Raw genomic sequence first — 56792 nt, 5'->3', positions numbered from 1 at the left:
TTTTTGTTGATGTACAGCAGAAACCAATACAATACTGTAAAGCAATTATCCTTCAGTTAAAAATAAATTTAAATAAATAAACTTTACACAGAAATGTTTACAAAGACATTATCCTAGATTCCATATATATGTGTTAATATACTATATTTGTTTTCCTCTTTCTGATATACTTCAGTCTATATAACAGACTCTAGATTCATCCACCTCACTAGAACTGTCTCAAATTCATTCTTTTTTATGGCTGAGTAATACTCCATTGTATACATGTACCACTTCTGCTTGATCCATTCATCTGTCAATGGAAATCACTGTATTGAGCTCTCCTGTCAAGGAGTCCCAGAAACGTCTCCCCGAGACACCCCAGCTGTCTATCCACTCATATGCATATGGCCTTGAGTCCCCAGGTGTGAAGTGGGACCAAGAAGATGCTGGCCTATCCATCAGTCTTTACCTGGATTAAGCTAAATACTGCCCTGCACATCATAATTTTTGCCTTCCGCTTTGCAAAACCCCTACAAAATGGAGTAAATGGAATAAATTAATTTGGGACCTTTTAATGTTGATGGACCAGCAGAGGATCCAATTGGTCCATCGGATAAACTTCAGTAGAGTTTACCAACAGCTATGTTTCAACACCATCAAAAGTCCACCATCATTCCCCTCATTTCTCATAGCCATCTAAAGACTTCTACTCTGCTGGCACAGCTCAGGGTGCTCCCCTCCGTCTCACCCCTTTTTCTTGTTAATTACTTTAATGTTCTCAGTATCAGTAAGAATCACACAAGGGGACTTCCCTGGTGGTCCAGTGGTTGGGAATCCCCCTGCCAATGCAGGGAACACGAGTTTTATCCCTGGTTTAGGAGGATCCCACATGCCGCGCGGCAAGTAAGCCCGTGTACCGCAACTACTGGGCCCATGCACCTAGGGCCCATGCTCTGCAACATGAGAAGCCAGCGCAATGACAAGCCAACACACCACACACCACTAGAGAGTAGCCTCGGCTCACTACAATTAGAGAAAGCCCTGGCTTAGCAAGGAAGACCCGGTGCAGCCAAAAATAAGTAAATAAATAAATTTAATTTTTTTCAAAGGATCACAAGGAAGCTGAAAGAGCAAGTTTGATAGGGCTTCTGCTATTGTTGTCCAGTTTTGCAGCAGGAAAATTATATGAGGCATGCATACTAAAGTGAAATGTGAAAGTGCTAACGCTCAGTCGTGTCCAGTTCTTTGCAACACTATGGACTGTAGCCCACCAGGCTCCTCCATCCATGGGATTCTCCAGGCAAGCGTACTGGAGTGGGTAGTTATTTCCTTCTCCAGGGGAACTTCCCAACCCGGGAATCAAACACTGGTCTCCTACACTGCAGGTGGATTCTTCACTAGCTGAGGCACCAGGGTGTGTCCTAAAGACACCCTCTAATCATAGCATTTCCTACGACCGGATAATGAGCATGTTCATCAGGTCAGTATCTGGGTCATCCTAAAGCCAGTCCTTGGGGCTTGTACATGAAGCATATAAGCCACTTTATCTGGAACGTTCCACTTGGCTTTGATAGGGGGAGTGGAGTACTGCCTCCTCTGAGGATAAATACACTTTACAGCGGCTTTCACCCAGCCATGTGTGATTGTTCAACAGTGGCCTGGCATCAACACAAACATGCTCTTCCGCCTCTGCAATATCAAAACCAAAGACACAGCCCCCAAATTAAACATTCTCACAGTCCATCTCCCTAAACGTTCTTCAGGAAGCCGACGTTCCAGTCTACAAAGTGAGGCAATTCTTCTCCCTGTACTCCCTGGCTTCTGTCGCTTCCTGATTTTGTCCTCCCTCCATGTTGACCAATTTAGAGATAAGTAGAGGCCTTGTTGTGCTTTCTGTTTTCCTGGCACAACTTTTCCCTTTGAGAGCGGCTTTGAAGCTGGTGGCCAACGCTCAGACTGACCTCAGTGTGAGCTTGGTCCAGTATTAAGTCCGTATCACTCTCTCTTATTTTCACTTTCGCTATGTCAGCTAACAGTAACTGTGGGACTGTGTACTTAGCATGCTTCTGATTATTTTGCATTTCCTTATGTACTCAATAAGCCGACTCCTCAGAAATCCAGTCCACCACCGTTTCTAAATCCCTCTGGTAACCATCACCGCAGAGCTGCAGTTTCAGACTACGCGTGACTAGATAGCCATCAGGGATCAGAGGTTCCTCATCTCTCATACTTTCTCTTTCCCAAACCACAAGTTTCCAGGAACCAGGGCTGTTTTAGCAAATCCCACTGCTCTGACAGCAATTAATGGGATCTGTTTCTATTCACGACACTTCTGACACCAAATGTGTGGGTTTTCCACAGCAAGATACCCTCCAGTTCTCTGCAGACACCTACTGGGTGTGTTATTAATACAACTTAGTTCAGTTTTAACACTAAATACTCAAGAGTTAGCAGGTTACCCACACTTCTGTTCAAGGGGCTCAGATCAGGGGTTCCCAAGATCCCTCTCCTCAGGTTCGATAATTCACTATAGCAGCTTACAGAGCTCAGGGAAAGCATTTAGTTTACTATTATAGGTTTGTTACAAAGGAGAAAAATGATCAGCCAGATAAAGAGGTACACAGAACAAGGTCTGGAAGTGTCCAGAATACAGGAGCTACTGCTCCCGTGGAGGCTGGGGAGCACCACCCTCCCAGCTCATGATGTGTTCACCGTCCCAGAACTCTCTGAACCCCGTGGCTTAGGAATTTTTATGGAGTTCTCATCATGTTGTTGCTGTTATTCAGCCACTCAGTTGTGCCCCACTCTTTGCGACCCTATGGACGAAAGCACTCGAGGCTTCCTTGTCCTTCACTATCTCCTGAAACTTGCTCAAATTAGTCTCCACTGAGTCGGTGATGCCATCCAACCAGTTCATCCTCTGTCGCCCCCTTCTCCTCTTGCCCTCACTCTTCCCCAGAAGCAGGGTCTTTTCAAATGAGTCAGCACTTCGCATCAGGTGGCCAATGTATTGGAGTTTCAGCTTCAACGTCAGTCCCTCCAATGGACACCCAGGACTGATTTCCTTTAGGATGGACTGGTTGGATCTCCTTGCAGTCCAAGGGACTCTCAAGAGTCTTCTCCAGGACCACAGTTCCTAGTTGTTCCTCTAGCGAGACCCTTGTTTGCATCTCCCCACTTGGCTTTGCCCCCTTCTTTTGTGCTGCTCCCCAGAGAGAGTCTGTCTCTTGCCAGCTCTCCCAGGTGAGTCTCTGCTGTCTTGGCTGGAGCCTGTTTAACGTTGTGACGGGATGTGGAGGAGGACTTGTGCTGCCTCATGTTATCGCTGAGCTGTGATCTTAGGCTGGCACTGCGAACCTGAGCCTTGGGGCCGGTGTTCCCCCTCTTCTGCAGATGCGCCGCTGGGCCCAGCATGTGTTCCTGCCCTCCCTCAAGGGAAGAGTTTCTTTCCCTGCTCTCCCACCTCTCCCCCGCCCCCATTTCAATGGCTTCCATCAGTGCCTTCAGCCTATGGGTTTTGACAACCTTTCTCTAGCAGATCAAGTCTAGTTTAAGAGGAGCAGAGCTTCACCAGTGACAGCGCCAGAGAGGGCGGGTGGGGGGACTCGCTCAGAACCCTTCCCCACTCCCACTGTCTTCTTTTGGGTGACTGGTGGGGCTCCTGAAGGAAAAGTCTGAAAGAGAATACAAGCCCTTCTGTGTCTCAGCTCCCAGAGGCTCCATGCTTCCTCAATAGCCAATACTAGGCTTTTATTTGTCAAAAAATTCTCATCTAATCCTCTTTCTCAAGCAAGCACATCACAAGTATTATTTCTCCGTGTCAGTGTCTGTCACCTTCTAAATTCCAGGTTAATGGTTGTTCTATGATCTCAATTCTCTGATGAGATCAAAAAGAGTCACATTTTCTCTTTTTTACAAAAATTAATTTATTTATTTCAGTTGGAGGCTAATTACTTTACCACTTGGCGGTGGTTTCTGCCATACATTGACGTGAACCCGTCACGGGTGTTCGTGTGTCCCCGGCCCGAACCCCCACCCACCTCCCTCCCCATCCCCTCCCTCTGGGCTGTCCCAGTACATTGGCTCTGAGCGCCCTGCTTCACGCATTGGACTGGTCATCTAGGCATTTTCTCCTGCAGATGGGAGCAATAATCTTGCCAGACTTTCAGTGCAGATCAGAAGTCCACTAAAGCAGGGGTCCTCAACCTCTGGGATCTAATGTCTGATGATCTGAGGTGGAGCTGATGTAATAATAATAGAAATTAAATGCACAGTAAATGTAATTCGCTTGAATCATTCCAAAAACATCTCCCCTGCATCCATGGAAAAATTGTCCTCCATGAAATTGGTCCCTAGTGCCAAAAAGGACCACAACACTAGAGTGTTAAGCAGAAGAATGAAATGATCACAGGTGTAACTTTATTTCTTCCTTGTTTTATTGAGATATAATTGACATGCAGTGCTGTATACATTTAAGGTGCACAACATAGTGAAGTGACCTACATGCATCATGAAATGATCACCCCAATAATTTTAATGAGTAGCTGTCATCTCAGATACAAAATAAGAGATGTAGAAAAAAAATGTTTTCCTTGTGATGAGAACTTTGAGGATTTGCTTTCTTAATGATTTTCATATATAACTTAGGCACTGTTAATTATGTATATCACATTGTACACTACATCTTTGTGTGCTAAGTCACATCAGTCATGCCTGACTCTGTGTGACCCCATGGACTATAGCCCACCAGGCTCCTCTGTCCATGGGATTCTCCAGGCAAGAATACTGGGGTGGGTTGCCATGCCCCCCTCCAGGAGATCTTCCTGACCCAGGGATCAAACCTGCATCACTCCTGCATTGGCAGGTGGGTTCTTTACCACTAGCACCACCTGGGAAGACCCACACTATGTCCTTAGTACTTATTTATCTTCTAACTGGAAGTTCGAACCTTTTGGTTACTTTTGTCCAATTGCCCCATCTTCTGATAATCACAAATCTGATCTCTTTCTTTCTGTGAGTTTGTCTGTTTCTCAAGCGCAGTTGACCTGCAACACGGTGTCAGTTCCTGGTGCACACCATAGTGATTCGATATTTCTATACATTTCCAAATGATCACCACCAGAAATGTAACCTTAAGTGCTTCTGACTGCAGTGGGGAGAATGGGGTTAGTGGTGGCAAGGGAGGAAGGGTTAGGAGGAGCCCACAGCTGTCATACCTGAAGGAGGGGATGCGCACCTGGGCAAGGCTCATGGCAGTGGGAATGAAAAGAAGACGGATTCCGAGGCTTCTCCAGTGGTCCGGAGGTTAAGACTCTGTGCTTCCGCTGCAGGGGGCACAGGTTTGGTCACTGGTCTGGGAACTAAGATACCACGTGCTGTGTGATGCAGCCAAAAAATACTTTTTTTTTAAATTTTAAATTAAAAAAAGATAGATTCTAGAGATACTTGGGAAGTAGAGTAAATAGAACTGGCTAACAGGTTGGATGTGGGAAGTAAGGGGGAATTGAGCAGACAGGATGCCTCCCATAATTGTGGCCTGAACACTGAATGAGTAATGATGTCATTTACTGAGCTAGAACATTGTGAAGGGTTAGTACACTTGATTATATTAAGACGTAAAGCTTGGACTTCCCTGGTGATACAGTGGATAAGAATCTACCTGCCCATGCAGGGGTCACAGGTTCAGGAAGATTCGACAGGCTTCGGAGCAACTCAGCCCATGCGCCCCAACAACTGAAGCCTTAGAGCCACGACTACAGGCCCACATGCTGCAACCACTGAAACCGCGTGCCCAGAGCCTGTGCTCCGCTCCAAGAGAAGCCACCAAAATGAGGAACCCTAGCACTGACACTACGGAAAGCCCACACAGCAGTGAAGACCCTGCTGCTGCTGCTGCTGCTAAGTCGCTTCAGTTGTATCCGACTCTGTGCGACTCCATAGATGGCAGCCCACCAGGCTCCGCCGTCCCTGGGATTCTCCAGGCAGAAGACCCAGGGCAACAACAACAACAAAAGTAAACCTCCGTGCTTTAAAAGACACTATAAACAAAGGACAGACTAGTAGAAGATATTAACAACTCATATGACTGACAAAGAATTACTCTCCGGCATGTTAAAAAAAAAAATCAGTGAGAACCAGACCATCAGACAGAAAAGAGGACAAAGTGTAAACCAGCAAATCACTCATAAAGAATGCCAAAAAAAATTTCGAAAAAACATTCAGCTTCATCAGTAGTCATGAACATCCACATTAAAATGACAAATACTATTTCACACATCAGAACTAGCAAAAATTAAGAAATCTTATGAGACCAAGAACTGGTAAGGATTTGGTTCCCTGGTGGCTCAGACGATAAGGAATCTGCCTGCAATGTGGGAGACCCAGGTTCAATCCCTGAGTCGAAGATCCCCTGGAGAAAGGAATGGCAACCCACTCCAATATTCTTACCTAGAGAATCCCATGGACAGAGGAGCCTGGGAGGCTACAGTCCATTGGGTCGTAAAGAGTCAAACACGACTAAGTGACTAACACTTTCATTTTGGAGCATATAGAGCTCTCAGGCATTGTTAATGGGACTTTAAATGAATAAGATCATTTTGGAGAGCAAACTGGCTGTAGTTTGCAAAACAGAAGACACATTTTCTTACATGTGATGCACATTTTAGTTCTAGGCGAAGAGAAATTCTTATTCACAGGCATAAAGAGACATTCAGGAGGATGTTGATATGGGCATTGTTTTCTAGTAGTTGAAAAGGTGAAAGCCATATAAACAGAATATTTATACAACTGGAGCATATTTATACAATTTAATATAAAATACAATACTAAAATGTAGTAATACAGTAAATAGTAAAAAATGTTGATACATGTAGCTTTAGCATCAGTTCTGTGACTTTGTTCTTCTATGAAATAAGTTGGCTATTCCGAGTCTTTTTGCCTCTCATAGAAATTTTTTAAAAGCATGTATTTATTTTATTTACTCATTTATTTGGCTGTGTATGGTCTTAGTCGCATCATGCAGGACATTTCATTGTAGTGGTAGGGCGTAGTAGTTGGGACACATGGGCTTAGTTGCCCTGAAGCATGTGGCATTTTAGTTCTCCGACCTGGGATCAAACCCTCATCTTCTGCATTGCAAGGTGGATTCTTAACCACTGGACCACCGGGGAAGTCCCTCACATAAGTTTTTAAATCAGTTCGTCAATATACACCAAATTGTGATTGCAATTGTGTTGATTCTACAGATCAGGTTGGGAAGAACTGACATCTTAACAACATTGACTGGAAGATTTTTTTTTTTTTAAGATGAAGAGAAACTTGAGTATATAGTATATTTTAAAGTTCTGGGAAAGGAGCCAGTAGAGAAGAAATGATTGAAGCCTCAGAATGGAAGGAATAATCAAAAGCAGGAGGCTCCTAAGCAAGCTGAAAGAAATGGGGTTCAGAATGCATGTGCAGGAACTGGCCTTAGACTGGAGGAGGGACTTTGGTCTGTTGTAAAGCGAGGAAGAGGGCGAGGATGGGGGCAAATGCAAGTGTATCTGTCAATTTGGGAGTGTTCGGATTTGGGGCAAAGAGGGAAGCCAAGTTATCTGTTAAGTGAATGAAAGAGCGCTTGGAAGTCTGACTAGAGGAAGCATGAATTGCAGGGAGGGAAAGAGCAGGTTGACCAGAAGGACGTACCAGGCTCATCAGGCAGAGCTGGGGGCTCAGTTGGTCATACATTGAGTTCCTGGTCTATGCTGATATGTGGGTGCTACTGCCTGAGGGTGCTCAGAGATCTAACTGCACACGTGGAGGAGGAAATACTTCTGTTCATCCAGGATTAGGGTGTTCCTACGAAGGTGTGATTAAAAGTCAGAGAGGCAAGGGTGGAACTTCCCTGGTGGTCCAGTGGCTAAAACGTCACAATTCCACGGAAGAGAGCTTGAGTTCTATGCCTCTTCAGGGAACTAAGATCTCGTAGCCTGTGCAACCCAGCCAAAAAAAGAGAGAGAGAGGGCAAAGGATTTTATAATATATTGACAAGAGAGACAGAAATAGGGTAGGATCTAAAGAGTACAGAAAGGGAAGTGAGAATGGAGGGAGGGAGCTGATGGCTGGAAACCAAGCAGAGGAGGCCTTGGCCCGGCAGCCCCGGGTGAAGAGCAGACACAGAGGGAGCAGATGGGCAAGAGCTGGGGGCTGTGCCCACAGAGCTCCCGCATCTCTAAAGTGGGGAAACAGCAGCGTGGAATGAAAAGTCAACGTGACAAAGCACGTGCTTCGTAAACCGCTAGACACCGTACAGTGTTGGTTTGCTAGCTGGTTTTTCACTAGACTGCAAGTTTTCTCTCTTTTTTTTTTTTTTCCCGGCTTGTGGCAAGGCCTTGGGCAAGCCACTTCTGAGTGCTGATTTTGCTTTGCTACCTCTATTTGCCATACCACATTTTACTGTTTGTCCACTGGTCTCGTGCTTTTCCCTGATCGTAAACCCGAGGGCAAGGCCTTGTACGTATTCCGCACAGTGTCCTTGCTGGCCACCGGCACAGAGCTCAGCATCCAATTAGAGGCAGTTCATTTGGTGTTGCAGGAAGATTAATGGTCTGGTAGGAAAACACCCAGGTTCCACTCCCAACATCACCATTACTATCCTCGTGACCTTGGAGAAAGCTTTTCATGACCTGGCTTCACTCACCTGATCAGACTCATCACTTTGTCCTCTGCTTTTACACTAGCCCTTCTGAGATAATGGTTCTCGGAACTAACAGTTCTCAGAACATCGCTTGCTTTTGTATGTTTCTCTACCTATGCCCAATCTCAGGACTGGTAGTTCATACTACCAGTGAAGTATTTCACAAGTATTCTTGCCTTTGTGAAAACTAGGGAAAAGTACCTCCTCATGGCGTGTACTCCTCATGGAGTGCAGGCTGGATTTCAGGCCCCGCTCAGCCCTTGGCCTGGCCCCCTGCTGCATGGATCAGCCTGCACACCATTCCCGAAGCCTGGAGCAAACACAGCTAGCCTGCCCAGCAACCCCCTACTCCTCCACCAAGTATCAGCTCAACCACTGCCTCCCCTGTGACATCATCTTCCTCTAGCAGATGTTGTTGGGTATGGGGTTTAAGCTTCCTCTTTTTTTGAAGTAGCCTCCATTAGAGCAATTGTCTTCACTGAATTACGGTTGCTTGTCTACACACCTCTCTACCCCTTTGGATTATTCTCAATGTTTGTTCCTCTTTTATTCTTCACACAAAGGCCAGTTCCTAACGCATAGGAAGTGACCCCTAAAGTGGAATGAATGAATGAGTGACTTTTTAATTCTCTGGTGCTCATGATGCTTGTCTGAGAATAAAGGAATCAGAATAAGGGACAGCTGGACTTCCCTTGTGGTCCAGTGGTTAAGATGCTGTGCTTTCAATGCAGGGGGCATGGGTCTGATTCCTGGTTGGGGAACTAAGATTCCACATGCCATGGGACATGGTCAAAAAAAAAAAGAGAGAGAGAGAGATGCCTGAATTTCTTACCAACTCTAGAATTCCCTTTTCAACATGCATTATATAAATGGCTGGTGAGCAAATGAATAGAATCCAACCAAAATAAAATCCCTTTGAAGGTGCAGCTCTAAGGGACGTGGGTCAGTTTGTTTAAGCTCTATTCTAGAAGCAGTGAGTTTTGCCCAAGTTCTATTCTAGAAGCAAGTTATTGTGCTTTTTTAAATCTCCTACATATTTTGTCTTGCTGCTGAGACCTTTCAGAGACATTTCAGACTATCTGAAATAGAGTTTAAGAGGAACTGCTTTATGAAGCCCTTCCAGAGAGTAGATTGCCTTTCATCTCATTATGCCTCATTGACTATTTCTATTATTGATCTTTCTCAGACACTGTCCCAAAAGGAACAATCATTTCTCTACACAGGGCAGCTCTTTAGCCTCTTTGAAGCAAATGTTCCTTCTCTCACGAGGGAACATTTTACCCTGAATCCTTCCTCCCTCATCAAAGATATTGTCCTTAAGTAGACTTTGTCAGTCTCCCCCAAAAAGGCAGTAAGTCATTCAAGGGCATCAAGCCTCTGGGAAGCTAACAGAAGCAGAAGGTCTAGAGTAGGGGCTTTTACAGACTATTCCCTGGTTCCCCAAAGAGTCCAGTAACTCGCTGAGTCTAGTCACAATATTGTGTGCATTTTCCAAAGAGAGATAAGGGTCCTTTTCAGATTCTCAAAGGAGCCCCTTGACCCAGAACAGCTGAGTAAGAACCATTGGTCTAAAGTCTGGCTAAAATAGACTGGGAAATACGGGGGCTTTTAAGTTCAGATAAGAGGCTCTTCCCTGGTGGCTCAGATAGTAAAGAATCTGCCTGCCGTGCAGAAGACCCAGGTTTGATTCCTGGGTTGGGAAGATCCCCTGGAGAAGGGCAAGGCAACTCACTCCAGTACTTTTGCCTGGAGAATCCTATGGACAGAGGAGCCTGGTGGGCTACAGTCCACAGGGTCACAAAGAGTCCAACATGACTTAGTGACTGAACAACCATAACAATGCTCAACAGTACTCTCTGGGGTCATACCAAAGACGAATGCCTCAATAGCCCCAGACTGGAGTCCTTGGAACGGAGTCCTTGGAACCGAGTCCATCCACCCATCAGCAGCCCTCCCTGAGGGGCTCCTCCAAATCCCTGGGTCTTGCTGAAACCCAACCTGCTCTGCAGACAGGGCGAAGCTTTGGGGAGGGCGGGGGCGGGATGGCCTTGGAGCCAGATGATTGGGGTATTGGGTTTCTAAGTAGCGCCCTCACCCAAGACAGAAACATTATTCTGCCACAAGGGGGTACCCAACACTCAGACATGAACCTCTTGCCTCTTGCTCAGAGAAGCTTCTCAAGCTCTGAGCCAAAGCTCCTGGTTATCCAATCCGCCCACAAAGCCCTTCTACCCACGCCCAGTGTCCCGGGGGAGGCTTAGTCACTCCTTTCTGTACAAAGTTTGTGTATGTTCCTGCTGGCTTCAGTCCTTTCCCTAGAGGTGACCTTGGACCCCACGTTCCTCCTCAGAGTCTCCCTGGATCACATAACTTGAATTGTGAAGACCCTGATCAGAGGCGAAGGCAGCACACACTTGTCTCTCCACTCCCCGGGTTACTCCTGGGCCTGCAGGGCCGTCATTCAGAGCTCTGTCTTTAGGGTGTGTTCACAGCTGTGCACAGAGGTCTGCAGATGCTGGTGGGATGTTATGAAATCATCTCTAGAGAGCTGTGACCTACTCAGACAGAATTTTAAAAAGGCTGATGCTTTCAAACTATGGTGCTGGAGAAGACTCTGAGAGTTCCTTGGACAGCAAGATCAAACCAGTCAGTCCTATAGGAAACCAACCCTGAATATTCATTGGAAGGACTGATGCTGAAGCTGAAGTTCCAATACTTTGGCCACCTGATGTGAAGAACAGACTCATTGGAAAAGACCCTGACGCTGGGAAAGTTTGAAGGCAGGGGGTGAAGGAAATGACAGAGGGTGAGATGGTTGAATGGCATCACCAGCTCAATAGACATGAGTTTGAGCAAACTCCGGTGATGGACAGGGAAGCCTGGCCTGATGCAGTCCATGGGGTTGCAAAGAGTCAGACACAACTGAGCGGCTGAACAACAACAGCAGCAGACAGGATAAGGAAAACATCCAATACTTATTGAGGCTGAAGGAAAGAGTTATCAAGAATTAGCTGAGGCTTGGGTGGGGTCCTGGGCCGCCATGTACTGTAGCGAGGGTGCGATTTGGACCCAGAAGGCAAGGTACAAATCTAAACCCATCGGAAGGTTATGGACTTAGACAAAATCAAAAATATTAAATTTATAAATGGAGGTTAAAATATTTCAGGGAACTTATTGTATCCAATCGAGAAGACTCGCCTAGTTGTACGTTGGCCCCAGGTCTGGCATCCTAGCTTCAAATCTCTGGCAAATAGATAACTTAAGTCTTCTTGAGACAGTCATCACAGATCCTGTTCATACATTGTCCACTTGAGATGGTAACTCTGTTCCCTTGGTGGATAGGTGTCCTTTTAACTCCAGGAAGGTTTGGGATCGACACAGTGGCATTGCCAGCATAGCTAAGATGAAGCCGCGTTTCTTGAAATTCCCTCTCTGTGTGGTTCCAGATTAGGACTGGCTATGAGAGAAGTGTGAGTGGGGTCTGAAAGGTGGAAAGGCAGAAGTGAAGCAGCAACCACTGCCCTGAGGGTCAGCATGGGTGCCAGGGTGCGGCAGCCCCCACCCAGCGCAGCTGCTCTGACAGTTCACTTTTTCAGCCCAGGAAGCAACAACCAGTCCCGCACAGCCTCCTGCTCCTGTCAGACCTCCCCCTTCAGCTACACCAGCTCCTGGGCCAGGAGCGTGTGCCTCTCTACGGCAGAGGGTGTCAAGCGCTTCTGCAAACAACCCACATCGTCCAGGCTGGAGCTGTGAGGGACAGATGCAGGTTCCACGTGGTCCTTCCAAGCCCTCCCCCACTTCACAGCCGGCATTTCTTCCGGGCTGATCTATGGTGATCACAGACCCTTCATCAGTCCCTAATTCCATGTTACTCCCAGTGGTTTTGCTTCTCCGGTCAAACCTTAACTGATCCCAACAAGAAGTGATGAAGGAAATCAGACTCATGCTAAGCTTCACATACATTTGAGTTCTTTTTGGTTTCTTTTCTTTTCTTTGGTAGCATCACATGGCAATGCAGAATTTTAGTTTCCTGACCAGGGATCAAACCCACGCTCCTTGCAGTGGAAGCTCAGAGTCTTAACGGCCGGACCACCATGGAAGTCCCTCAGTAGATTTTAAAAGATAGATATCTTGGACGGCAAGGAGATCCACCCAGTCCATCCTGAAGGAGATCAGCCCTGGGTGTTTTTTGGAAGGAATGATGCTAGAGGTGAAACTCCAGTACTTTGGCCACCTCATGCGAAGTGGAAAAGGCTTCCACTCATTGGAAAAGGCTCTGATGCTGGGAGGGATTGGGGGCAGGAGGAGAAGGGGACGACAGAGGATGAGATGGCTGGATGGCATCACCAACTCGATGGACGTGAGTTTGGGTGGACTCTGGGAGTTGGTGATGGACAGGGAGGCCTGGTGTGCTTCAATTCATGGGATTGCAAAGAGTCGGACACAACTGAGCGACTGAACTGAACTGAACTGATCATAAAAAGCATCTTCTCTGATCAATAGAATGAAGTTAGAAATTAATAACAAAATGAAGACTGTAAAATTCACACTATTGTGGAAATTAAACAACATATTTTTACTACACTTTTACATTTTAAACAACTAATGGATCAAAGAAGAAACCACACAGGAAATTATAAAATACTTAGAGGCAAGTGAAAACACAACATACTAAAACTCTGGGGATGTAGTGATTGTGGTACTAAGTGGAAATTTTATAGCACATTTTCCTACATTAAAAAAAGCAAGATTTCAAATCAACAGCCTAACTTTACAACTTAAGGGACTAGAAAAAGAAGAACAAGCTAAACCCAAAGCTAGCAGAAGGAAGTAAATAACACAGATTAGGGCAAAGATAAACAAAAGAGAGAACAGGAAAACTACAGAGAAAATCACTGAAACCAAAAGTTTATTCCTTGAAAAGATCAACAAAATCAGTAAACTTTTAGTTAGACAAACTAAGAGAAAAAGAGAGAAGACAAATTTCTAAAATCAGAAATGAGGGAATTTCCTGGGGGTCCAGCGGTTAGCATTCTGCATTTCCCCTACAACCGGGCACGAGTTCAATCCCTGCCTGGGGAACTAAGATCCTGCAAGCTGTGAGGAGCGGCCAAAAATAATAAAATCAAATTAAATACACATTACTACTCATTCTACAGAAATGAAAAGGATTATAAGAGAGTACTGCGAACTGTACACCAAAAAACTGGATAACCTAGATGAAATGAATGAATGCTTAAAGACACAAAACCTGCAAAGACTACCTCACAAGCAGAAAGTTTGAATAGACCTGTAACTAGCTAGCAAATTAAATCAGTAATCAAAAATCTCTCAGCAGGCTTCTCTCATGGCTCAGTGATAAAGAATCCGCCTGCCAATGCAAGAGACACCAGCTAATCCCTGCTCCAGGAAGATTCCGCATGCCATGTGCCAACTAAGCCCGTGGGCCACAACTGCTGAAGCCCCGTGCCCTAGAGCCTGTGTTCTGAAACAAGAGGAGTCACCGCAATGAGAAGCCCGTGCACCGGCAGACTAGCCCCTGCCGGCCACAGCTGGAGAGCCCACGCGGCAACGAAACCCGGCACAGCCACAAATTACATTAATTAATTTAAAAAAAATCTCTCAGCAAGCAGCACTGTTTACAACAGCCAAGACGTGAAAACAAACTAAGTGCCCGTCAACAGACAATTGACATAAGACAACGTGGTATATATATAAAAAATAGAATATTAATCCACCACATAAAGAATGAAATATTGCCATTTGCAGCAACATGGCTGGACCTAGACCATATTATACTTAGTGAAGTAAGTCAGACAAAGACAAATATTATATACTACTTACATGCAGAAATCTAAAAAATAATATAAAAAAAATCTATATTTAAAACAGAAACAGACTCACAGACATAGAAAACTTATGTTACCAAAGGAGAAAGGGTGGGGAGGGGTATGTTGGGAGGGTGGATTAACATCAGCTCAGTTCAGTTCATTTCATTTCAGTCGCTCAGTCGTGTCCGACTCTTTGCGATCCCATGAATCGCAGCACGCCAGGCCTCCCTGTCCATCACCAACTCCCGGAGTTCACTCAGACTCACGTCCATCGAGTCAGTGATGCCATCCAGCCATCTCATCCTGGGTCGTCCCCTTCTCCTCCTGCCCCCAATCCCTCCCAGCATCAGAGTCTTTTCCAATGAGTCAACTCTTCACATGAGGTGGCCAAAGTACTGGAGTTTCAGCTTTAGCATCATTCCCTCCAAAGAAATCCCAGGGCTGATCTCCTTCAGAAAGGACTGATTGGATCTCCTTGCAGTCCAAGGGACTCTCAAGAGTCTTCTCCAACATCACAGTTCAAAAGCATCAATTCTTCAGCACTCAGCCTTCTTCACAGTCCAACTCTCACATCCATACATGACCACAGGAAAAACCATAGCCTTGACTAGATGGACCTTAGTCGGCAAAGTAATGTCTCTGCTTTTGAATATGCTATCTAGGTTGGTCATAACTTTTCTTCCAAGGAGTAAGCATCTTTTAATTTCATGGCTGCAGTCACCATCTGCAGTGATTTTGGAGCCCAAAAAAATAAAGTCTGACACTGTTTCCACTGTTTCCCCATCTATTTCCCATGAAGTGATGGGACCGGATGCCATTATCTTCGTTTTCTGAATGTTGAGCTTTAAGCCAACTTTTTCACTCTCCTCTTTCACTTTCATCAAGAGGCTTTTTAGTTCCTCTTCACTTTCTGCCATAAGGGTGGTGTCATCTGCATATCTGAGGTTATTGATATTTCTCCCGGCAATCTTGAGTCCAGCTTGTGTTTCTTCCAGTCCAGCGTTTCTCATAATGTACTCTGCATAGAAGTTAAATAAGGAGGGTGACAGTATACAGCCTTGACGCACTCCTTTTCCTATTTGAACCAGTCTGTTGTTCCATGTTCAGTTCTAACTGTTGCTTCCTGACCTGCATACAGATTTCTCAAGAGGCAGGTCAGGTGGTCTGGTATTCCCATCTCTTTCAGAATTTTCCACAGTTTCTTGTGATCCACACAGTCAAAGGCTTTGGCATAGTCAATAAAGCAGAAATAGATGTTTTTCTGGAACTCTCTTGCTTTTTCCATGCCCCAGCGGATGTTGGCAATTTGATCTCTGGTTCCTCTGCCTTTTCTAAAACCAGCTTGAACATCAGGAAGTTCACAGTTCACATATTGGTGAAGCCTGGCTTGGAGAATTTTGAGCATTGCTTTACTAGCATGTGAGATGAGGGCAATTGTGCGGTAGTTTGAGTATTCTTTGGCATTGCCTTTCTTAGAGATTGGAATGAAAACTGACCTTTTCCAGTCCTGTGGCCACTGCTGAGTTTTCCAAATTTGCTGGCATATTGAGTGCAGCACTTTCACAGCATCATCTTTCAGGATTTGAAATAGCTCAACTGGAATTCCATCACCTCCGCTAGCTTTGTTCGTACTGATGCTTTCTAAGGCCCACCTGACTTCACATTCCAGGATGTCTGGCTCTAGATTAGTGATCACACCATCATGATTATCTGGGTCGTGAAGATCTTTTTTGTACAGTTCTTCTGTGCATTCTTGCCACCTCTTAATATCTTCTGCTTCTGTTAGGTCCATGCCATTTCTGTCCTTTATCGAGCCCGTCTTTGCATGAAATGTTCCCTTGGTAGCTCTGATTTTCTTGAAGAGATCTCTAGTCTTTCCCATTCTGTTGTTTTCCTCTATTTCTTTGCATTGATCGCTGAGGAAGGCTTTCTTATCTCTCCTTGCTATTCTTTGGAACTCTGAATTCAGATGCTTTTATCTTTCCTTTTCTCCTTTGCTTTTCGCTTCTCTTCTTTTCACAGCTATTTGTAAGGCCTCCCCAGACAGCCATTTTGCTTTTTTGCATTTCTTTTCCATGGGGATGGTCTTGATCCCTGTCTCCTGTACAATGTCACGAACCTCATTCCATAGTTCATCAGGCACTCTATCAGATCTAGGCCCTTAAATCTATTTCTCACTTCCACTGTATAATCATAAGGGATTTGATTTAGGTCATACCTGAATGGTCTAGCGGTTTTCCCTACTTTCTTCAATTTGAGTCTGAATTTGGTAATAAGGAGTTCATGATCTGAGCCACAGTCAGCTCCTGGTCTTGTTTTTGTTGACTGTATAGAGCTTCTCCATCTTGGGCTGCAAAGAATATAATCAATCTGATTTCAGGGTTGACCATCTGGTGATGTCCATGTGTAGAGTCTTCTCTTGTGTTGTTGGAAGAGGGTGTTTGCTATGACCAGTGCATTTTCTTGGTAAAACTCTATTAGTCTTTGCCCTGCTTCATTCCTCATTCCAAGGCCAAATTTGGCTGTTACTCCAGGTGTCTCTTGACTTCCTACTTTTGCATTCCAGTCCCCTATAATGAAAAGGGCATCTTTTTCGTGTGTTAGTTCTAAAAGGTCTTGTAGGTCTTCATAGAACCATTCAACTTCAGCTTCTTCAGCGTTACTGGTTGGGGCATAGACTTGGATAACCATGATATTGAATGGTTTTCCTTGGAAACAAACAGAGATCATTCTGTCGTTTTTGAGATTGCATCCAAGTACTGCATTTTGGACTCTTTTGTTGACCATGATGGCTACTCCATTTCTTCTGAGGGATTCTTGCCTGCAGTAGTAGATATAATGGTCATCTGAGTTAAATTCACCCATTCCAGTCCATTTTAGTTTGCTGATTCCTCGAATGTGGACGTTTACTCTTGCCATCTCTTGTTTGACCACTTCCAATTTGCCTTGATTCATGGACCTGACATTCCAGGTTCCTATGCAATATTGCTGTTTACAGCATCGGACCTTGCTTCTATCACCAGTCACATCCATAGCTGGGTATTGTTTTTGCTTTGGCTCCATCCCTTCATTCTTTCTAGAGTTATTTCTCCACTGATCTCCAGTAGCATATTGGGCACCTACTGACCTGGAGAGTTCCCCTTTCAGTATCCTATCATTTTGCCTTTTCATACTATCCATGGGGGTCTCAAGGCAAGAACACTGAAGTGGTTTGCCATTCCCTTCTCCAGTGGACCACATTCTGTCAGACCTCTCCGCCATGACTGGCCCGTCTTGGGTTACTCTGCGGGCATGGCTTAGTTTCATTGAGTTAGACAAGGCTGTGGTCCTAGTGTGATTAGATTGACTAGTTTTCTGTGAGTATGGTTTCCGTGTGTCTGCCCTCTGATGCCCTCTCGCAACACCTACCATCTTACTTGGGTTTCTCTTACCTTGGGCGTGGGATATCTCTTCACGGCTGCTCCAGCAAAGCGCAGCCGCTGCTCCTTACCTTGGATGAGGGGTATCTCCTCACCACCGCCCTTCCTGACCTTCAGCATGGGATGGCTCCTCTAGGCCCTCCTGCGCCCAGGCAGCCGCCTTGCACATGGGGTTGCTCCTCCCGGCCGCCACCCCTGGCCTCGTACGTAGGGTAGCTCCTCCCGGCCACTGTCCCAAGGACCTATAGTATAGAGCAGGAAACTATACTCAATATTTTATAATAACCTATAATGGAAAATAATCTGACTATATATACATAAAACACATTGAACTTCATGACATTTTCAGAATTTGTGTACCAAAAGATGCTATCAACATAGTAAAAGAGCAACCCAGAGAATGGGAGAAAATATTTGCAAATCTTATATCTGATAAGGGATTAATATCCAGATTATAGAGAGAACTCTAATAACCCAATAGCAAAATAAAAAAATAACAGCAACAACAAAACCCTCAAAAATGTGCAAAGAGGGAATTCCCTGGCAGTCCAGTGGTTAAGTTTCTGAGCTTCTATGGCCAGGGGCATGGGTTCAATTCCCGGTGAGGGAACTAAGATCCCACACGCCTGTGGCATGGCCAAAAGAAAAAAAGTGCTAAGAAGTTGAATAGATCTTTCTCCAAAGAAGACAGATAAATTGTCCATAAGCACAATGGAACAATGGAAAGATTGTTCACCATTACTAATCATTAGAGAAGTGTGAAACAAACTACAGTGAGATAGCACCTCATACACATTAGCAGGGGCGCTATAAAAAAAAAATAATAAGTGTTGGCGAAAATGTGGAGCAATTGGAACTCTCGCGCACTGTTGATGGGAATGTAAAAATGGCAGCTACTGGAAAAGAGTGGTGCCTGAAAGATTAAAAATGGAATTATCACATGATCCAGCAATTGCATTTCTGGCTATATGCAGAAAAGAATTGAAAGCAGGGTGTAGAAGAGATTGGTTTACTGCGTTTGCAGCAGCATTATTCTCAGTAGCTAAAATGTGGAAGCAACTCATCCGTCCATTGACAGATGAGTGAATAAGCATAATGTGGTATATGCATAAAATGGAATATTGTTCAGCCTTAAAAAAGAAGAAGATTCTACACAATACGCTACAACATGGATGGGCCTTGAGGGCATCGTGAGAAAACTATTCATTTCATTTATCTGAGGTACTTAGAATAGTCAAGACCATAATGTCAGGAAGTAAGATGGAGGTGACGAGGGGCTAGGAGGAGGGGAAAATGGAGTTTTTGTTTAATAGGTGTAGAATTTCAGTTTTACGAATCAAGAAGACTTTGTGGAGGGTGGGGGTGGATGATGGCCATGGCTTCACAACAAGGTGAATGTATTTAATATCACTGGCTTGTATGTTAATTAGTCACTCAGTCATGTCCGACTCTTTGCAACCCCATGGACTTGCCCCACCAGGCTCCACTGTCCATGGAATTCTCCAGGCAAGAATACTTGAGTAGGTAGCCATTCCCTTCTCCAGGAATAAAACCCGGGTCTCTATCATTGCAGGCGGATTCTTTACCATCTGAGCCACCAGGGAAGCCCTGCACTTATAGCTATATTGGGCTGTATACTTAATTGTTGAGATGGTAATTTTTATGTGTACTTTACCACCATAAAAAAATGCTCAATAAAAGTGAAGATCACTGTCTTTGTTTAACTCTATTATAAAGAGTCAAGCGAAAAAAAAAAAAGTCAAGCGAAACCTATAGGTTGAAATTAAAGAAAAATAATAAGTAAGATTTTACATTTTTATTGTATTTTTAACAGAATAACAAAACTTATTTGAACCTAAAGAGCCTAAGGAAAATAAGGTTTGAAACTGATTACTTTAACACATAAAATTACTGGATCTTCAAAATTCCAGTAACTATGCATAAACTTTTTTTTTCCTGTGCCCTTGAATATCAAAACACACAAACTTGAAAATATCCTGCTTCCTACAGCTGTACCTAGCCAGCCTATCCCATTATTTTAGCATGAACATATGATGGGGTCTCCTTGGCCACAGAACCCCTCTCCACCCCATTGCCCATCCTAAAGCTCTCATTGCTGTCTCTGAGCTCTAGTACAGGTGAAATGTGTCATCCCATTTCCAGATTTTCACCCTCCCCAGACTGCTCTGATCCCACCCACCTCCAGGACCCTTCCTGGAGGGACTCACACCAAAATTGAAAGACTCACACTTCCCAATTTCAATACTTACTGCAAAGCTTTGGTAATCAAAACAGTGCGGCACTGGCATAAAGACATACAGATCCATGGAATAAACTCAAGAGTCCAGAAATCAATTCATACATCTATGGCCAGTTGATTTTGACATGGGCACCACGACCACTCAACGTGGAATGAGTAGTCTTTTTAACAACTGGTGCTGGCACGATGCATATTCACAGGCAAAAGAATGATGTTGAACTCTTACCTCAAATCATATACAAAAATTAAGTCGAAATAGATCAAAGAAATAAGACTTTTAGAACCAGGTGTAAATCTGTGTGACCTTGGGTTAGGCAACCTCTCTGTTCCTCTGTGGGCAAGACGCTCATCAAAGAAGGGAGGATTCTGGTCCAACTCACACATAATAGGGATGGCTGCCACAGCCCTCGATCTTGAGAAATGAGTCAGAGGTGCCCCAAGCTCAGGGAAAGCAACCGTGAGAGATGGGGAAGCTCCCGTCACCAAACCACCCTCTTCCTCTCCCCGTAGAGGGAGACGAAAGAACAGCAAGCGTGGGGAAGATGAGTCAGATAGGTTTCCCTTTACGTCACAGAATCAAATGCTCCATCAGTGACTCCAGATAAGTCACAGGTAACCCAAGCCACGGCCCATCGGCTGTAATCATAACACATCTGTCCCCAAGACACAAAATTCTAACCTTGTGGAGAAAACAATGGCCTCCTCGGAAAGTCAAAGTGTTACACGAACAATGAACAATTCAAAAATGAAACTAAGAAAAGTTACATGCACAGTAGCATCAAACAGAATAAAGTACTTAGGAATACATTTAATGAAGACAGTGCAAGACTTGTACAATGAAAACTATAAAGCAATGTTGAAAGACATCAAGGAAAATAGCTTATCTTCTCATAGATTGGAGGGCTCTGATTTTCTGATTTTTTTTTTCCAGCCATAAGGTGTGCGGAATCCTGACCAGGGATTGAACCTGTGTCCCCTGCAGTGGAAGCGTAAAATCTTAACCAGTGGATTGTCAGGGAAGTCTCAGGACTTCACGTGTTTTAAGATGACAATACTCCCCAAATTCATCTGCAGATCCAGTGCAATCCTTATTAAAATTCTAACTGCCTTGTTTTGCAAAAATAGACAAGCTAATCCTAAAATTCAATACAGAAATACAAGAGATATAGAATAACCAAAATTATTTTGAAAAAGAAGAACAAAATTGGAGGACTCACGCTTCCCAATTTCAGTACTTATTACAAAGTTTTGGTAATCAAAACAGTGTGGTACTGGCATAAAGACAGACGTACAGATCCATGGAATAAACTCAAGAGCCCAGGAGTCAATCCATGTATCTATGGCCAATTGATTTTGACAAGAGCATTATGATCACTCAAAGTGAAATGAATTGTCTTTTTTTAACGACTGGTTCTGGGACGATGCGTATTCACAGGCAAAAGAATGATGTTGAACCCTTACCTCAAATCATATACAAAAATTAAGTTGAAATATATCAAAGAAATAAAACTGTTAGAAACAGGTGTAAATCCATGTGACATTGGGTTATGCAAGGATGTCTTAAATATGACACCAAGATCACAAGCAATGAAAGAAAAAAATTAACTTTATCAAAATTAAACGTTAGTGTATCAAAAGACACTACCAAGAAAGTGAAGAAAGCATTCATAGAATGGAAAAAATATTTGCAAGTCACATATTTGATGAGTCTAATATCCAGGATATAGAAATAATTCTTCTAACCAAACAAAAAGGGCGACTAATACAATTTAAACATGGGCAATGGATTTGAACAGACATTTCTTTTTTTGTTTGTTTTAATTTTTTTTTTAATTTTAAAATCTTTAATTCTTACATGCGTTCCCAAACATGAACCCCCCTCCCACCTCCCTCCCCATAACATCTTTGTGGGTCATCCCCATGCACCAGCCCTAAGCATGCTATATCCTGTGTCAGACACAAACAGACATTTCTTAAAGAAGATATATAAATGTCCAAAAAGGACATGAAAAGAATATATAACTAGGGTGGCTATAATTTTTTAATGGAAATTGACAGATGATGGTAAGCTTGTACAGTAACTACATGTACCACTAGGGGGAATGCGAAATGGTTCAGTTACTGTGGAAGATGGTTTGGCAGTTCCTGAAGAAGCTAAACATAGAATTAACATATGACCCAGGCATTTCAATTGTAGGTATATACTCAAGAGAATTCAAAACATATGTTCAATTAAAACCTATAGTGAATGTTGACAGAAGCTTCTTTCATAACAGACAAAAACTGGAGACAACCCAAATGTTCATCAACTGATAAATGGATAGGCAAAATGTGAGACACCCATACAATAGAATATTCAGTTCAGTTCAGTCGCTCAGTCGTGTCCGACTCTTTGCGACCCCATGAATCCCAGCACGCCAGGCCTCCCTGTGCATCACCAACTCCGGGAGTTCACCCAAACTCATGTCCATCAAGTCAGTGATTCCATCCAGCCATCTCACCCTCTGTCGTCCCCTTCTCCTGCCCCCAATCCCTCCCAACATCAGAATCTTTTCCAATGAGTCAACTCTTCTCATGAGGTGGCCAAAGTATTGGAGTTTCAGCTTTAGCATCAGTCTTTCCAATGAACACTCAGGACTGATCTCCTTTAGAATGGACTGGTTGGATCTCCTTTCAGTCCAAGGGACTCTCAGGAGTCTTCTCCAACACCACAGTTCAAAAGCATCAATTCTTCAGCGGTCAGCTTTCTTCACAGTCCAACTCTCACATCCATACATGACCACTGGAAAAACCATAGCCTTAACTAGACGGATCTTTGTTGGCAAAGTAATGTCTCTGCTTTTGAATATGCTATCTAGGTTGGTCATAACTTTCATTCCAAAGGGGTAAGCGTCTTTTAATTTCATGGCTGCAATCACCATCTGCAGTGATTTTGGAGCATTATTCAGGCATAAAAAAGAATTATGAACTGAAGTCATGCTGCAACGTGGGTAAACTTTGAAGATACTTTGCTGAAGTGAAAGAAGCCAGACACAAATGACCATGATTATATGACTCCATATGTATGAAATGTTAAGAACAGGAAAATCCATACTGACCAAAAATAGATTAGTCATTGCCAGGAGATGGGGGAGGGGGGAAGTGAGACTGACTGCTAGTGGGCATGAGGTTTCTTTTAGGGGAGATGTGAATGTTCTGGAATCAGAGAGTGGTGTTATCTGCACCACATTAGTAAAAATCCTAAAATCCACTGAATTGTACATTATAAAATGCTTAAAATATTGAACTTTATCTCAGTTTTTTAAAAGGCCACATGCACCAAGTTGCTCTTCAGTCTGGACTAGAAGATGGTGCAGTCTTAGGGAGCGTTTAGTGCTGAGGCAGAGCAGTCTGGGGTTCCTCCAAGTCCTACTGGAGTTTTGCAAATGAGGAAAGGCACACCACCTCCACGCAGGTCTGAAGTTTCTGGAGGTTTGTAGGGGAGACAGGAGTGACCTCCACTGCCACAGGGACATTGAGCACCTAGGATGAGGGCAAACATCTGAAGGGGGACTTCCCCAGTGGTCCTGTAGTTTCCGTGCTTCCAGTGCAGGAAGCCTGGGTTTGACCCCTGGTCAGGGAACCAGATCCCACATGCCACAATAAAGGGTTCGCCAGGACTTAAAAAAAACGACAATCTGAAAGGATCACGGGCCTGGTGGAGGCCCTGCAATTTGAGTCTGAAAACAGGATTTTCACAGGGAAGAACCAAGACTGGTCTTGAAGACACCTGTGATGATCCAAGGATAAAAAGATGTCAAAAACAAAGAGAAAATACAACGAGCAACGATCACGGAAGGATGCTGGACCTCACTGGTAGTCAGGGGGTGGACACTGAGGCAGCATGAACAGCATTTCCCCCATTCGATGGTCCGCAGTGGTGTGCTAATATGACAAGTGAGCAGGGTGTGAAGAGGCGGGCTCTCATCCCACAGCTAGTGGGCGTGTGAACTGTAGAGCCTCTTTGCAGAGCGATTTGCCAGTATCTATTAAAGTGAAAAGTGTGCACACCCCATGACTCCGCGATTCCAGTGCCCAGAATCTATTCTAAAGGAACACTCCCACAGGCATACACTTCAGATGTTTATGCGACACCATTTGTAACAATGAGATGTTGGGGGGAAAACTAAATATTCTAAACTAAATATTTCCTCTATCCAAACTAGTAGTTCTGCATGTATAACATGAAATGATCTCTAAGACATATTATTGGATTAAAAGAGCAAATTTTAGAAGGATGTGTACTGTGTATCATGTATAAGAAAACAAAAGAAAAGTGAAGCCGCTCAGTTGTGTCCAACTCTTTGTGACCCCATGGACTGTAGCCCACCAGGCTCCTCCATCCATGGAATTTTCCAGGCAAGAGTACTGGAGTGGGTTGCCATTGCCTTCTCCAGGGGATCTTCCCAACCCAGGGATCAAACCCAGGTCCCCCACACTGCAGGCAGATGCTTTACCATTTGAGCCACCAGGCAACCCCCATAAGAAAACAAAGCAAAACCCAAAACCCAAGTGTGTTAGGCCCTTGGAGAATTCTGCCCAGCAGGCTGGGGTGCGAGGCCAATTAACAGTCCTTTCTTTATCTGGAAAAAGATGGTATGTGCATGCTAAGTCGCTTCGGTCATGTCCAACTGTTTGCGACCTCATGGACTGTAGCCCTCCAAGCTCCTCTGTCCATAGGATTCTCCAAGCAAGAACATTGGAGGGGGTTGTCATGCCCTCCTCCAGGGGATCTTCCCAATCCCGGGATAGAACCCGCATCTCCTGAGGCTCCTGCATTGCCGATGGATTTTTTACCACTAAGCCACCAGGGAAGCTGAAAAACATGGACCTTTATTTACTTTTAAAATTTTTATTGGAGTTTAATTGCTTTACAATGTTGTTAGTTTCTGCTGTACAGCAAAGCAAATCAGTCTATATATACCCACTCTTTGTCACCACAAAGCTCTGAGTACAGACAGTTCCCTGAGCTATACAGCAGGTTCTCATTAGTGATCTATTGCATACATAGTATAAAGTAAGCATAAAGTATAACTGTATATATGTCAATCCCAATCTCCCAATTCATCCCACTCCCCATTCCTGCCCCCGCCCCATCCCCCGCCCACACTGGGGTCCGTGTGTTGGTTCTCTACCTCTGTGTCTCTATTTCTGCCTTGCAAGTAGGTTCAGCTGTACCATTTTTCTAGATTCCACGTATATGCGGTAATAGAAGATATTTGCTTTTCTCTTTCTCACTCACTTCCCTCTGTATGACAGTCTCTAGGTCCAAAAGATGGACTTTTAAAAATCAACCCAAGAGGAACATGGACCTCCCAGTCTTGAGCTGTTTCGTTTCCAAAAGGTCATTTTTAATGAGCACAGAGACTCAATGCATAATGGGTTCCATAGGCTGTCTTTCTGGCTCTGAGCCAGGAGAATTACTGCAGGCTTGCGTGGTATTTCCTTTTGAGAACAGAGGTGACCTATCTTTTCCAAATCAGAAAGGGAAGGTGCATTCAACTATCTCGGTATAAAGGCAGGAGGGGTAAGCTCCTTGCCGGGGAGAAGTAGTGACCACAGGCTGTGCAAGCGGCTTTTTGCTCACCTCCCTGGAGACAAAGGGACTCCCTTTGTCACCTCCCAACTCCCGCAAAGAATGGCACACGACTGAGCAACTGAACTGAACTGAACTGGAGGCAGGGGGCTTCCCCCAGTGGTTCAGTGATAAAGAATCCACCTGCGCTGTGGAAGATGCAGGTTCAGTCCCTGGATTGGGATGACCCCCTGGAGGAGGGCATAGCATCCCACCACCTGTACTCTTGTAGGGAAAATTCCATGCAGAGAGGAGCCTGGCGGGCTACAGTCCACAGGCTTGCAAAGGGTCAGACTGAGCAACTGAGCATGAACTGGAGATAGGACATCTTCCCTCCACTGGGAAATTCTAGCAGAAGGTCCTCAGTAGGAGAGGGGCTAAGATCAGAATGAGGAATATTTGAGTTTTGCTTAATAATATTTTAAGTAGGAAATAAAATGCACTTTATTGGAAAAATTCGTCTGGTTTTCTGCTGGTAGACATTTGTCTCCGGCAGTTTTGGACTTTCATTCCCTACTGTATAAAAATAACCTGTTTACCAACCACAGCCTGACAAGGGAAAGGGAAAGGCACCTTCCCTCATTTGGGGCCATGAACATTCCTAAGTCAAAAACACACACATAGAATTTGTTTGTTTAGAGAAAGTTCTGCAAGAATCCTCACTAATCTTAATGATTACTCCTGAGGGGCAGGGAGAGGACGACAGAGACTGAGGTCAATCAAAGTGAATTTGAGTCTTATCTATAATTGTTCAATATTTTTTTCCATCTTCACTTCTAATTTTTTAAATAAAAAAGGATGACAGAAAGTTGAGGAAAACAAGCTCCCTGGTGGCCTAGTGGTTAGGATGCTGGGTTTTTCACTGCCATGGCCCAGTTTTAATTCCTGATCAGGAAACTGAGATCCCAAAATCCATGTGGCACCACCAAACAAAAAAAAAAAAATTTTTTTTAATTGGCAAATTTTGAGGGACTTCCCTGGTGGCCCAGTGAGCCGGGGTTCGATCTCTGGCTGGGAACTAAGATCTCACAAGCTGTGTGGCCAAAATAAAAATTAAGTTGGGGGAAACAACATTTAGAAATAATATTATTTTTACTTATTTACAACACGGAAGATCTCTCTTACTCTCACTAAAACATTAATATATAATGAAATCTTATACAATTTAACAATATTTAGCAATAATATATTTAGTAAGAGCAATGGGATTTAAAGTGTTTCATTATTTTTTTAAATCCTGCTACAATATTTTATATAGAGTGACTAGGAACTCTAGATCTAAGTTCAAATATTTGGTTTTAATGCCTGACCCAGATGGAAACAGGTGCCCTAAGTCAAACTGTTTCAGGTACATTTTCTGATTTTGAATCTCAAGTTCAGATGCCATGCCCGGGTGCCAAGGGCACTTCCCTTCAAAGTGGTTTCGAAGTTGATTTTATCAGGTGTCTTATTTACATATGTATATGAATATATAAATGTATTTTTATTTTTAAGATTTATATTGTGAGCTGTACCAAATATACAAAATAATGTACAGAAATCACAACATGAAAACCCATGCTGAGACCAGGACTTCCCCAAGAAATGCAGATGTTTCCTGATCATACCCTTTTCCCCCGGCAAGGGGCGCAGTGTCTCGCACTCCCTTACTTTTCTTTCTGGCTCTACCTCCCATGTGTGTATGTATCCTAACAACAAAACTGTTTAGTCTTGCCTGGTTTTATACCTCATATATATGGAGTCTTATCATGTTCTTTTCTGTGTCTTGGTTCTCTCACTCAATATCGCTCAATATTACAGTTTTGCTTATTTGTTTGCTTGTTTTTTTGCAGTAAAATATACAAACATAAAATTAACTTTATTTCTTGGCGGCACAGCTTATGGGATCTCAGTTCCCCGACCAGGGATCCAGCCCACTGCAATATACATACGGATTCCTAACCACTAGACCGTCAGGGAGTTCCCTAAAATTGACCATTAGAAGCATTTTTAAGCATATGATACACTGGCATTAAGGAATGCATTCACATTGTCATTCAATATTATATTTTTAAGACTCATCCATATTATTGATGTGACTTCATGCAGGTCACTCATTTCCATTCCTTGAAAGTATTCCCTTAGGTGAATATTCTGTTAGGGGAATCTATCATTTATTAATCATCTATTATTCAAGTAAAACTCATTTATTATTCAATCACTTATAGACTGATGGGTTCTTTTCTTTTTCTTTTGCTATTACCCATAGTAGTGCTTGAAAATTCTGGCATGTATCTCCTGGAGCATATGTACAAGAATCTTTAGTGCATTTAATTTCTGGTGGAATTGACAGATTTCACTGGTTTAATTTTCTATAAAGAGATACTATGAATATATTCATATATGAATGCATATGAATATGAATACCTATGAATTTTCTATAAAGAGATGCTATGAATATATTCACATGGCAGGCTACAATCCACAGGGTCACAAAGAGTCGGACACAACTGAAGTGACTTAGCACACAGCACACATAAATATATTACTCTTGTAATTAAATTTCAATTTAGAGAAAGAAAAGTAAAGAAACTGAGGTGCTTTCAAAGAGCGAAAAGGCAGAGAACAGTGTCTGTGAAAGGGCCAGCAGAAAGGTTCAGGGAAAGTAGCTGGGCAGGTCTGCAGGCTGAGAGTATCTGCCTACAAGAATTCAGCCCAGCACGTGCGCAGAACAGTACATGCTGGCTCTGTAAATGCTACTGTCAGCAGTAGGCAGGGGTTCAGGGCACCTGTATGACCGCCTGACTCTGCCACAAAGAACTAGTCATCCTGCCTCTTGGGCCCATGGTTCTGATGTCTGTAACATAAGGGGATGGACACACAGGATCAGAAACCTCTTTCAACTTCCCTGGTGATCCAGCAATTGAGAGTCCGAACTTCCTTCCACTGCAGGGGGTGTGGGTTGGATCCTTGGTGGGGGAATTAAGATCCCACATCCCATGCAGCCAAAAAAGGAAAAGAAAAAGAAACCTCCCTTCCAGCTCTGCTAGTCTGGGAGCCTAAGCAGGTTGGAACATTAAGGTAGCTCTCTTTGCTCACGCTTAATCATGTCCAAATCTTTGCGACCCCATGGACTGTGGCCCTCCGTGCTCTGTCCATAGGATTTCCCAGGCAAGAATACTGGAGTGGGTTGCCATTTCCTACCCCAAGGGATCGAACCCACGTCTCCTGTGTCTCCTGTGTCTCCTGCATTGGCAGGCAGAATTTTTACCACTGAGCCATCGGAGAAGGTTGGAGTAGTAAGACAGGGGCTCATCTCTAGCGGTTCTAAGCAGAAGTTAGAAGGAATGGGCCTGGGGCCCTGATGAAAGAACTCTGCCTTCCCAGGATCTAAAACAAGATAAAGACAAGGATTGAGCCCAGCCTTAGCGAGGTTAGGAATATCCCCGGGAGAAGGGAACGGTACCCACTCCAGTATCCTGGCCCAGAGAATTCCATAGACTGTATAGTCCATGGGGGTGGCAAAGAGGTGGACATGACTGAGCCAGTTTCACTTTTAGGAGCCATGTGGTGGTAACCGTTTAACAGCAGCTCTCTCAGTTTGTAGCATTTTCTGGCTTATGTGGTTGTGAGTACTCCCACGGCGGCCAATTTCAAGCTACTAACGCGTAGCGAGCTCACAAGATTCTTGACAATTTAACAGTCGGGCTCTGACTGGACAGTGCTGGCTGGCTGCAGCACATAACTGGGAGGTGAACTGGCCGTGAGAGGTAAAGGCTCAGCTGACACACCACAGGCCAGGAGTGGGGAATGAAGGCAAGCTACTGACAGGCTCACCGTGCTGCTAGACTCAGTGACAGCTTGGGGAAATCACAGAGCTGCCGAGACTGGTGTGTGTACAGTCGTCACTCATTCGGGTGGGCAAGAGAAACCAGGAAATGCCAGGGTGCCGGAGCCCACAGGGAGGGGAAGTGGCCGCTACCTCCTTGTAGCATCACTTTTTTGCATAACAAGAGCCATCTGAGTGTACCACGTGGAGCACATATACCACTCCGAACAGCTGGCTCATCCACTGAGTCTTCGTCTCTTTCACGCTCCTTCAGTTCATTCCCAGCTTAAAGGGCTGTTCTCTCAATCCTGTGTCTTGGGACTCACAGCCTCAAACTCTAAGAAAGGAAGGGAAGGAATGAACACTTCTTGAGTGCACAAAGTGGGCAAGGCATTTCTTTCATATGCTTCTGTGCTCAGTCACTCAGTTGTGTCCAGCTCTTTGGGACCCCCTGGACTATAGTCCGCCAGGCTCTGTCATGTAATTTTCCTGGCAAGAATACTGGAGCAGGTTGCCATTTCCTACTCCAGGAGATCTTCCCAACCCAGGGATTGAACCCACATCTCCTGCACCTCCTGCATTGCAGGTGGATTCCTTATCACTGTGCCGCCTGGGAAGCCCCTTTCATTCATGTTGTTAAGATTAATTCTCCCAACATGACATTATCACCCAGCAGATGCAGACTCAGTTCAGAGAGGCTCTGGGACTCGCCTGAGATGATCCAGGTAGTAACTGACAGAGATGCTCTTAGACCACCAGTCTGAGATTCTGAGACATACTCACTCCACTTATCCTGGGATCCTCCTGTCAAGGTGAGTCTGGAGGATCCCAGACAGTGACAGATTTTCCTTTCTTGGGCTCCAGAATCACTGCAGATGTTGACTGTAGCCAAGAAATTAAAAGACACTTGCTCCTTGGAAGGAAATTTATGACAAGCCTAGACACTGTGTTAAATAGCGGAGACATCATCTTGTCAACAAAGGTTTGTATAGTCAAAGCTATGGTTTTTCCAGTAGCCATGTATGACTTTGAGAGTTGGACTGTAAAGAAAGCTGAGCACCGAAGAATTGAAGCTTTTGAACTGTGGTGTTGGAGAAGACTCTTGAGAGTCCCTTGGATTGAAAGGAGATCAAACCAGTCAATCCTAAAGGAAACCAGCCCTGAATATTCATCGGAATGACTGATGCTAAAGCTGAACCTCCAATACTTTGGCCACCTGATGGGAAGAGCCGACTCATTGGAAAAGATCCTGATGCTGGGAAAGATTGAAGGCACAAGGAGAAGCGGGTGGCAGAGGATGAGATGGTTAGATAGCATCACCGACTCAATGGACCTGAATCTGACCAAACTCTCTGGAGATGGTAGAGGACAGAGGAACCTAGCATGCTACAGTCCATTGGGTCGAAAAGAGTCAGACATGACTTAGCAACTGAACAACAACAACTAGGCCACCTAGTAAATCTCAAACAAATGCCAGAGGATCTATATGCTGTCGTTTTCTGTGGCTGCTGTAACATATTACCACAAACTCAGTAGCTGAAAAGAATGCAAGTTTTACTATCGGAGTTCTGAAGATTAAAAGCCAGAAATGGATATCACTTGGCTAAAATCGAAGTGTCACAGGCTATTTCTTTCTGGACGCTCCGGGGGAGACTCTGTTCCCTTGATTTTTTGTCTTGTTTTTCCTTTCCTTTTTTATTATTTATTTATTTGGCTGAGTCAGGTCTTCGCTGTGGCACTTGGGCTCAGTATGCAGTCTTAGTTGTCCCGAGGCATGTGGGATATGGGGTCTTAGTTCCCAGACCGGGGATCGAACCCGCATCCCCTGAATTATAAGGCAGAGTTTTAACCACTGGGCCACCAGGGAAGTCCCGTCTTGCTCTTTCTAGTTTCTAGAGGCTTCTCACATTCAAAAGCCAGAATATCCAAATGCAATTTTACCTTGTACCCTCACGAGATCTAAAGATTCAGAAAAGCTTTAGACCTAACAGCCTTCTGCTTTTAGGTGGTTTGGGGGAAAATCCAAGATGGGCCTGTGTCCCCCATCCGGGGCCTGTGGCAGGGCAGAGGTACGGGAACACCCAGGAGCAGAGAGACAGGAACAAGGCTTCCGTTGAAAGAGGAAGCAGAAGCAGAGGTGACCTTCACATCCAACCCACAGAAATCCTTGCAAGTCCAGGGCACTGTTCTTCCCTCTCTAAGCGGGACCTGTCCTCACCAGAAGACACCAGAAGACACGGGGTGTCCTGTCTAGGGATATGGAGCAAGGGGAACCTCAGTTGATGGCCAAGCCTCCGCCCCTGCTCCAGATTACCTTCCCCAGAGTGATGAGAGTCATCAGAGGTGAAGGACTTCTGTCTCCAGAGATCCAAGAACGGGAGGGACCTTTCTGGGAAAAGATCATGCATCTCAGCGCCAGCCGAGGGGTGGGGAGAAGCTGAATCCCCAAAGAGAAAGTGGTGGTGGAGGACTCAAGGGGGAGACGTCAGCAGGCTGCAGCCACAGTTGAGTGGAAAACAGGAAAGACTGTCCGGTCCAGAGCAAGATCCAGGACAGGCAAGGCCCACTGGAAGTTGGTGCAAATAGCGCAAAAGGCAGACGAAGTCACTCCATTCGTCCAGAGGAGCTGGGGCCAGAAGTCTGACTCCTGGCCAGGGGTTCTCCAGCAGAGCCGGCAGACTCTGCTCCTGCCTCCCCGCCCCTCCCTACCGCCCCCAGAGAGTGAAGAGTAGAGGAAGAGACCGGCCTTGGCCCAGAGGAAAGAGGCCTCCTGTGTGGGAGCCCAGGGTCCAGTGGAGGCGGTTAGTTCTCAGCGTCCTCAATTCCCTCTTTGGCAAGTTTCTCCCTAAAGGTCCCCAACTCCTCCTCGTTCTTCTCATTCTCCATCCCTACATCTCTCTCTGAGGCTGCCTTAAAGTTTAAGACCAACAGGGAAGGGAATTCCCTAGTGGTCCAGTAGTTAGGGGGCTTCCCAGGTGGCACTAGTGGTAAAGAACAGTAAGATATGCAGGTTCAACCCCTGGGTCAGGAGGCTCCCCTGGAGGAGAGCATGGCAACCCACTCCAGTATTCTTGCCTGGAGAATCCCCGTGGATAGAGGAGCCTGGCCAGCTACAGTCCACTTGACATGACTGAAGAGTTGGGTGTGACTGAAGCAATTAGCAGGCACGCCAGTTGTTAAGACTCCTTGTTTTCAGTGCTGAGGCCCCTAGTTTCAATTCCTTATCTCAGAACTAAGATCTGGCAAGCCATGCAGGGAAAAAAAAAGACCAACAGTGAAGATACAGACCATAATCTGGGAATGCAGGTACTGGTGGCAGCAGAATCCTCAGATCCCCAGGACTCTCTCGGGGGGGAATTCAGGCACTTGGTTGGATATAGCCAATGGGATGGTTTTGCACAAGCACCTCTTCAGATCACACCCCTGTGTGGCTTCCCACTCGAGAGGACCCTCCTGAAGAGTAGAGGAGGCTGGGGAAAGGCAGGAGGATGGAAAAAATGAAGAGAAAGGAAACCAAAGAGTGAGACAGAGAACAGATCTGACAGAGGAGCCCACAGGGGTGTGAGGTTTCATGAGCAGAATGGAAAATGCAAAGACCCTGAGTGAAAAAAATAGCCTGGAGAAACCAGGCTGTTCCACTGTTCTAACATCCCCAAATCAGTCTTCCCAGGGGAGCCACAGATAACAGGGATCAGCCTTTAATCCCAAGTGCCCTAAACTGGGCGAGCAGACACTCTGGTGCTCCAGGACTAGCACAGTGGGCAGACACAGCGGGTGGTGGGAGGGGAGGATGCAGATGGTAGAAGGGGTGGGAGGCCTGGCAGGAAGGTTAAGTGACCGTGCATGAGCTCCTGGCACACAACCCAACAGAGCCCAGACACAGGTTCAAGTCTCTTGTGTGCAATTCTGAACAATCCCAAAGCAAACTCTTTTGGCCATAAAACCAGACGTCAGTTGACACGAGGCTGGTTATAGTCGTTATCCACCCACCGAAATGGTGGATAGTCTGGGGACAGGAACGTTGTGCTTGGTTGTGAGCGATGCTCCAGCCCCAAGAATTTGTCATATGGGGCTGGTTTCTTCCCCAAATCTGAAAAATTCTGAGTGTTATCTGACCTCCCTGCCCCCCAAGAGTTTCAGAGGACAGCGTGCACACCTGTACTCAGTTCTAGTTTCCCTTCTCTATAAACTGATGACATCTGTGTAGGAAGCGATGTGGGGGAGGCGTGGGGACACGCAGCTGTGAACAGGGTGGGGGGCAAAGGTGGGCATTTCTGTGTACAGATGTGTGAATACGGGAAGCAGATCCCTGTGAACATCCAACACCTGGTACCAGCGGCAAGCAGAGACGATTCAATTCAGGAGACAGAGACCACGAGAGGCTGGGCATCCGGGGCATCTTCGAAGAGAGCAGGTCTTCTGACAGAGCCAGCCCCACACCCAGCACCCAGCACCCAGCACAGGAAAAGGGGAGGGGTGGCAGTGACTGCCTGAGTGAAAAACAGCTACAAGGGAGCTTCAACTGCATCAAAGGTCAGCCTGCCACCAACTCGGGACGACTCCGAGAAGACCTGCCCTGGAGGTGCTAAGAAGAGACACCAGCGCCCAGCTGGGAAGGTGCCAGCTCCCCCCTACCCTGCTGCCCCGCCCCTAGGCCTGCAGTCAGCAGCTGGGGTGCAGGAAGAGCTCCCCCCGGGGCAGGAGTCATGGCCCGGCTACCTCCCTGCTGGCTGTGGGTTCTGGGGACCCTGGCGGGGCTCTCAGCAACCCCAGGCCCCAAGAGTTGTCCGGAGAAGCACTACTGGGCTCAGGGAGGATGGTGTTGTCAGATGTGTGAACCAGGTAAGAGGGGGCCTTGCCAGGGGCCAGCTGCTTGGGGAGAGACAGGACCAGGCCTGGGACCGGAGGGAAGCAGGGAGGAATGCTGCAGAGGCCAAGAGGCAGCCCCTTGGAGAGGGCGGGGCAGTGGCTTTCCTGGGGCCTTGACCCTGGCACTCTGCTCACAGGAACGTTCCTGGTGAAGGATTGTGAGCAGCACGGAGAGGCGGCTCAATGTGATCCATGTACACCAGGGGTCTCCTTCACACCGGACCACCACAGCCGGCCCCACTGTGAGAGCTGCCGGCACTGTAACTCTGGTGAGGTGGGCCAGAGTTTGGGGGAGCAAGGCAGAGAACTGGTGTGGAGAAGCAAGAAGGTTGGGGCGGGGGGAGTCTGAGATTCTGTGGCTTCAGTGGAGCCCATGGTGGGAACTGGGGTGCCCTGGGCAAGGCGTGTGGATGTACAGGGAGCACTGTGAAGAAGTGGTTCAGGGCAGGGGTGAGCAGAGTTTGACGGACTGATGAGGAGGGTCTATGACTACGATCAGTGCAAAACAGGAAGTGGCTGTGGGACCCTAGGTTTCAGATGAGCAACTCACCCCCCATTCCTACCTCCTCCCCCACTGATGAATTGGTGGTGTTCTCAGAGGGCACATTTGTTCTGGAACTTGGAATATGTCTTCCTAAGGACGTGACAATACAAGCTAGTGGACCACAACCTTTTTTTTTTTTTTTCCCCTCCAAAAGCCAGTTTAGGAAAGAGAATGTGTATGTGGCTTGAGTTTTATTTTGTGATTTCATCTTTTTTACAATTAAGAAATGAAATAGCAGCTGCGTTGTGAACACTTTCATGCTTTCTCCATTTTAGCTAGAATTTTTGAAATGACGTATATGCCAGTGTACACAGATCACAGATATTCTCCAGCAGGATACACTTGAGGGCTATTTAACTCAAGCACAATATTACTTGCCTGTAAATGCATTGAGTCTAGTTAGCTTTTTCAATACTGTATTCTTTAAAACAAATACAAGGTTTTGCCACTGCTAAACAGTCAAGAGGCAACATCTGTAAAACACAAGAGGTATTCCTCAGTCTACTTACAAATAGGACTATACATGGGTATGTCTCTCTTCTTGGCCAAAACCCCAAGCAATATTGGGTTTTTGGTTTTTTTAGCCGAAGCCCCCCAATTCACTCTGCAGGGCCCACTGGAAAGCCTCTTCCCAGTACTGAGCCAGTCCAGCCCCCTTCACTTCTCTCCGGCCCAGTGCAACCCACAATCTTCCTCTGTGAGGTTCAGCCCATAGAGCCCCAAAGCACCCAGGCAGGACTGGCTGCAGGACTCAGGGACACTGGAAAGAAGTTGACTGGGTTTGGTCCTCTTGAACCTCAGTGTTTCCATCTGTAAGATGGACGAGTGCCTGCAATCAGCATGGGATTCTGTGCACAGGTTATACACGGCAAAGAAAACTCCCAGGCTCCTGAAGGCTCCACTGAAAACAGTGGCACTTCACTCACTTTTGACCAATCCCAGCCCCTTTTCTTTAACTCTTCCCATCCCTTTTGGCAGGTACCCTTCTGGATCTCCTCCACCTTTCCTACACTTTCCCATGTCTACCACCACCATCCCCCCCTTCCCCATCAATGCGCTTCTAGATCCTTGTCCCTCCCGGCTGGCTCACAATTCCCAGGAAGCCACGAGGAAAACAAGTTCTAGCAGCGACTACAAGTCAGAATTCAGAAAGGAAATGCCACAGGGGCATAAAGATGAGAAGAAATAAGGATAAGAAGAAATTCACACCCTTTCCTGACCAAAGGCATGTGCTAAGGAAATTGTTAGGGTTGACGGTAGTCTTCAGCATCCTCAGACGTCCCTTTCTGTAGCCCTCCCTCACCTGTGAGGGCTGCTTTCCCTGGGTTCCCATGAGTGCACTGCTCTAAGCAAAGGCCCCCAGAGACTCCCACTCAGGCCTGGCCCACATCTGAGCTCCACCCTCCCCAGAATCACCCTTCTCTTCTTACCCCCAACCACCTGGGAGCCCAGCCCATGAAGTGCCCTTCCTACCCTCCTGCCCCAGGATCACTGATTGGTAGCCACTCAGCACTTGACCTCTACACGCGACTACAATCTCTGTTTTAAAGGCAAAGGATGTGAGTACAGGTGAAAAACCTGTCCGAGATCACAGCAGTTCCCACTTGCTAACAATTGCTAACAATGAACTACCCAAATGCCGGTTAACAGTAGAGGAGTGGATAGGTCATGGTGTAGCCACACCATGGAAAACTATGCAACAGTGAGAATGAATGATTCACAGTCACTCAACACTGTGGATCAGTCTCACCAAAAGCTGAGTAAAAGCAGGCACAGATGAGCACAGACACAGGGTTCCTTCCACGCACAGAGTTCAGAAACTGGCAAGACCAGCTTGTGGTGTTAAGAGGTCCGGAAGTCAGTGGCTATTCTTGGTGGGAAGGATGTTAGTGACTAGAACTGAATGAGACTGGTCATCTTGTTTCTTAATCTGGTGCTAGTTACACCTGAGTCTGATTTGTCCCAGTTCTCATCTAAGATGTTTTATATGAGATGTTTGTGACCTGTATACCTCTCGGTAAGTATACTTCAGTAAGGAGTTTCAAAAGCATGGGTGAGTGAAAGGGAAAATCATGCAAGCTGTTTCAACTTCTGAACCATGAAGTTTCTAGAAGGTTCGAAGTGTTCTTGAATAACAATAACACTATTGGCAAAGACACTGGGTGACGGTGGAGGAGGGGCAGGCCTGGGTGGAATGGGGCAGGGAGGCAGGGATGGGAAGGGTAGCACATCCCTAGAGGTGGGCCTGGGATGGGGCTGGAGTGGGGATTAAGCCAGTGGACCCTGCGTGTTCCCTCCCCTTCCTCTGTCTCCAGGTCTTCTCATTCGAAACTGCACCCTCACGGCTAACTCGGAGTGTGCCTGCCCCGAGGGCCAGCAGTGCAGGGACAAGGACTGTATGGAGTGTGATGGTCCAGCCCAAGCCCCAGGCCCACACCCACAACCTTCCCAATTACCTTATGCTGAAGGTAAATTCCAGGCAACCCATGGTCTGATCACACCCCAACCAGCACCTCTCTCCTATACCCAGCCCCACATAAGCTGCCTCCTGTCACCCTGTCTCCACCTTCTCATCTCCCCCAGGGCCTGTCAGGCCTTCAGTCTTGCCCTGTGCCCTCCGGGGCCCGTGGCTGCTACCCAACTCGTCTGCTTTTCCAGAGATCCCAGAGGCCAGGACAGATCGGCACACTCAAACTCTGGCCAACTCCAGGTGGCTGCCGCCTGCGACCCTCTCAACCCACTGGTCACGTGAGTTTTCTCCCCACTCCCCACCCCAAGAGAGGAGGAGGATCCATGCAGGAGGGTTCACAAGGGGAAGGGAAAGTTGCTCAGTCTCGTTAACTCTTTGCGGCCCCTTGGACTGTAGCCCACCAGGCTCCTCTGTCCACAGAATTCTCCAGGCAAGAATACTACAGTGGGGAGCTGTTCCCTTCTTCAGGGGATCTTCCCAACCCAGGGATCGAACCCAGGTCTCCGACATTGCAGACAGATTCTTTACCATCTGAGCCCATAGGGAAGCCCTCAGAAGGGAAGCCAGCCACAAAGCTCCTAGGAGCAGGGGTAAGAAGAGGAAGAAAGGACTTCTCTGGAAGTTGAGTGGTAAAGAATCCTCGCTTCCAATAATAGGCCCGATCCCTAGTGGGGGAACTAAGATCCCACATGCCATGGAGCAACAAAGACCCAACACAGCCAAAAATAAATGAAAAGAAAAAACAGAAGCAGAGTCCAGAGATTAGGAAAGGACATGGTCCAATGGTGGGGGTAAGGGAAGAAGGTGGGGAAGGGAAGAGAAGTGGGCAGGAGGGCTTGGCTGAGGGGAATCAAGGGCTAGGCCCTCCCCCAAGCCCCCTTGTGACCCCTGCCCACCCCATCACAGCCCAAAGGTCCCTGTGCAGCGTGAACTGCGTCCGCATCTTTGTGCTTCTCTCTGGAATGTTTCTTGCTTTCACCATAGTCGGAGCCCTGTTCCTCCATCAACAAAGAAAATTAAGTAAGAGATTAAGTAAGAGACAAAATACAGGTCCTGCACCCCACCCCACCCCATCATCTTGGCTTTGCCACCCAATCTGGAACCTCTGGGCCTCTCCAGCTCCATCTTTACCAGCCTGTCGCCTCTCTTCCCCTCTTCTATGCTGGGGCCCTCCTGACAGCCCGCCTTCACTCACCCCTTCTCCCTTCACCCTTCCTCTACCACGGGCCAACAACTCCTCTGATTCTCCTCTGCAGACGCAGGAGAAAGTCCAGTGGCACCTGCAGAGCCTTGTCCTTACACCTGTCCCAGCGAGGAAGAGGGCAGTGCCATCCCCATTCAGGAGGATTACCGAAAACCAGAGCTTACTTCCTACTCTGAGCCAGTGCTCCTCAGAGAAGGCCATCACTGCAATCAAGTCCTAGCTTCCACCTCACTCCACTGACCATCCAAGGAGATCAAGAGAGGGCACCTCGAATTTCAGCACCACCCTCTCATCAGGACCTTTCCTGTGTGCAGACTTGAGAAACCATTGTTGCTCACTCGCTAAGTCATGTGCAATTCTTTGTGACCCCACCGACTGCAGCACACCAGGCTCTCCTGTCCTTCACTATCTTCTGGAGTTTGCTCAATTCATGTCCATTGAGTCGGTGATGCTATCTAACCACCTCATCCTCTGTCACTCCCTTCTTCTACCCTCAATCTTTCCCAGCATTAGGATCTTTTCCAGTGAGTCGGCTCTTCACATCAGGTGGCCAAAGTATTGGAGCTTCAGCATCAGTCCTTCCAATGAATATTCAGGGTTGATTTCCTTTAGGACTGACTGGTTTGATCTCCTTGCTGTCCAAGGGACTCTCAAGAGTCTTCTCTAGTACCACAATTCTAAAGCATCATTCTTCATTGCTCAACCTTCTTTATAGAACAACTCTCAAAACTGTACATGACTATTGGAAAAACCATAGCTCTGACTATACAGAACTTTGTTGACAAAGTGATGTCTCTGCTTTTTAATACGATGTCTAGATTTGTCACTGTTTGCTGTTGTCCCTAATGGCTCAGACAGTAAAGAGTCTGTCTGCAATGTGAGAGACCCGGGTTTGATCACTGGGTCAGGAAGATCCCCTGGAGAAGGGAATGGCAACCCACTCCGGTATTCTTGCCTGGAGAATTCCATGGACAGAGGAGCCTGGCGAGCTACAGTCCATGGGGTCACAAACAGTGGGACACAACAGAGGGACTAACACTTTAACAATTTCACTTTCACTTTTCTTCCAAGAAGCAAGCATCTTTTAATTTCATGGCTGCAGTCACCGTTCACAGAGATTTTGGAGCCCAAGAAAATAAAATCTGCTACTGTTTCCATTTTTTCCCCATCTATTTGCCATGGAGTGATAGGACCAGATGCCATGACCTTCATTTTTTGAATGCTGAGTTTTAAGCCAGGTTTTTCACTCTCCTTTTTTACCTTCATCAAGAGGCTCTTTAGATCCTCTTCACTTTCTGCCATTAGGGTGTTATCACGTGCATATCTGAGGTTGTTGATATTTCTCCTGGCAATCTTGATTCCAGCTTGTGATTCATCCAGCCTGGCACTTCACATGATGTACTCTGCATAGAAGTTAAATAAGCAGGGTGACAATATACAGCCTTGACGTACTCCTTTCTCAACTTTGAACCAGCCCATTGTTCTATGTTTGGTTCTAACTGCTACTGTTATCTAACTTCCTGACCTGCATACATATTTCTCAAGAGACAGGTAAGGCATTCCATCTCTTTAAGAATTTTCCACAGTTTGTTGTAATCCACACAGTCAAAGGCTTTAGTGTAGTCAATGAAGCAGAAGTAGATGCTTTTCTGGAATTCCCTTGCTTTTTTCTATGATCCAACAGATGTTGGTAATTTGTTCTCTGGTTCCTCTGCCTTTTCTAAATCCAGCTTATATATCTGGAATTTCTTGGTTCACGTACTGCTGAAACCTTTCTTGAAGGATTTTGAGCACTACCTTGCTAGCATGTGAAATGTGTATGATTGTACAGTAGTGTGAACAATCTTTGGCATTGCCTTTCTTTGAGACTGGAGTTAAACTGACATTTTCTAGTCCTGTGGCCATTTTTAAGTTTTTCAAATCTTCTGGCATGTTGAGTGCAGCACTTTAACACCATCATCTTTTTAGGCTTTTAAACAGCTCAGCTGGAGTTCCATCACCTCCCCCCTAGTTTCTGCTCATACTAATGCTTACTAAGGCCCACTTGGCTCTAGGTGAGTGACCACATCATTGTGGTTATCCAGGTCCTTACGACCTTTTCTGTACACTTCTTTTGTGTATTCTTCCCACCTCTTCTTAATCTCTTCTGCTTCTGTTTGTTAGGTCCTTGCCATTTCTGTCCTTTATTGTGCCCATATTTGCATGAAATTTCCCTTGTTATCTCCAATTTTCTTGAACAGATCTCTAGTCTTTCCCATTCTATACTTTTCCTCTATTTCTTTGCATTGTTCACTTAAGGCTTTCTTATCTCTCCTTGCTATTCTCTGGAACTCTGCATTCAAGAGGGACGAGTCATGGGAACCTATCCTGTGTGCCTTTTCCAGACAGGGTAGGTCAGCTGCAGCCCTGAGCTGCAAGAGGGCTGGGACTCCAGGCAGAAAGCATTCCGCCTTCGTAAGGCCCACGTGCTGTCCGGAAACCTGGCGAAATAAAGCTACAAAACACAGCGTGCATAACTCTCCGGCTCTGAACTCAGTCTCCCAACACATGCCACGGCCACTTCCCGCGCAGACCCGCCCACCCTGCCCACAGGCCTCGCCCACCCCGCGATCTGAGGGCGGAGCTTTCTTCAGCGCAGACGCGCTGGGGCCCCAGAGGGTCGTGGCGGTGCTGGTAGGTGAAGGGAACTGAGAGAAGGTCTCGGCTGCTGGGGAGCCTTCATCTGTCATCAGTCCCTTCATTCCTCCAACCTGCCTCCGTTCCCGTACTCTCTCTCCACGTTCTTGGGGCTGATCGGAAACAAAAGGGCAAAGGGGCGCACGCAGCAGAGTTAGGTCCTGAAATCACCAGGGGATTTCTTCTGCGGGCGAGAAGGTGAAAGGAGGAACAGTGGCCAGACTCTGACTCCAGCACCAATGGCTTCAGCCAGCGGCTAAGGCAGCCGCGATGACACTTTCTCAAAGTGAAAGCGAAAGCCAAGTAGGCGGAGAGAACTGACGGCGCCAGGCGGCCGACCAAGCAGGGCTGTTTGAAGCCCCTTCTCCAGCCGACCCCTGGCCAGCGAGGGGACTGAAGAAGGGAGGCGGGGGAGGAGGGCCCGAGAGCAGCCCCCATGGGCGCCGAGGGGTGGTGCCTACTGCTCTGCTTGGCTTTCTCCGGGACAGCAAACGTCGGTGAGTCGGATGGACAGGCTGGTAGGGTGCGTTGAGTTCGAGAAGCATCAGGTAGTCCACCCTCCCCGAGGTCCCAGAGAGAGCAAGGGGCCGGGAATGGCTTCCAAGCGCCCTCTAAGCCCAACAGGTGGAAGGTTTCTGCGGCTGGTAACGATGAAAACCAATTTTGCTCGGGAGGGAGGCTGAGAACTCCGTGGAAAGGGCCAAACCAAGGAACTAGGGGCCTTCTCCGTAATACCTCAAAAGCAACAGACCCTGGGGACTAACTGGGAAGTTGAGAGGCTGCTAACGTCCAACAAACAGGCTCGTCTCCTCTCCCAATGCAGCTTTGCTCATTCATTTCCTTTTGCTGAGAATTCCTTTGACGGCAGAGAGAGCTTTTCATGGATTGTTGGAAATAAGAGTTTCATAAATCCCTCTGAAGCAAGGGAAATCCAGGACTTGAAATAATTCACGCCAAGAAGTGCGTACCTGGAGAGGCAGGTACTGCTCAGAAATCTGGTTCAGGGTAAAACAGAAGAACTAGGGATCAGGAAGATTAACCCTTGATGACTTGGCAGTTTCAGGCAGGGAGTAAATACAGGAGTAACTTTCTGGGCAAGAGGGTGCTCACACCAGCCTGTTCCCTGCAGCAGAAAGGCAATGGCAGGCGGTGGATGTGGTCCTGGACTGCTTTCTGGTGGAAGAAGGTGGACACCATGGAGGGTTCGCCAGCAGTGAGAACATGGTGAAGGCCGTGCTGGTGCTGAGGCAGGTACCAGTGCCAGACGATGGCTCCCTGGAAGGCCTCACAGATTTCCAAGTGGATACACTGACCAAGGACAACCCACTCATTACTTTCGAGGCCTCAGGTATGAGCCATCCACCCTGTGCCCCAGTCCTTCTGTGCTCCCTCCAGTTCCTGAACCTGGTTCCCAAGTAGACCCGCCCACACCGGCTTCCCATCAGCTCAGGCATTCTCTACCCAACTCCATATCTGTGCTGCCCTCTTCTCTCCACAGTGAACCTGGTACAGATTCCCCAGGCCGAGGCCCTGCTCCACGCCGACTGCAGCGGGAAGGAGGTAACCTGTGAGATCTCCCGCTATTTCCTCCAGCCCAGGCCAGAGGCCACCGTAGAGACGGCAGTCTGGTTCATCACCAATGTGCAGGTATCTGGAGGGGGACCAGGTGTCTCCATGGTGATGAAGACTCTTGAGGATGCTGAAAATGAGGCTGTCTTGCATCCCACGCTGAAACTGCCCCTGAGCCCCCAGGGGACTGTGCGGACTGCAGGTGAGAAAATGAAGAGCAGCGGAAAGTTTTGATTTTTTTTTAAGGGGGCCAGAGATGGGGGAACAGTAGAAGGGAGGGGACAAGACCGCCTCCATGCACACTGGTCATCTCAGGGGGTCCCCTAGGCCTCAGTCTGTTCTTCCCAAAGACCCCAGAGGGGGATGCTTTTCACCTGGTCGGGTGACCTGAGGACATAAGACGTGATGCTCTATTCACATGTGCTATCCACAGCTGCCTTAGTGAACTGAGTACCAGCATCTTCCAGGGAGCAGCTAGCCTGATCTAGTGATTCAAGATGAGAGTGGAACACAGGCCCACAGAATTTGTTCATTATCTCTCCCTTTTATTTATTTGGCTGTGCCAGGTCTTAGCTGCACCATGTAGGGTCTAGTTCCCCAACCAGGGATCAAACCCAGGCCCCCTGCATTGGGAGTGTGGAGTCTTACCCCCCGGACCACCAGGGAAGTTCCCCTGGATGTTTCTGAATCCCAGCTGCTGTCTTATAGATGTCCCACCACTTGGATTTGTCTTTTTCTTCATTAGACTGAAGTTCAGGGTGTTTGGCTCAGATTTCACCACCGTGTGCTTTTCTAAACTCTGACTCCAAGCACATGAACACGGCAACACTGAGTGGCGTGCCCTAGGTCACAGAGCCAGTAAGTGGAAGAACCAGGCTTCCACAAGCTTTGCCGGCTGCTCCAGGAGTTCCTTCCTACCTGAGGGTCCACGGTAACCCATGCTTTTGCATGTGTAATTTGTATGGTCCATAACTTTCATCAGATTGTGCAGGGGGTAAGTGACTCCAAAATGGTGAAGAGTACCACGTGTGCACGCTGTCTCTAAACACGCCCCAGGCGTGCCACAGCTCAGGAGTCAGGTGGCCTCAAGGAGGGAGCAGTCCACAATCACCCCTCTTTCTCCCTGGTGGCTCAGATGGTAAAGAATCCACCTGCAATGCAGGAGACCAGGGTTTGATCCCTGGGTCAGGAAGATCCCCCAGAGAAGGGAATGGCAGCCTACTCCAGTATTCTTGCCTGGAGAATCCCATGGACAGAGGAGTCTGACAGGCTTATAGTCCATGGGGTTGCAAAGAGTCGGACACGACTGAGTGGCTAACACGTTTCACTTTCTCCCACAGTGGAGTTCCAGGTGACCACACAGACGCCATCCCTGAATTTCCTGCTGGGGTCCACAGCCTCCCTACACTGTGGCTACTCCGTGGCCCCTGGCTTAGATGTTACCAGCGTGGAGTGGCGGCTGCAGCATAAGGGCAGTGGCCAGCTGGTATACCACTGGACCATGGGGCAGGGGCAGGCCAAGCGGGAGGGTGCCACCCTGGAGCCTGGGCAGCTGCTCACAGCTGGAGATGCCTCCCTCACGCTCCCCAGCCTCACTCTACAGGATGAGGGGGCCTACATCTGCCAGATCACCACCTCCCTGTTCCGAGCTCAACAGGTCATCCAGCTGGACATCCAAGGTGAGGCCAGGGTCAGTGACCCTGCAGAGAGGGAAAGGAGTATGCCTATGAGAGTGTTTTCCGGAATGGGATCAAACACAAGGGCACTTTGCCGAGAGGTGGACTTCAGTCCCACAGCCCGAGTCCTTTCTCTATCCTAGAAGCACGGATGGCATCATATTGAGTTTCCCATCAGGCTCTCAGAGAATTCCATTCAGTTTCCCATCAGGCCCTAGGATAATTCCACTGAGAAGTGTCCCGGCCAAGACCCTGCTGCCCTGCCCCAGCTGGCTATCTCCCGTCACCCCAGTCCTTCTGGACCACGTTCTAAGGAGGAGTAGCACCAAACCAAGGAGGGGCTGTGGGAGCGGTCCTGACGGGAAGGACTCTTTTTCTTTTTATTTATTTATTTTTTTTAAGTTTGTAACTTTTATTTATTATCGATGGCTGTGCTGGGTCCCTGGACTTCCCTCTAGTTGCCCTCCACAGGTCTCTCTTTATGGTGGCTTCTCTTGTTGCAGAGCACAAGCTCCAGGGCATTCGAGCTCCAGTAGTTGCAGCTTGTGGGCTCAGTAGTTGTGGTTCCCAGGCTCTGGAGCACAAGCTCACTAATTGTGGCTCATGGGCTTAGTTGCTTTATGGCACGGGGGATCTTTCCAGACTAGGGATCGAACCCGTGTCTCCTGCATTGGCAGGTGGATTCTTTACCACTGACCCACCAGAGAGGGGCCCCTCCCCCGGGAGGACTGTTTCAAAGCTTCCCTGTAGCTCAGCTGGTAAAGAATCCACCTTCAACACAGGAGGCCCCAGCTCGATTCCTGGGTCGGGAAGATCTGCTAGAGAAGGGATAGGCTACTGACTCCAACATTCTGGCCTGGAGAATTCCAAGGAGTCGTAAAGAGTCGGACACGACTGAGCAACTTTCTTACATCACCTTACATGAGTGTTTAAAATCACTGGCTGATAGTGATGCTAAGAAGCAAGCCAACCTCTAGCTGGTTTTGCTGTTGTTTTTCAGTGACGTGTGGGAATCATGCCCTGTTATGTCCTGCCTCCAGGATGCACCCCGCACTTCACTGAGTAGAAACCTTCCACCCCCACAACCTGCTGTCATGCTCAGCAGAAGGAGAAGGCTCCAGGCTCCTCTGCTGTCCCGGTGATCCCTGTGGGATTTGATCGCTCCTCCTTTCTTCCAGCTTCCCCCAAAGTACGACTGAGCTTGCTGAACGCAGCCCCGCAAGCCACTCTCATCTGCAATGTTGCTGGCTACTACCCCCTGGATGTGTCTGTGACCTGGACCCGGGAGGAGCAGGGTGGCTCCCCAGCCCCTGTCTCTGGCGCCTCCCTCTCCAACCTCCGGCGCAGCCCAGCTGGCACCTACAGCATCTCCTCCTCCCTGACGGTGGAGCCTGGCTCTGCGGGAGCCACTTACACCTGTCAGGTCACCCACGTCTCCCTGGAGGAACCCCTGGGGGCCCACGCCTGGGTTGCCCCACCAGGTATGGGAGTGCCCTCCTTTCCCCACCTCTACACCTGGGCTCAGGGCTCCTGCCCTCTGGCCTAGTTCTGCTTCCCACGGTCTCAGCTGCTGCTTTCCCAAGGTGGGGGCCTTCAGAGGTCCGACCACAGGTTCCCCGAATCTTTTATTATCCCCTGGGTCCTGGGGTGCCAGGCACTGCTGGGAGCTGGAGACCAGGGCTGAGCAGTCCCTCATCCTGCCCTCGAGGAGCTGGAGGCACAGACTAGGCCATCAGGGCAGGTGACCCCTCCCGGGGGGGCAGGGGGAAGCCTGGGAGACTCAGAGGGCCAGGAACACCAGGACAGAAGGAACGCACATGTGACAGCCTCATTATAAAACAGCCTAAAAGAACCGGGGGAGCTGCACGGCTAGGGGCGAGGGTGTGGGGGGAAGGGGGAGGGTGCTTGTATTTATTCAGGACTGAGCCAGCACTGCTCTGAGCACTCAGACGTGGGCCAGCACACATTCTCACACCTCCCATTTTAGAGATGAGTAACAGACTACAGTCCAGAGGGTTGCAAAGAGTCGGACACAACTGAAGCGACATAGCGCACAGACGCAACGGGCACTTACAGATGTCCAGTCGAGGCTGTCTGCCTAGAAAATGGTAAAACCGAAAACACGAACAATAGGTCGCCTGATTTCTCTACAGCTTTAACTCCCCTGCTGCTATTGGTGGGCAAATAACAACAGGCCTCCAGCTGAACTTTATCCTGAGGCCGCAGAATGTCATCGAAAGGTCTTTTTTGTTTTTAATGTTTGGGGGATATTGAAAAGTTTATTTTTTGAACATTGATACTTTTATTTTTTAACTGGAGGAAAACTGCTTTACAATGTTCCATGAAAAGGTCTTATGGCATGAAGAGTTTGCATCTTGAAATGCATTACTTGGTGGATTGCAAGGCCATAAGCTCCCCTGAAGTTTATGGGATTTTGCCTCAGCTTACATCACTCTCCAGTTATTTACAAAATTGCAGGTTAACTGTCAACAACTTTGTTCAGTTGCTCGGTCCTGTCCAACTCTTTTGCAACCCCATGGAGTACAACACACCAGGCTTCCCTGTCTATCGCCAACTCCCAGAGCTTCCTCAAACTCAATGTCCATTGAGTCGGTGATGCCATCCAACCATCTCATCCTCAGTTGCCCCCTTCTCCTCCTGCCCTCAATCTTTCCCAGCATCAGGGTCAACTGCTAATCTAAACTAAATTTCTCTTGTAAGACAGTTTGGAAAACTGTTGTCACGAAGTGGGAAGAGGTAGAGGATTGTGTGCGGAGTAACAGGCGGACAACTACCCCCAGCAGGTCCCAGCACCCCATGTGCCTGGTCCCTGAGTGAGGGCAGAGGAGCAGCTGATTGGAGCTCCTCGGCCAGGGACATACACAAACACACACACAGAGCGCGCTCTGTCCTTCCTGCATGCACACGCTGTGGGCGAGGGTTCGGGATGATTCTTGCACTGATTTCCCTCCACGGCTCTGTCAGTTGCAGAGCAGAAGTCAGCCCTGGGAGTCCTTCTGGCCAGCATCCTCTTTGTCCTGACCTTGCTGTTCCTGGGGCTGCAAAGACGCCAAGGTAAGAAAGCACCTGGACACCGTGGGTTCTATCCCTGACCGCCCTCACTTAGAGATCAGATGCTCTGAACACCGGCACACCTAGACCAGGAATAAAGCCAGCCCAGGCCCAGCTCTTGGGGTTACCCCACTGACAGCAACCTCGTTCCCTCCTGTTTCCTCCTAGCTACCTCACCAATGTCTCCCAAAACCTCGAGGCACTCTGGGTAGCTGCTCTCCTGCCTTAAATGTAAGAGATTCACATTTTCCCAGAAGGACTCTGAGCTGAGTCCCAGACTTCAAAAGGCCCCAAGAAAGCTAAAAAGAAGGCACAGATCACTGACTCTGGATTTCTGCAGGCCCCTGCCCTCCATCATCGCACGCCCTGGGCCAATATACCAAGGGAGAGAGCGTGGAGAGGTGGCAGGGTGGCAGGAAGGCAGAGGTCTGGGTGGAGCTTGAGACCTGAGCCAGCTTGGAGGCGGAGGTGTGGGGCTGGAAAAGATGCCAGAAAAAAAAATTCAGAAAGGAGCAGGAGAAGGACAGCGGGACAGGGTGGGAATTGGACGAACACACACAGTCACTGAACTCTGTCAGATAAAAGCGCCACGTGTCCGCGGAAGCAAAGCTTCTCCACTTCCCTGTCTTTCCCCACTCGGGGCCCCACCTCCCAGCCTTGCTACTCTACCTGCCAAGTGTCCGAGATGTGAAACAGAGACCCTCAGAGGTGGCCCCCAGGGCCCCGTCCCAGCTGCTCTGTGTAACCTGAGCTGTGGTTAAGCTCCTGCCCCTTTGGATGGCTGCTGGACATTATAGGACTCTACATGCCCCTCACCCCCTCAGCTGCAGGGGAGAGATTGCTCCTTTTAGTCATTTCTAGAACGGGTCTGGTCAGTACACTGGAATAGACAGCAGACGGCTGTGTGTGAGGGGCGTGGGGAGCAGAGCGCCTGGCCCAGGACCCAGGGGAGGTGGTGGCAGCTGTCTGAGAAGACCTGCAGGTTCTGTCAGTGAGATGCCACTCAGCTTCCTGCCACGGGTTCCTGTCACTCACACCTGGAAGAGCCGCCGGGTGGCATCAGGCATGAAGGCTGAGAGCGGAGACCACTTCCCCTGCCAACACCCAGACCTTTCATCTCAAGGGCGATGGCACATGTCAGCCACCCTTCCGGCCCAAAGCACCGTGGGAAGGGAACCAAAGAGAAACACCACCCTCCGCCCCGCCGAGGTCACTCCAGCCCAAACAACAGCTGAGTCGCTTTAGTGGTAGGAAGCTGTATTTTTTGGCCTTTGTTCAGAATACAGTAAATTGGTGAATACATGCCTTTGGTGGAAGGACATCTGTTATTATTCTGTACATGGAGGAGAGTGGGGTTAGGAAAAAAGAGAGAGGTGATGACAGACACACAGTGGAGACCCTGCACCGTCTCACAGCAAACGAGGAGGGGCTGTGGGGCCTCGGCTCCATGTGGCCGCCGAGCCCCGGGCTCAGGTGCATATGTGCTTATGCACGTGGGTGTGGGGTGCAGGGGTGGGGACAGCGAAGACAGAAGAGGGGACAGGCGGGATGAGAAAGAGAGTGGAAGAGCTGCGTCCCCAGAAGCACAGAGTGGACTCCCTCTGGGACAGATGGGACAGAACCCAGAAGTGATCTCCTGTGACGGGGCGGCCCAGGAGGGCGGGTTTGCTCCAGGCTTGGGACACATCGAGGCCAGTGGTGGTTCTTCTCTGGCGGTGACCCCCTGCGTTAGGCAAGGGGAGCCCAGGGGAGAGTGGAGGCCTTCGAGAGGGGCCGTGAGGAGGGCACACTGACTGCCTTCGTCCAGCTCTTCCGTCCCACCCTGGGGCAGGATGAGGGGAAGGGAGGGTTGGGGCGGAGGGAGAGGCAGGGGGGCTGTGCATCGTGAAATGCTACTGCATGGAGGGCCAGCCAGTCCAGCCTGGCCCCCTGCCACCTCCCGCTGGCGGACGGCTGGACAGGAGGCATGAAGGGACCAGGTGGGGCGGAGGGCCCGGTCTGGCCCACTCGGTGCCCTTTCCTGAGACCCAGCCTCAGCCCCTGAGACAGGCCGAGCAACCCTGTCCTTGGGTCCCACTGTCTGTGCCACAAACCACACAGAGAAGTGGGGAGCGGAGGAGGCAGCGTGGAGTCCAGGTGGACAGGGTGCTCTGGGATGGGAACGAACCGTGACAAGAACAGAGGCCACTCTGGGTGAGGAGGCCCCAAGGCGGCACAGGACCCACAAGCAGGCCTGCCTGTTGACATCCACCTCAACTCCGGGGCTGGGCCGCTGCGGGCACTGGGCTCCCTCAGCACTCAGAGCACAGCCGGGCCCCCCTTGTCTTTAGCAAGTTCACTGGGGGAGTATTGGGGAGTAAGGACTCCCCAAGGGTCCAGGGCTCCTCACCTCCAGCCCCTCATCCTCCTCCATCAACAGGAAGGAGCAACAGGAACCTCAGAACGAGAGGATGAGAAGTGACTTCCTCCAGGCTTGTTATTTTCGGGTTAGGCCCTGGACACGCTGTGTCTCTATAACCCACAGGCATCCTCTCTTTATCTACGCCAGTAAAATTCAATGAGAGTCTCAAACTCTGGCTAAATATGAAATTATTTGACGCCCTCATGAGCAACACAGAATGGTGTAGAGAACACAGACGAGCGCCCCATCCAGATATGAGCTGGCAGGACTGCTTCTAGGACGGGAACGGGAGTCCTGGCATTTTTTCGCTATGACTATGTGTCCTCCAGGTCGCTGGAGGACAAAGTAAAAGGTGGTAGGATCCCTGAAGACAGAAAATCTTAAGACTAACAGATGGGACGTCCCTCTGAAAAACAGGCTTGACTTTCTTAAGGCATCCTGCACCAGGCCCAGGCTGGACTGCAGACCCGGTCCAGGCTCCCCCGCAAGGCCTGGCCCAAGAGAAGAACTCCAGGTGAGGGACATTCTCCCAGCTGTCCCCAGCCTCCTCCTGCCAGCGGCCTGACCTGGCTTTTCCTGGCAACACCAGCAGCACAAGCCTCTTCTCCTCCCTCTAGTCCTGGCCCCTTCTTGGGCAGGTCACCTCAGCTCCGCCCCTTCCTAGGCCCTCCGCCTCCAACCCTTTGGGGGAATTTGAGGGAGCGTGAGAGGGGAGGAAGGAGATGCCCGCTGTTGTTTACCAGGCAGTTACCTCAAGACTGCACCATGAGCAGCATTTCCGGTGTCACGGACCGAGTGCAAATGAAAGCAACAAAGGAGGAGGAGTGGGTGATGGCGAAGCAGGGCTGGGACGGAGGAAGGCGGACGGGGGAGTGCCGGGGAGAGACAGAGGGAGAGAGGGACATGAGTCCAGACGGCCGGGGGGAACAGGGACGGGGTGGCACGTTCTCAAGCAAAAAAGTAGACTGGACACAGGAATCGGGAGGTCCCAGATGGCAAAGAGAGAGACAAGAGACAACAAGAGGGCACATGACATCAGGTTACTAGACACCAGGGGTGGCCGCAGGTGTCCCATCCCCACGGGCACCCCTCCACCCATGCCGGTGACACAAGAGCACAGCCCCCCTCCTCAGAACAGGATGGACCACCGTCCCCCACAGTCCTGCAGAGGGAAGGCTGGTCCATCCAGGAAGCCCCTTCTGCCCTCCCGCACCCAATGATGACCCTCCCCGCCACCCTGGCAGCGATCTGATCTCCGTACCTCAGTCAGAGCAGCCCCACTCCCCAGGCAGGCAGGCAGGCAGGCAGGGCTGGGAGGAGACTCCGGGACCTTCCCACCTCTTCACCCCACCAGCAACCTCAGCGATACTTACTTACGATAACTACCACGATGATGGCGCAGATGGCTCCCAGCATGATCATCATCTGGGGGAACACGGACAAAGAGTGAGTCCTTGGGTTCGGAGAAGGAGGGAAGGAGCCCCGGGCTGGGGATGCGAGAGCAGCACCGCCTCAGTCCTGGGGAACAGTGGAAGAAGCCACACGGCCCCCGCAATAGCTGGAAGCCTTGCAATCCCCGGCCCCCCGCTGTGTACCACCCCACTCCCCCATCAGACAGTAACCCCTCCACCACAGCTGGAGCTTCTCGAAAACGTCAGAGCATCTGTGACCTTCTCCTTTTCCCCTCCTCCTGTAGCCTGGAGGCTTTCAAAGGAACACCAGAGGAGATGCAAACTATGAACCTTTAGTCATCTGGTTCATTGTTCATCATGAAGTGTTCAGCTCATTCCCCAAGAGCTGCAGGTGTTTAAATATGTATCTACCCCAGCCATTGTGTCGACATTGGTGTGTCTTCGGAAGGGACAGGTAAGAATTTTTATAGGGGTCCTCTGGGAAAAAGCAGCTTTACTAACCCCTCCAAACTCCTCAAGGTCTCCAGGGCCTCCAGTGAGTGGTTCTGAGTGCTCTAGCGTACCCTGGTGGCTAGCTCGGGTAATGCAGCTTAGGAAGGCGGCTATCCAGATTCCCTCCCAAGAGAGGAGCCAGCAGAGAGGATGCGGAACCATTCCACATTCCACAGAGAATGTGGAACCTAAGGGTTTTCCTGCCTCCTGTGCGTTGAGACCCAGGAAAATCACAGGGAGGGGATGGGAGCACTCACCTTGCAGTTTTTCCACCAGTACTTCCTCTTTAACTTGGCAGCGCTGCTCTCAAATTGAGATGCACCCGCCTGCAGGGCGTCGGCTCGGTCATCCAGCTCTGACAGCTTCTGGTCCCTCTCTAGGACCTTGTCCACATTTACACGCATGATGTCCACAACCTGAGCAGGGCATGGGAACACAGAGCGGCTAAGCCCCCCCAGAGCTGGGGCCAGCACCCCAAGGCTGCCCTGCCTAATTCTACAGGGTGCCCTGCCTCCCAGAGCCGTTAGCTGCCCCTCTACATAAAGAGAAGTTTCCAGACTCCCATGATTTGGAAACTCTCGGAGAAAAAGCTATCCACCTACCTCCTCCACTTGTGCCTGGGTCTGCTGTAGTCGTCTGTTACTGGTCATATTAGGAGGAGGGCCAGGGGGACCCCCACCTGGGGCAGCCCCTTCTGCCCCTTCAGTGGGTGGCTGAGCTGGAGCAGACCTTTGGAGAGAAGGGTACAGAGACAAGAAAGGAATCCCGTGCATTCTCGCCTCGCAGCACCAAGGTGGTGGCAACAATAAGGTTATACGCAAACAGCAGGGGTCTAGCTCCTTGGCAATGCCAAGTGGGGAGATACAGAGACGCAAGGCAAAAAACAAAAGATCTTGCAACTGATGGGGCCCAGCGACACCCTGGCTGGAGGGTGGCGTCAAGAGCTCTCATCTGGGCTGTCCTCTGACCCAAACTCAAACGCATACTCTGGCACGATGGCTACAGGGACAAATGGGCCAGCTGTACCTTAATTGTCATTTCTCTGCCTCCCAGAAGTCAACCTGGAAAACTCAAATCCAGGTTAGGAGAATTATATTCAAAAAAACTAAACCTTCAGGACAAGTTTTGGAGAAGGAAATGGCAACCCACTCCAGTAGCCTTGCCTGGAAAATTCCATGGATAGAGGAGCCTGGTGGGCTACAGTCCATGGGGTCGCAAAGAGTCAGACATGACTGAGCGACTGAGCAAGCACTCAGGACAAGCGTACAGACTAACCTCTTTTTTTTTTTTTTTTTTGCAAAGGCTGAATATAAAAATAAAGGCTAAGCAGACAGACTCTGCTCAAGGGGAGTCAGTTATTGGTATGTTTCACGAAGTGACTATAGTGTGTCGTGGCCACTGTAGGACGACTTGGAGAATCACCAAAGGCCTCTGTAGTTGGAGTGAGTCAGAACTGTTTGCTTGCTTCATTTTTTGGCAGAGAAGGTTGGGGGTTCACTTAGATAGAACCGGGGCCCAAACCAATTGTGTTAATTGTGAGACTGTTCCAAGAGCCTAGGCAGGAAACAAAAATACTGGACACAGTCCTCAATGTATAGGCATCAGGGACATTCTGTCCCTTCTTTTTCTAGATTTGGCATCAAGTCTAGGAGACTCTCCTAGTTCTTTATGTCCCAAAGAGAAATCTTGGTTTACACTGAATAAACACAGTGACCATTCTCTTTCCCCCTTAGCCTTAGGGTGGGGGAATAATCTAGCATGAAAAGTGTTAGTTGCTCATTTGTGTCCAACTCTTTGCAACCCCATGGATTGTAGCCCTCCAGGCTTCTCTCTCCATGGGATTTCCCAGGCAAGAATACTGGAGTGGGTTGCCATTCCTTTCTCCAGGGGATCTTCCCAAATCAGGGATAGAACCCCAGTCTCCTGCATTGCAGGCAGATTCTTTACCATCTGAGCCACCAAGGAAGCCCCATCAAGCATGGAGTCCTCCAAATAAATCCCCCTCCATGTCTCCCAACACATAGAAGCTAAATTCATGTCCTAAAGAACTTTCAGAAGTCTAACCTAAGGCGTGAGCTGTTCTCTGCCAAGGAAGAACTCATAGGTAGGAGATAAATTGCTCAAATTTGATGGAGAAGAGAAATTACAAGAACTCCTCAAACAGAAGCAGAATCTCACAAAGCACACCTCATCAGAGCAGTCCAAGAGTAAACGTACTACGGACGAACCATCACAAAGTCACCAAAAAGGAAAAGCCTTGACTATTCACAATAGAACTAATACCCAGAAGTTCCTCCTCTCTAAGTAAATTTCAGTCTAAAGAGACAGAGAATAACCCCTCAGAAAGGCTCTTCTAGCAGATGACACCTGACTCATCCCAGTTAAAAGAATTGTTTTCCCATTTCCCTTTAAGGCACAAAAGAGGCAAAGGAAAGATACGGAGCTCTGGAAGCCACTAGACTCCTCTGCTACTACTGAGCTAAGCAATCTAGTTCTCTGATGAAAGTGGAAAATTCAATGAGTAGGAAGCAGCCGGTGTTTGGTCTTGGAAGTGGTCCAGGCTGGTGGCACCAATGACAAGATTAAGGTCAGAGACCTCGTGACACCCTTCTAGTCACCATGCTTTCCTCACCTCCTTCCTTCATCCCACATGGATGCTACTGGGAACCAGTCAGCGGAGAAGGCTCCCCCTGCCCAAAATGAAAACACAGAGCTTGGCCAAAACACGTAAACTACCATATACAGTTAAAACTGTAGAAATCAAATACAAATAGTTACAAAGCTTTGGAAGGGACCATTTCCCTTACTACTTGTTGGGAGTTGGGAACATGCAGGAGTAACATATCCAAGGCTAGTTATAAGCCTTATGTAACATAAGTACATCTTTCCCTTTTTTTGTCACCAAGAGAAGCAACATGAATACGTCTTGGACCAGGCCAGGACTCTGGGCAAGAACGGGAAGTTCTTCCACTTGTCTAGCTATAGTTCTCCCTTAGGATCTTGAGACAGTCATGACCGGATGACTAAATTGATTATTAGAGACTAAACCTAATGTGTTAAGGGAAAGTGGAGGTGCGGGAGTGGTCCTCAGCTCTATTTCTCTTCCAAATACTTGGCTAAGACTCACTGACAGGAAAACACCTCCTCTATGGGTGGCCTTGGGATGAATGGCTGCTCGGAATTGCATACCACTGCCCCTGGAGTCCTTGTGAGCTGCTCACCAGAGAACTGGCAGACAAGTTTCTGAAGCTTTGCTCACTACCAAGAGGGGGCTGCTCATCGCGATCGGGTTGAGAGATGTGCACAAATGCAGACGCTGCAGAGCAACCCAAGCAGCTAGCTGGCAGGTGCACCCATGACCGTCCTTCCAGAAGCCCTAAGTACCGCCTTGATCAGTGACAAGAAAGAGCCTGGAGCCCCTCTCGGGTGTCTCCACGCCCCACCTTCGCCGGAGACCCGATTGAGGAGTCCCGCAGGCGAGAGGAGAGGGGGCAGTGAAGGTGGGACCCCCGCGCCCCGGCCGCGCCCGTGCGGTGCCGGCTGCGGCTGGTGCAGGAATGGGGTGCTGCCTCCCTTCCCGAGGGGGTGGCCCGGCCCGGGGGCGGCGCGCGGCGGTCTTTCCCCGCGCCGCCGCAGCTGCTGCAATGCGCCATTTTCGGTCCCGCAGAGTCCGGCGCTGGGGTGAGAGTTGGCAACGAGGTGTCGAGCCCCCCACATCAGAGTCAACTCACATGTCACCGAGAGAAGAATGAGAGGACCGTTTCCTCTCCGGAGTCTGCGGCTAGACACCCGATCGGGAAACGCTGCGGTGAAGCCGCGCACACCTCCGAGCTCCGCCTCTAGCTGCCCACCGGAGGTCTAACTGCGGTGGAACTTACTGCAGTTGCCGCGCCGGCCCCAGTCTTTATCAGTGCTGGCCACGCCCCCAGATCAAGCTGACAACCCTGCAGCCCAATCCATGCCCAGGACGGGCGCTAGTCCCCGAGGCGAAGGCCGAACAAGGCCTAGAGTGCCCGCCCCTGAAAATTGGCCAATCACAGCTCTCTTCTCATTCTAATTCGGTGGAACTCGGCGCCAACCCTCTGGAAAGGTGGCTCCAGTAATTTGAATTGGACCTTTTCTGGTGCCTCCCAGCCAATCGCTGAGCAGTTCCTCGCGTCAGGGCCCGCCCACGGCCCGTCTCCAGCCAATCACGCAGCTTCCCCCGACAGCGATGGGCGGGCCTTCGGCTCTCCCGGACCCGGACTCCCGAGCCCCGGGAGCTGCGGGTGTTCGACTATCTAGGTAGGGCCCAGGTACTCGCACCCTGCCCATCTCCACCTCATCTCCCTGCCTTTGACAAACAGCTCTGAGGAGGCTGAATCCATCAAGGCAGAGCCGCAGGCTCCCGGGGCCAAAGTAAATATCAGAGCTCCTCTCATCCGATCTACACAACCAACAAGCCCCTCACGCAACGTAAATTTGACTCCCCCTTCCCTCTCGACTCAGTTACCCAAACCAGAAACCTGGAAACTATCTTAGATTTCCTTCCCGTTCATTTTCACCTGTCCTCTAACAATTCACCAAGTTCTCCTTCTTAGTATTTCAAGTATTCTCTTCCCTCGTCTCCTTGTCCCACTTCAGATTATCTCTTACCTGGATGCCATCAGTTGTAAAACTATTACTTTATGTCCCGATGAGTAAAAAGGTAACAAATACACTGTGACATAATGCCTTCTTATCACTTCGATTTTTTGATTTTGTATTTATTGAAAGTGTAGGTTTCTGTAGGTATAGGTTTTTATCATACTTCATTACCATGGAAAAACAGAAAAGAGTA

At 48.3% G+C, this 56792-nt stretch overlaps 3 protein-coding genes across 7 annotated transcripts; 2 read left to right on the top strand and 1 right to left on the bottom strand.

Moving 5' to 3' along the window:
- CD27 (CD27 molecule) lies at positions 33891–39501 on the top strand. 2 transcript variants are annotated; one of them, XM_005680975.3, is made up of 6 exons: positions 33891–34430; positions 34595–34726; positions 37317–37469; positions 37660–37749; positions 38378–38491; positions 38728–39501. In XM_005680975.3, the coding sequence occupies exons 1-6, from the start codon at positions 34295–34297 to the stop codon at positions 38913–38915; spliced, it is 813 nt and encodes a 270-aa protein (XP_005681032.1). In that variant the 5' UTR covers positions 33891–34294; the 3' UTR covers positions 38916–39501. The 2 variants fall into 2 exon arrangements, with proteins under 2 accessions (XP_005681032.1, XP_005681031.1); XM_005680974.3 differs by having other exon boundaries at positions 38378–38503; positions 38728–39114.
- On the top strand, positions 41293–50239 carry TAPBPL (TAP binding protein like). Of its 4 annotated transcripts, none has more exons than XM_018048597.1 (7): positions 41293–41848; positions 42481–42699; positions 42850–43122; positions 44261–44599; positions 45775–46077; positions 47582–47671; positions 50088–50239. In XM_018048597.1, the coding sequence occupies exons 1-7, from the start codon at positions 41788–41790 to the stop codon at positions 50120–50122; spliced, it is 1320 nt and encodes a 439-aa protein (XP_017904086.1). In that variant the 5' UTR covers positions 41293–41787; the 3' UTR covers positions 50123–50239. The 4 variants fall into 4 exon arrangements, with proteins under 4 accessions (XP_017904086.1, XP_017904084.1, XP_017904083.1 ...); XM_018048595.1 differs by lacking the exon at positions 50088–50239 and adding an exon at positions 48792–48970 and having other exon boundaries at positions 42484–42699; XM_018048594.1 differs by lacking the exon at positions 50088–50239 and adding an exon at positions 48792–48970.
- VAMP1 (vesicle associated membrane protein 1) lies at positions 48909–56038 on the bottom strand. Its single transcript, XM_018048598.1, has 5 exons — positions 55705–56038; positions 52576–52702; positions 52231–52389; positions 51443–51494; positions 48909–51034 (listed from the first exon to the last, which is right to left on the bottom strand). Coding segments are annotated over exons 1-5 (357 nt in total). The 5' UTR covers positions 55707–56038; the 3' UTR covers positions 48909–51017.

This window comes from Capra hircus, chromosome 5, assembly GCF_001704415.2.
Source record: "Capra hircus breed San Clemente chromosome 5, ASM170441v1, whole genome shotgun sequence".
NCBI lineage: Eukaryota > Metazoa > Chordata > Mammalia > Artiodactyla > Bovidae > Capra > Capra hircus.
Note: the sequence above shows the minus strand (reverse complement) of the source record. Positions and strands in the feature narration are given on the sequence as shown.

Excerpts from the sequence above, each read along its gene's own strand:
- CD27 (XM_005680974.3), top strand. The coding sequence starts at position 34,295 with ATGGCCCGGCTACCTCCCTGCTGGCTGTGGGTTCTGGGGACCCTGGCG. Across the intron at positions 37,750-38,377 it reads CCTCTCAACCCACTGGTCAC|CCCAAAGGTCCCTGTGCAGC; the intron begins GTGAGTTTTCTC and ends ACCCCATCACAG. Across the intron at positions 38,504-38,727 it reads AAAATTAAGTAAGAGATTAA|ACGCAGGAGAAAGTCCAGTG; the intron begins GTAAGAGACAAA and ends TCTCCTCTGCAG.
- VAMP1 (XM_018048598.1), bottom strand. Across the intron at positions 52,390-52,575 it reads CCCAGGCACAAGTGGAGGAG|GTTGTGGACATCATGCGTGT; the intron begins GTAGGTGGATAG and ends TGCCCTGCTCAG. Across the intron at positions 51,495-52,230 it reads ACTGGTGGAAAAACTGCAAG|ATGATGATCATGCTGGGAGC; the intron begins GTGAGTGCTCCC and ends GTGTTCCCCCAG.
- TAPBPL (XM_018048594.1), top strand. The coding sequence starts at position 41,788 with ATGGGCGCCGAGGGGTGGTGCCTACTGCTCTGCTTGGCTTTCTCCGGG. Across the intron at positions 41,849-42,480 it reads CTCCGGGACAGCAAACGTCG|CAGAAAGGCAATGGCAGGCG; the intron begins GTGAGTCGGATG and ends TGTTCCCTGCAG. Across the intron at positions 46,078-47,581 it reads CGCCTGGGTTGCCCCACCAG|TTGCAGAGCAGAAGTCAGCC; the intron begins GTATGGGAGTGC and ends CGGCTCTGTCAG.